Raw genomic sequence first — 72,089 nt, forward strand, 5'->3', positions numbered from 1 at the left:
ATGAACCTCTTCAGTTCTGGGCTTGCAAAATATACTACCACACCTAATGCTAAAATATTTATTTATGTTATTTAATTCTTGTACATGTGAGACAGTGCTAGCTGAGGCTAAAAGAGGGTGTATAATCTCCTGGAAATTGAGTTACAAGGAGTTATGTGCTGTCTGAACTGTGTACAGGGAACCAAAGTAATGCCTTATGGCACAGCAGCAAGAACTAACTGTGAAGACATTTCTTTATCCACAGATTTTGTGTTTTAACTTGGTTTTGTGTCATTGAATTCAGGTCCTCATGATTGACATATGACCACTTTACCAACTTTTCCAATCACAGACTTACTAAATAACTTTAACTGAGAATGTAAAATGAGAAGAGAAAAACTATCACACTTGAGAGAGTCACCACCAGTACAGATTCTTCACAACCACTTAGAGTGGGGATAAGCATGCTTACAGTTGTTGATAATGAACCTGAATTTTCTAGGAATAGCAGAAGTCACCAAAAATTAACTTTCATATTAAATATAATTTTTTTATTAAAACATTAAATAATACTTATATTTATTTATTTTTATGCATATCGATATACATGGACAACACCATATTTATGGAGGTCAGAAAACAACTAGTGATACCCAGGTCTCCTATTCCACCCTGTGGGTCATGGGGATCAACGATACACGTCATCAGGTCCTCAGTCTTGGCAGCAAGCACCTTTACCTACTGTATCATCTCTCTCACCTTAAAATACATTTTAAAATATAGTTTTTAAAGTGGTTGCACAAGTTTGTATTCCCACACAGCAATGGATGAGTGTACCCTTTTCTCCACATCCTCTCCAGCAAAGGCTATCATTGGTGTTTTTGATTTTAGCCATTCTGTCAAGTGTAAGATGGTATCTTAAAGTTGTCTTGGTTTGCATTTCCCTGATCACTAAGGAAGTTGAGCATGATCGTAAGTGTCTTTTGGCCATTTAAACTTCTTCTGTTGAGAATTCTTTGTTCAGCTCAGTGCCCCATTTTATAATTGGGTTGATTAGCCTTTTACGGTCTAGTTTCTTGAGCTCTTTATATATTTTGCAGATCAGACCTTTGTCAATTGCGGGGTTGGTGAAAATCTTCTCCCAGTAAATGGGTTGCCTTTTTGTCTTAGTGACAGTGTCCTTTGCTCTACAGAAGCTTCTCAGTCTCAGGAGGTCCCATTTATTCAATGATGCCCTTAGTGACTGTGCGGCTGGGGTTATACGTAGGAAGTGGTCTCCTGGGCCCATGTGTTGTAGAGTGCTTCCCACTTTCTCTTCTATCAGTTTCATGGTTTATCAGTAAATTCGGGATCAACATACCCCTGGAACCAGCAATAAGACTCTTGGGAATATACCCAAGAAATGCCCTATCATACAACAAAAGTATATGCGCAACTATGTTCATAGCAACATTGTTTGTAATAGCCAGAACCTGGAAACAACCAAGATGCCCTTCAATGGAAAAATGGATGAAGAAAGTGTCGAATATATACATATTACAGTACTACTCAGCAGTAAACAAAAATGACTTCTTGAATTTTGCATACAAATGGACAGAAATAGAAAACACTGTCCTGAGTGAGGTAAGCCAGACCCAAAAAGAGGAACATGGGATGTACTCACTCATATTTGGTTTCTAGCCATAAATAAAGGACATTGAGCCTATAATTCATGATCCTAGAGAAGATAAATAAGAAGGTGAACCCAAAGAAAAATATCTAGGCATTTTCCTGAATATTAACCTTCATCAGGCAGTGAAAGGAGACAGAGACCCATATTGGAGCACCGGACTGAAATTTCAAGGTCCAAATCAGGAACGGAAGGACAGAGAGCACGAGCAAAGAGCTCAGGACCGCGAGGGGTGCACCCACACACTGAGACAATGGGGATGTTCTATAGGGAACTCACCAAGGCCAGCTGGACTGGGTCTGAAAAAGCATGGGATAAAACCAGACTCTCTGAACATAGCAGACAATGAGGACTACTGAGAACTCAAGAACAATGGCAATGGGTTTTTGATCCTACTGCAAGAACTGGCTTTATGGGAGCCTAGGCAGTTTGGATGCTCATCTTACTAGACCTGGATGGAGGTGGGTGGTCCTTGGACTTCCCACAGGGCGGGGAACCCTGATTGCTCTTTGGGCTGATGAGGGAGGAGGACTTGATCGGGGGAGGGGGAGGGAAATGGGAGGCGGTAGTGGGGAGGAGGCAGAAATCTTTAATAAATAAATAAATAAATGAAAATTAAAAAACAAAAAACATAAAATATAGTTTTTAAAATTTTGCATGTCTGTGCCTGCACAAGTTTATATATATATCACACACATCCTTGTACCCAAGAAAACAAATGAGAGCACAATATTATTTTGAATCTGAAATAGGCAGTGAATATCTTGGTATGGGTGCTGGAAACCAAACCCCAGTATTCTGCAACAGCAGGAAGTGCTTTTAACTACAGAATCATCTACTCACAACCTTATAAATAAAGTTGATAAATGTATGAAAAAGATGATCACAGGTACACAGACATTTGTTCATATTACTTTGAAAATTTTGAATAGACAAATTTCATTTCTCAAGTGCTTTAGAAATAGAAAATAATCCTGATAAAGAAATCATGTGTTAAAATGCTATGAAAAGCAGCATGAGTTACTTAGCTTAGCTCTTCCAAGTGTGAACATACTTTCCATTCAACTGAGCAATTTTTGGCCCAATACACACTAGTTTTCTCAGAGGGCTTGAAATATTCCTCTACATTCATTTCTGTATGTTAGAGCTCCTTGTCTATACAAATTTTGCCTGACTTTTAAGTCAGAAAATAGCATTTCTGGAAATAATTCTTATAACTGAAATTCTGGCTGTAGCTGAAGATTATAAATAGTCAAAGTGGTATAGGATTCAGTGTTCACAAAGAAATAAATTTAAGGTTAAAAAAATAAAAAAAAAAGAGCAATCAGGGTTCCCTGCCCTGTGGGAAGTCCAAGGACCACCCACCTCCATCCAGGTCTAGTAAGGTGAGCATCCACACTGCCTAGGCTCCCACAAAGCCAGTACTTGCAGTAGGATCAAAACCCAGTGCCATTGTTCTTGAGTTCTCAGTAGTCCTCATTGTCTGCTATGTTCAGAGAGTCTGGTTTTATCCCATGCTTTTTCAGACCCAGTCCAGCTGGCCTTGGTGAGTTCCCTATAGAACATCCCCATTGTCTCAGTGTGTGGGTGCGCCCCTCGCGGTCCTGAGTTCCTTGCTCGTGCTCTCTGTCCTTCCATTCCTGATTTGGACCTTGAGATTTCAGTCTGGTGCTCCAATGTGGGTCTCTGTCTCCTTTCACTGCCTGATGAAGGTTAATATTCAGGAGGATGCCTATATGTTTTTCTTTGGGTTCACCTTCTTATTTATCTTCTCTAGAATCACGAATTATAGGCTCAATGTCCTTTATTTATGGCCAGAAACCAAATATGAATGAGTACATCCCATGTTCCTCTTTTTGGGTCTGGCTTACCTCAGTCAGGATAGTGTTTTCTATTTCTGTCCATTTGTATGCAAAATCCAAGCTCTTTGGGCTGACGAGGAAGGGGGACTTGATCAGGGGAGGGGGAGGGAAATGGGAGGCGGTGGAGGGGAGGAGGCAGAAATCTTTAATAAATAAATAAAGGAAAAAAAGAAAAAAATTATATTAGTGGTAACTATGTGAAAAAATATAGTTGGTTTGATTTTTTTTTTGACAAAAAAAAAACCTATTTTAGAAGTCAACAGTACCAATTCATGATTACCAGTTGCTTGAATATAAGGCAAAGCACATACCTTCATGATTAGTTAATAATAAATAACTTTGACTAATTGTGAAAAAAAAAGAGAAGTGCATAGTCACACTTGGCTATGTCTTATTCCTTCTCTTAACTGCTGTGCTTGAAATCTCTTTGAAAGAAAGTCCTTAGCTAAACTGACTCTTTGAGGATCCCACAACCATGTTCTCAGTGTGTTTTCTTCAGCACCTTTCTGTTTTTAATAAAAACTCCAACCCTAAAAAAATAAATAAATAAAATAAAAATAAAATAAAAATATACCAGGCAGTAGTGGCACACATCTTTAATACTAGCACTCGGGAGGCAGAGGTAGGCGGATCTCTGTGAGTTTGAGGCCAGTCTGGTCTATTGAGTAATTTCAGGACAACCTCCAAATCTCTAGAGAAACCCTGTTTCAAAAAACAAACAAAAAAATAAATCAAAATGCCATCAAAATGTAAGGAAACCAGAATATGAGACCAATATATAGTCAAAATGGCCATTCAAATCTGTCATTTTAAAAACACTTAGCAGTTTGGGCTTTCCTTCTAATTCCTCTACTCATTCTCATATATATCCTTGCTTCTGTGCAATGCAGTTGAGCCATCTTGTCTGACACCAAATTTTACATGTACTCTGGCATTATACCCTTGCATATCTCTGACTTAATGATCATACTTTATACGGGGATTTGGATTTACATTTTCCTACAAGCTTAGCTTGAAACCCTAAGTGAGGATCCAATAGCTCAACCTCAGACTTACCTGGAAGAATATTTTCCTCATCTGATAGTATTCTGGAGTACCAAAAGAGAGTTGTGGCAACCTGACGCTGACATGTAGAAATGATCTCTCAAGTATGCCTTTGATTCTATGTGAAGGTGCCCTAAACAACATGGGACAATATTTTAGGTTTTCAAATTTGTTTTAGACTGGTTTAAATAAGATTCAAACTCTAACTTGAGAGTTTGAAGTTACTGTCTAAATTTCTGAACCTCATGGTGTCTAAAATTGGCCCGGAGGAATGCTGACCTGTGGTCAGAGAGATCTTTCTTTCTACGTGGGAACCTGCCTCTTGTCATACTGCCACAGAAGTCTTTCTCAAACAGAGAAACAGGGCCCTGCTTCATCACTAAGTTTCTCCCTTTGCATGTGAAAGTCTATATATGCATGTGAATGGGATTCATATTTTCTAATACACATGTAGAGCCAGAAGAGGTTATAAAGTGTCCTTTGTGTCTTACTCCTTTAATATTAACTCTCAGGAAGAGCCTGGAGACTGTGTTATTTTCAGCTAACCTGAGAGAAAAAACAAGACCTTGTCTTTGCCATGCCTAATGCTGGGGCTAAGGTGTATGTATGTAGCCCCAATCAGTATTTTATTTATTTGTTTAGTGATATATTATTTGTGTTTTAATAAATAAAGTGTACCTGAAGGTTAGAATGTAAAGCAGTCAAACTAGTCAGCTATACAGGCTAGCCAGTGGTGGCAAAACCTTTAATCCCAGCAACCATATTAGTCAACCATACAGGCCAGGCAGTGATGGCACATCCCTTTAATCTTAGCAGCTACACTAGTCAGCCATAGAGAATGGGCAGTAGAGGTGTACATCTTTAATTGCAGCACTAGAAAAGAATATTAGACAGGAGGAGACAGGCCTCATCTTTGTCTCAATCTGAGGATTCGTGGAGGCAGGGTGCCCATTTCAGTCTGATGAGGATTCGTGGAGGCAAGGTTTGCCCATTTCAGACTGAGGTGGAGTTATGAGCCAGTGGCTGACTGCTTTGCTTTCCTGATCTTCATCTTGAACCACAATATCTGTCTCTGAATTTTTATTATCCCTGCTACATCTGGCACCCAACATTTGGAGTACAAATTTATGAGAAAGCCTTTCGAAGGTGGCTTTGAGCCTTCAGCATGGTCCAGAGCTACATGTGGCCAGAGTCACTGTCCTAACTGACTAGGTTTTGCTTTCTTGTCTCCTGCAGATTCTCCCAGAATAACCTTCTGAGGATGATGTCAACCTAGGAAGCTGCCTTGGAATCCAGTAAGAGTTTGGTTGTTCTTCACAGCAGCAATAAGCCTCACATCTTTGTCAACATCAGTTTCAGATGGTGAGAAATTGGAAATTTTTAAAGGAAGGAATTAGTTAAAAGAAAGAGTTTTGCCACATTAAAAATGGGAAACACTGTTGAAATGGAGATATTTGGGTCTCTGTGTGATAATATGCTAGACAGCTTGAAAATGAAATGATTAAATCAGAGGATAACTAATTTAGATATGATTTATGTAATGTCAATTGTAAGCATTATCAGTTTTATCATTTTTGTTTTATCACTAAAAAGTTGATTATCTGAGGGCTATAATATAAAATTTAGAAAAATTCAATAAAACAGATCATAGATATATTAAAATTCAGACAGAGGAATTTAATAGAGAACCAATTCCAGCAATGAATTATAAGGGTAGAGAACAGCCCAAGGATTCCAAACAACCAACCTAAATATATCCAATTTGGAATTGCCAAATGATAGAGGCTTTGTAAGAACTGAATGAACTCCTGTGACACTGTTAGACTTAAGGAGATTTAATGAAGCTATAGTCACATATGACATGCATTCACCTTTTGTGAAGCAAATGTTAAACTTGTGGTCAGTTTTTAATTATCCCTAAGACTGTATAGACTTGGCTAAAGCTGTTTCGGAGTCTGGTCCACAATTGCAGTGGAGTACCTGGTTCAGATAAGAGGTTAATACTATTGAACAATGGAATGAAGCTGGAGGTATGGAAATTTCCCAAGTTCAGTTTTTAGGAGAAGGAACTTATAGGAAGGCAATCTCTTTATGATGATTATGTCCTGGCTTTATGCCATGTAACAACTTTGAATGGTTGAGACAGAATTGAAATATTAGGAAAGGAGACTGAATCATTTACTAAAGTCATACAGGACCCAAAACAAATCTTCAAGTATTTCTAACAAAAACTGACATCAACAGTATATAAAATCATAACAAATAATAATTGAATTCTTGGCTGGTTTTTAAAGATGCTAAATATCAATGCAAAGGGATAATTAAACCACTAAAGGCAAGATCAGTACTCTTTGATGACTGTATCGGAGATACAATCAATATCAAATCTCATGACATGATGATACTTGGCTATGCAATGTTTGAATATAACTGGATTTCCACAGGTTTGAAAAAAATCAAAATGTCAAGTATTTCAATTGTGGCAAAATTACCTTAGAAGGGACTGTAAAGAGGACATTACTAGAAAAATGTTATTTCTATGCATAATTCATTCAGAATGCCCTTCACTTCTGATTTATGAAGATGTGGAAAAAGCAGGCAGTAGACTATGAATGGAGGTCAACAAGGGCTGTTCAAGGTAATCCTTTGCTGTCAGGAAGCTCCTTGAGGGTACTCTCCCAGGCCCCTATCTCAAATGTGGTTTGGTCATTTTCTGCCATCTCACAAGAAAATTCTTCTCAGAGCTATTATGTTCTGGATAATAGAACAGCTTTAGAAGAAAGAACAAAAAATTCAGGAGAAACCATAAAGCAAGCATTTTGGAAAACTTCTATAAATTAATAAAGGACAAAATAAAAATTATGAATAAGGTTAAAATTATGAATAAATGACATGGCCATTGAAGGTCTGATAGACACAGGTGCAGATGTAACAATAGTTTTGCCAGAATCTTGGCATTCAAACTGGCCTCTTTAGGAGGTAAATGTTCAATTTTTAGTGATCAGAACTTTATCTCAGGTGAAACAGTGCATGAGATGGATCGAATATATAGTGCTGGAAGGACAAAGAAAAAAATTAAAGCCATATGTGGCTAACATAGCAATAAATTTGTTGAGACATAATTTGTTACAGCCATGGAATACTCAGATAACTTTTCCCCAATCTTTGAACCAAACCATTAATTAATGTATGTTTCTGGGAAACATGTTACATCATATAAAGAACAGTCGCTGACCATTCAGGTTGTACCAGGACAGGGTACAACAGCTGCTTATATTTCAAAGGCACCAACAACCCTACCTTTAAAATGGCTGAAAACAAACCTATATGGGTTACTTTATTGCTTTTAACAATAGAGAAACTGCAAACTTCAGAACCACTCGTTCAGGAGCAACTACATGCTTAGCATATTGAAGAATCAACAACCCTAAGAATTCTGCATTTGTTATTAAAAAAATAATATGGAAAATGGAGAATGGTAACAGATATAAGAATTGTTAATAAGCCACTGGACTCTCTAAAGTCTGGAATTCCTTTGCTTTCTCTATTGCCTAAAGGATAATCTTTTATAGTTATTGATTTAAAGCATTGTTTCTTCATTATACCTTTACAAGAAAAATACAGAGAAAAAAATGCATTCATAGACCCTATTTATAATAATTCTCAGCCTGATAAGCATTATCAAGGATTTTCATAAGGGGAATGTTAAAAAGCCCCACCCTGTGCTAATATTTTTATGGCAACTATTGGTATTGATATAAAAGCAATGTCCTGAATCTATATTTTACCATTACATGGACAACATTTTCCTATTTGATTAAAATGTAAACACTTTAGAAGGAACATTTGAAGAAATAAAGAAAATTTGGGAGATCACAAATTTATCCTAAAAATGACAAAAAGAAGATTATATTAATTATTTATGATATAAAACAGGTTTATAAAAATTATAAAAAGGTGCAAACTAGAAGAGATGAACTGCAGACTCTAATGACTTCCAAGGATTACAAGGAGACATTTTCCCATCTATTGTGTTCTATTGGGATAAAATCCGATTAATTGATTAATTTAAACAAAATCTTAAATTGTGACAAGGATATAAATTTGGATTGGGATGTATAATAAAAAAATTTGGTTTGTTTTCTTTTTAAAAATATAAATAAATAAATAGTCCAAAAAATTATCAGCTGAAGCTGAGAGAGAATGGTTTTTGAGAGAAGAGAAATTACAGAAGCCACATGTGGATCATGTGAGTCTTAATCTTAACTGCATTCAGGTGATACAGCCCTACAAGCATTCCGCTACAGTAATTTGAATGCAGAAGGAAGATATTATCTTAGAATGGAACATTTTACCACATAAACAAGTAAAATATTAAAAAACTTATGTGATAATAGTCTCTGAGCTAATCATAAAAGGAAAATTGAAACATGGTCAATTTGTAGGAAGAAACACAACAGAAATTATAGTATCTTTTAATAATGATAAAATTGATAAATTATGGGAAAGAAGTGAACCCTGGCAAAGAACTTATAGTAAGTGTTTTTTTTTTGGGGGGGGGGAGAAATTAACAATAACTATCCCCAAAGCAATAGAATTTGACTTGTAAAGAGAACTAGCTGGATCCTTCTTTTCATTGTAAAAGAAACACCAATAATCTGAGCCCCTACATGCTATATTAATAAAAATAAATGAGGAAAGTCAGGTTACAAATTAGAAATTTTAACTGAAGTGGATCAAAACACTTATGATTCATTCCAAAAGTCAGAATTTTTTTTCCCTTTGGTTTTTCAAGACAGGGTTTCTCTGTGGCTTTGGAGCCTGTCCTGGAACTAGCTCTGTAGACCAGGCTGGTCTTGAACTCACAGAGATCCGCCTGCCTCTGCCTACTGAGTGCTGGGATTAAAGGCGTGCATCACCAAAAGTCAGAATTATATGCTATTCTCAAAGTACTAAGGGGTTTTAAAGAACCTCTCAACATAGTTACCAATTCACAATATGCAGAAAGATTGTTAAGTTTATACCAGATGATACAGAATTGCCTTCCTTATTAATTCAGTTACAAGAATAGAAACCATCCCATGTGTATAACACACATTTGATTCCATACTGGTCTGCCAGGTCTTCTAATACAAGGCAATGCAGAAAATGAGTAAATATTAATTTAAAATGTACTGAAGGTCTCAGAATTTCATAAAAAATATCTTGTCAACAACAAAAATTTAAAAAAAAGTCTGTTCCATCACATGGCAACAAAACGAGAAAGAATAAGGAAATTTCTTACGTGTTCTTTATGCAACCAAACACAACCAGTAGGAAGTAACCCAAAGGATAATTAAAGAAATGCAATCTGGCAGGTGGATGTGTTCCATTCTGTAGAATTTGCAAAAGTGAAATATGTACACCACACCATTGATAGCTATTCAGGTTTTCAATGGGCAACTGCTTTCAGGTTGTAAAATGGTGATTTAATAATTACATATTTACTAGAAGTTATGATCATCATGGGTATAAATGTCCAAATAAAGACATACAATGATCCAGCATATGTCTCTAAGAAAATAAAACAGTGTTTGTTCATTATAATATAAAATATATTACAGGTGTACCACACAATCCTACCGTGCAGGCAGTTATAGGAAGATCAAACTGAACGCTAAAGGCTATGCTAAATAAACAGAAAGGGATGATAAATACCATGAGAAATAGATTGCATAATTTTTTTTAACTTTGAGTTTTCTAAATGTTAATGTAAATGGAATAACAGCTGCAGAGAGACACTAAATAGTAAAAAAAAAATTAAAAAAAAAAACAAAATAAAAAAACAGAAACAAAATTTACAAAATTAATCAGCTATTGTACTTTAAATTGGTACTGGGCTCAGAATGTAAACCAGTAAATGTGTTCTGTTGGGGAGGAGGTTTTGCTTTAGTTTTCACAGGAGAAGAAGAGCTATGGATACCATCAAAATTGATAAAGAGTACATTTGAATAAGAGACACCTCTTAATTAGAAGAGATGATAGTATTTTTGTGTGACTGAGGTATGTAGGATGGGTCTGAGAAAATACATAACACACAGCATGATAAAAATATGAGTCAAATAGAAGAGACAGATTAAAGGAAATGAATAAAAGCACATTAAGAAATGTCTAGCTCTGATTATTTTACTAGTATTAATTTTTGAAATAATTTTGTCTTTTAAAGAATTGCTGAAACCTATAAAATTATCAATTTCAGCTTATTTTGTAATTTCCAAACTGTAGGGCATTTATCTAATCTGGATAATTTACTCCTGGTGATATATTCAATGCAAAAACAAACCTCATTTGGATGCTGTTGCTTCACCCATACTTTATTTGTGCTTCCTGGCTACTTAATCTACTCCAACCTCTGGAAGATAGCTTGAATTCTCTTTAATGATTCTGGATGCTTGGAAAGGGCAATTACTTCTGTATGCTGGTTTTGATTTCCAATGCATACACAGAATAAAGTAGAATTTTAACATCATGCAGAGGCATGAATATTCCTTGGCCACAGAAACAGAACAAGGAAATGACTCTACTCAAGTCTACCTTGGTAAAGCAATGAGTTTATCAGGGTTACTTTCAATAACATGGTGAAAGACTATTGACTAAAGTATGAACAACAGAAGGATGCATACAGCACCAAGTTCAGGTAGTCATATTTAAAAGAGCAATGGTGAACAAATTCCCTATTCCTATAGCAACTCAGCTGTATAAAAATCCTTGGGATGACTCTGGCCTTCAATAGCCTTTTCCCAGTTCCCATACATATGAGAAGGTCAAGGGCTCAGTTTTATGCAGCTCTCTGGCTGGTAGTCACAGATACTGTCAGACACTACCTGAGGGACAGCGTTCTATAACATACAGTTTATGGTGTCTAGACAAATAAATCAGCTGTTAGTTCACTAATAATTCTCCACCCCAAATATTTCTGTCATCCAAAATTTTCTCCAAACTGTGTCTGTGGATTGCTCCCTTCTTCCTCATCCTCTGTAAACACAGACATCTTCCTTTCCTATACTATTTTGTCTATGGAGAATTTTAATGTAAGTATAGTCTTATAATGCATAGCCTTTGGGTTCTTTCTTTCACTTCACAAATGGCATTCAATAGCAATAAAAGTTGGGTGAATCAAAATCTTGTTCCTTTTATTAGAACTGGTATTTTAAGCATGGCTGAAAGCCAGAATGTTTTTGTTTTCATAAGTGCAGAGACATCTAGGCTATTTCCAGTTGGGACAAAATAATTAAAATTGCCATAAACACTTATATACTTTCCTGTAATCACATTATTTTATTGCTTTCAGGAATAAATTTAAGACTAGATTTTCTGGCTCATAATAGAATAAAATGATCAGCTTCAGGGAAGAGTTATATACCCCTTTAATTCATGAGATAAATTCATCTGGATTTCATCTATTTGATTACTATTTCTGTCCAGTGAGTCTCAATGAACCTCTTTCTTCTCTATGCCCAGGACAGGGATTCCTGACTCACACCTGCATGTCTGACATTCTAACTGGCTGAGAACTTAGAAAATCCTGAAAATAAGTCTCACATTGTAGATTCCATGTATCCTGTACCACCTAAAAGTGACTTTTGGGCAGAATAAAGATTGGTGTTTCTTAGGCACATGGGAAGGGGAAAAACAGCTTCTCAAGGTGATTATCTCCACCAAAAATGAGAGACAAAGCTGTAAACCTTTTAACTGAATATTTGGTGAATAACTTGCAGATTTACTATAAATTTCAATGCAAATATTGATTAAAAATAAAGCTAGAGATGGGGAGATTAAAGTACTTGCAATGCTATCACATGACCTGAGGCAGGATCTCCAGAACGCCTGGACATCATGACAATCCAAGAGGCAGGTGAAAATAAGGCAGCTCACAACATACAAGCCCTTGATTATGGATGGAAGTTTCAGTCAGGGTTGTTCCATTAGTGACTATCAAATTCACTTCATGGTCATTTTTGACTATACTGAGAAGACTTTGAAGCCATTCTACCAAGCTTCATAATGTGAGAAGTGGACTTTCATTACATTGCTCTGTATGGCAGCATTTATTGTTACAATAAATATTGTAAGTGAAAGTTTATATGGCTGCCATTAGATTATGGATCTCCTCATAGCTGGACTCCTTCTATAGACTACTTGTAATCTGTAAAAGTTTAATAGCACCCTGGTGTATTTATTTATGATCATCTTGGAATACACTTCTCTATGTCTGAGTTATTTTGCAATATTATTTTGTCTATTTAGATCCTTTGACTACCCATAATAATATTAGGCACATTTCAAAAGTATGTATTTGTATATATGTACATACATGGATATATATATATATATATATATATATATATATATATATATGTGTGTGTGTGTGTGTGTGTGTGTGTGTGTGTGTGTGTGTGTGTGTGTGAGAAATGGGTTGCCTTGTTTGTTGTTGTTGGTCAGAGACATGTCTTAGACCCTCAGACATTATTGCCTATTTCCATTGATCATGGATAACCCCAAGAATTTGATGACAAAACCCTACTGCTGAACAAACCATATGATTAGTTCACAGAATATGAGAAATCAAGATGTCAGTGACATGGAAACTTCATTTCTCTGAATAACTGCAACAGGGTTGGAAGGAGAAAAGAAATCACAAGAAAGAAAAGAAAACACAAGAGCTTTGAACCTTGAGATGTCCAGTAATAATTGACCTTGCAAGACATGCACACTATTTTTATTATTCAAGACTGGTCATTTTGTTAGATTTGGATTTAATTCCCATGTATAGTTTTTGATTGATTATTTGACTGTTGACAGATTTTAATTCATGGTTTTTATCTGGATGAAATTGGAGTCTGAATACATAACCAAGATCTTAGGCAAGAAGTAATATATTGTTTAACGCTTTTGAGCTTTGTTATCATTCCTGTGAGGTTAAGTGCATAGTTTTTCTCTCTCCTCCCAGAAAAAATGCTTTCCTTGTTCATAGCTGAGGAAGTAAGAATATACAATCCAGATGCCACTTATGGTCTGTCCTTCTCAGTACAGTAGGTGGTCTATGGTGTTCTTTATGTCTCCAGTATTCTTTGTATTTAACTGCCAAAGTTTATTTAAAAGGAGTCTAACTATTTCTACGGTGTTCAGGGGTTTTGTAAAGCCATGAATGATTGAATATGACCTTCATAGTCCGTCTACTGTTGAATGATCTTTTCTTACTCCATTTGATTGTGTACTTCAAGTGAATGTTTTCTTTTCCCTTGGTATATAATCTGCTCACCAGGATTCCCTTAGTAGCTATGTAAATTTAATTTTTGATACATCCATCAAAAACTCAGCCTTTTATTCTGTGACAATCAAAATAGTACTCATCCATATTTTTCTATTGTTCAGAATAGGAGTCATCAAATCTTTGTTAAGAAAGACATGATGGCTGGATGTGAACATTTATTTAATTAATCTAAGTGCTTATAAAACATGGTAATAATAATCATAATGATAAAAATAATTAAAGTTGGTGTTTATTAACCTTTGTCAATATTGAAGACTTTTGCAAAATGTGCTCAGCTATTTTGTTCTGAAGCCATATTCTAAAAGTTTAGTTGCAAGGCTAGAGATAGAGGTCAATGTTTAAGAACACTTGCTGATCTTGTAGAAGACTGGGCTTTAGTTTGTGGTATCTACATGGTAGCTCATAATCATCTGTATTTCATGTTCCAGGGATTCTGACACTTGTTATTGGTTCAACCAACACCAGACATGCAGATGGTGTGCAGATATAAATACAGACACTTATATGACACCCGAACTTGGAAGTTATATATAAGCTGTTAAATGGAAATTTTTATGATAGAAATAAAAATATTGATTGTGTTTTTCAGTAGTGTTTCCAACTCCCTTTCTTTGCATTGACATCATTTTAAGAATTTCATGAAGTTTAAAGGTTAAGTGTCTTTAATACTTTGGTGTAGTCCTCATGTCATTTAACACGTAATGGAAAAATGCTAGATAATTAAAGAGACAAAATTGATCAACTAAATGACATTATAGCTTATTCCTTAACAAAGGACCTCATTTATTGCAAAAAAAAATCCTGTGTGTGTGCACATGTGCTCATACAAATTTGTGAGTACATTATGTATGTGTGCGTTATACTCTGTCTGTAGAGGTCAAAGAACACCCTCAGCTCTCAATCGTTACCTTTCTTGTTGCTTAATGCAGGGTCCCTTGTCCACTCCTGAATATGTCTGTTGTAATAGGAGCGGCGGGGCTGTGTCCCACCACCCAGCCACCCACACGGCTAGCTTATGCCCCGAAATAATTACACGGAAACTGTATTCTTTTAAACACTGCCTGGCCCATTAGTTCCAGCCTCTTATTGGCTAGCTCTTACATATTGACCTAACCCATTTCTAATAATCTGTATAGCCCATGAGGTGGCTTACCAGGGAAGATCTTAACCTGCGGCTGTGTAGGGAGTGAGAATCATGGCGACTCCTCAATCTGCTTTCTCCCAGCATTCTGTTCAGTCTACTCCACCTACCTAATTTTCTGTCCTCTTAAAGGGCCAAGGCAGTCTCTTTATTTAACCAATGAAATCAACACAAAACAGCAGACTCCCACATCATATGTCAGGCTGGCAAACCTATAAAATTTGGCAGATTCTCCTGTCTCTACATCTCAACTACTAATAGAAGTGCTGGCGTTACAGATGCTCGCTATTGTACCTGGATTTACATCGCCCTGGGGTTCTGAACTCTGGCAGAGGTCCTAAAGCATGGCAAACACTATAACTGTTAGATAATCTCCCAGCCTTTCTCTGTCCTTTGACAAGAAATCCCCCTTCTACTCTTCTTCATGACTTTTCAAGTAATTCAAACTTAACCAAATTTGTAACAAATCTTTAATATTATATTAGTGTTTGGTTGGGGAAATTCAGAAGGTTCATATTCAAAATATATTTCAGTAGTGTGGACAGTGTGGAATATTCCCTGCTACCTATCCAGAAATACTGCTGATCATTTTTTATTCTGCGTAAGCCACACTGTAAAGTAAGATTAGACCTCACTGTTTCCTTCATTGAGAAGTTTGCTAATCTCATTATTATCTTTTTAAATTCCATGTCAGGATCTTTTAGTGCCAGGATTCTATCATAACAACCACAGACTTAATTATCAGGCCTCCTTGGTCTTCTCAACAATGTTTCAAACTCCTTGCTTTATTATTTTGCTTTTACTAAACTGGATACTTGTTGCCTGAGGGCAGCTTATATCCATATGTTTTCAAATGCCTCTCCCTTTCATATTTAACCTAATTAGTGTGTTATACCCCTTTATTTATTTCTATATACCCAATGACCCATATAGTTCTTGAAATATGGCTATAATAAGCACTCTTTGAAAAAAATCAATATATAGTTCAAGCTGCTTGTGTTGCTCTTCAGGGTGCATTTTGAGTGCTTTATATTGAATAATATTCAGATTTTACATTTTGTCATTCACAATGGACATTTACTTTCATTTGGATTTGAATTTCTTTGGTACCAATGATCAAAATTATGCTCATAAAACAAAACACAAAAAACTATGATTTGTACAAATAATTGAAAGAATAAAAAATACAATTACATGATCAAATAGAAACATCCTTTAGAAAAACAGCTCATTTCTCACCATGAGGAAGATGTAAACATATTCTTGAGTGTACCTTCCTGTTGATAAATGCCTTCATTTAATGTTGAAATCACAAAATTTTTAGGAATGTTTATTGAATTCTTAAGTTAGACCTAGTAGTCAACACTTAAATGTGTACTGTTTGGTACTGACATGGCACTTTCATTACATGGCTGTGGTACAGGCTAGGGAGACTGGTCAACTGGCAAACTGTTTGTGGTGTAAGTTGGAGGATATGAGTTCTAGTCCCAGAATTAGAACAAAAAGAACATGCCATGGAAGTTGTCCCTTGTAGTTTTACCTCTGGCCACCTAGAGGAGCTTACTCATGGAGAGTCATGCCAGTGAGTGAACCTGTCTAAAAATTAAGGAACGTGGCTCTTGATGTTTACCTATGGCCTACACACACACACACACACACACACACACACACACACACACACACTCACAACCCTCCACATACATAAGAGGGATGCAGAGATAAAAAGAGACAGATAAAACAGAGACATAGTGCAGAGAAGGAAGAAGAGATGAGAGAGGAAGGAAAAACAAAGACCACAAAAAATGGAACTGTCTCCATTTTAGAAATTTTTGTTATTTTCTTACTGGAAAAAATGGGAAAGAGTAAATATTCAATCTGTAGGGAAGTTCAAAATCTATGTACCTCTGAACTCATCTCAAAGGGAGACTAGAATCCACTAGACAAGTAAAATTTTTGAATGTATTAAAAATTTGGAGGAACTAGGTCTGATAGCATACAACATTAATACCAATGCTTCAATGCATGGAAAGCAAAGGGAGACAGGTCTTTGTGAGTCTGACTCCAGCCTGGTCTAAATAGTAAATTACAGATAATCCAGGATTACAGAGTGGAACCTTCTCTCTCAGTAAAACAAACCAAATAAACAAAAACAGTTAGAGGTCTCAGTGGTTAAAAGCACTTCCCCCCTTCTTCAGGAGGACTAGAGTTTGGTTCCATGCTACTATGTTGTGTGACTCCTCAACATTTATAACTCCAGCGCATGGGGTTTAATGATGATCTCCACTATTATCTGTGAGCCTGGTATCCTAAATTTAGCTGTATGCACCATATATTCCCCCTCCCTCTCTCTCTCTGTCTCTGTCTCTTTGTCTCTCTGTCTACCTCTCTCTCAAACAGACAGGGACTCTTATCAATACATATAAATAAAAATAAAATAAATACTTAAAAAAGTAATAGGTGATGAACTCTCAGTCCTGGCAAGCACACATGTGTCATATGTGTGTAATTCTAAAATTAAACATAGTCCTAGCGGCACTTTTTCCTGAACTTATTTAATAATAGGCAACAGAGCTGATTCATGACTTTCTTTTCTCTGAACACATCCAGTCATTCAGTTACTGAAGGTGTACTCTGTGTCATATGTGTGCTGACTTCACAGTGAGAAATTCTTGTGCCATCATCAATTAAAACAAATAACAGCTGTTTAATTGGCACAATTTTGAAAATTTGGGAATACACTGGGCTTTTAAAACAATTAACTTCTAGGGTAATTTGATTTCATTTTATTTTTACTCAGACACAATTATTTCCTGTGAGGTGTGGACTAATAGCTTGCTGTTTTGAACTCCTACTTTGTTTATTAAAATAGATACCAGCTTGATTGGAAGAGAAAATTTAGGTGGAATTTATCTTTAAAATGTACAGTGAATAAATGTTCTTTTAAAATTACTTATTGATGACTTTTTGGACAAAATTTAGTTCTGTAGAATCCTGGCAACAACTTTACGTAAGATGGAAAAATATGTCAGAGAAGGTAAAGATAGAATCCTTAGGGATCTATTTGTTACTAGAATAGTTAGTGAGCTGACAGCGACTGTCTGATGCAGCTATTTTAGAACTCTGGAATCAAATAGAACTATGAAATATCCAGGGGAGCACTTAGCCAAGAAAATGATGTATTTGGGGGTCTAGAGAGATGGCTTGAAACATAGCACTGCTTTCTCTTGCAGTTGCCCTCATTTTGATTCCAGACACACGGATCTGATTCCTACCTTTGGCCTGCATGGAAAATGCACTTTTGGTACAGATATGTATAAATACAAAACATTACTACACATAATATAAAAAGAAAAAAATTCACAAAATTTATTATTATATTTTGATAATTTTCAGAATTTAAGTATACTCTGCTGCAATGTCTACTACAGGTTCTCTTTCTTTATACACTTTTTAAGACAGGGTTTCTCTGTGTGTAATCTGGCTGTTCTGGAACTGGCTCTGTAGACCAGGCTAACTGTCTCACAGAAAGTTGCCCGCCTCTGCCTCCAAAGTGCTGGGATTAAAGGTGTGTGCCACCACTGCCCACCCAGGTCTCTTTCTATAAGTTTACTGTCTATAGGGTCTATTTCTGAAGGTTTGCTTTCTGCATTTCTTCTGTCTATAGGTCCTCTGTTTACTGGCTTCTCTGTCTAGAGTTTCTCTGTCTACAGATCCTGTCTAGAGTTTCTCTGTCTACAGGTTCCTAGTCTACAGGTTCTCTGTCTAGAATTTCCCTATCTATAGATTTTGTCTACAGGTTTCTAGTCTAAAGATCAACAAACCATGGATCAAAAACAATGCAAACACAATTACCACTCTCCTGAATTTTCAAGGAGATTTCATATGTCATTGTTCTGTTCATTCATATATTAAATGGCTATTTACATGGTATTTGCCTTATATTAATAACTACCCATGGTCTAAACCTATTTTAAGGAACAGAGATTTATTTGGAAGTTATATATACAGAATATAATATTTTGTGGTAAGAAGCTAAGCACCCATATACTTTCAGTAGCACTGAAGAGTTCTGAAAAGAATGTGGCTATTATTCTTCCTCATCCCCAGTTTCACTGCTAACCATGAGGAGTATAACATACAACAATTTGTCTTCCCCAAATTATATAATATCTGCTTTAATTGCTATTTAGTGCTGTTTATTAGTGCATGTAAGGCATAGATGTAAGCTCCTCTCTCCACAATTTGTGCACTGTGATTTATGCACATATGCATCTATAAGCATGCATATGCATGTACATGCAAACATACCCTCAACTAAATTAATAAATACAACAGAAATTTAAAAAGGAAGCATATAGAACCTGGAAACTAATAAATGATGTCTAGTATTTCCAAGACATAATACTCAAAATTCTAAACTACAAAAAGCATAAAAAGAGATAGGAAGTGTAGAGCAAGTGAATGAAAAAATAACTTGAAAGAACCATTCCTAAGTACCACCAGTTAGGGGGCAAGGGAGTTACATCATGTCAATAAACTTAAAGAAACTATAAGAGAGGATCAACAAAAAAAGAAACAAATAATGTCTGAGTAAACAAAACTATAAACAAACAAATTAGTGGAAATGTAAGACAAAACTGAAAATAGAAAAAATAAAAAAGAATTGTGAAGTTTTATGTAGAGAAAAGAAAAATAGCAGTGGATAGTCAAATAAAGTGTCTGACATTCCCAGTTCCAGCAAAGGGAAAGGAAACATGAAGATAGATGAAGAAATAAGGTGTACTAAAAGTCACCATGGAGCACATCTCATATGTATCCCAAAAATCTCAGGAAAGAAGAAAAAGATGAGAAAACTATCTTATAAAATATTAATCTATGTTAGTTTTGTACAGTGCATTTTGGTCATATTCATCCTGCCCCAGTACTTCTCAGGTCTACTCTTCCCTTCTCAACCAATATTCTATCCTCTTTAAAAAAACAAATATTTCATGCCGGACACATAATTTTGGCTGTGTGGTCTTCAGTGGAGCATGGTTGATTGACTTATGAGGTGATAAACTCTTATAGCAAATTTTACCTTTTCTCTCATAACCTAAGACATTTCAACACCTACACAGCTGGGGGTAGAATCTAATGTTCAACTTCTATATCCATGCTGGGCTTGATCTGGTCTGGGCTTGTACACTGTGACTTTCTATGTCTAACTGCTAGGTTGTGTCCAGAAAGAAACAAATTAAAAACTGTTTCTCATCTGTTTGACTTTTTCCTTTTTTAGAAAATTTTAGTTCTATGCCACATTTCTGTTGGTTTTTTAAATGTTTAATTCTTTTTGTTTTCTTTGTATATTCTGGATTGTATGGGAAGACCAGCCAATCACTTTGCTTGAAGGGCGGGGTCCCCTAAGGTTATTTTTTACTAATAAATATTGTGGGTGTGCTCCCCGCCTTCCCTTTTGCTTTCCTGTTCTCAGAGGGAACCTTGGTTCTGTAAGTCTTTTCCTTATTAAAGCTGAATATTTTATTATAATTTCTGTCTGCTGTTCATTTACGCCATAAAATTTTGACAGTCTACCATGGGGCTCTTTGCCTTAGCTCCTGTGCAGCCTGGGGTGCAGGCTTAAATTTTAGTCACTACAGCCATGGCTGAACGAGCACAACTCTGCTGCCTGAATAAAAAGAGCTCAGGCCCCTGCTGTGTGGCAGCACCAGGGCAGCCCCTTGCCGGTTTTCCCAGTGTTCCTGCTTCTGCCGCCACAGCAGAGCAGAGCTGGCTTGGTGCTCCCAGATTAGCAACTCAGCCCCGCACCAGCCTGCACGGCCCCGCCCCGCTCCGCCAGACTTGCTCGGGCCTTGCAACAGTGGTGCAAGTGCCTCTGTATTCAGCCCCCAAACCCCCAGCACCTAGCAGCAAAAACACCTTGATCAGTTCACAATGCCTCTCTGCACACGTGACTCCTCTGCTCTGCGTCCCCTCCCTGCGGGTGGCTGAGTACAGCCTTGGCTCTGCCCCATTTCCTGGCCCTCCTCCTCTGCTGTTTACAGTTAACTTTCAGTTCTTGAGTACTTGTTTCAGACCGGCTCTGACTTCGGGGGTGGACTCAGGTGCACTTCACCATCTACTGATAGGAAATGGTCATTACAGGTAAAAAATTTCTTTTCTAAATAAAAATAAATACAGATTTTATTGAAAATGTCTGAAAACGTTACCATTCCAGACTTTAACAGAATTTTTGATTGTACCATGTGGGAGATTTTACAAGAGATGTCTGTCACCCCACATCTATGGATCTTTCTGGGATTTGTAGTTTTCCTTGGTACTATATGGTTTGATAATAGAAATATAATAGACATTGCAGAAGGCAATGGTGAACAGAATTGAAAAGATTGAGGAAATTCTAAATTCTGATGAAGAAGAGCAAAGGGTAGAAAGGCAAATTTTAACTCCATCTGTGGGTAAATCTCTCTGGGATAATTCCCACAAAGCTCTACCTAAAGCTCTACCTGCCTTTCCAGTAATAGCAGCAGAGAAAGTGATTGGTTCCAGAAACCCTAGGGTCATCAAGAAAGATACATGGGAGCCTGTCCATATGAATGATCTGAAAGAAATTAAACAGGCTGTTATGAATTTTGGGATACATGCCTCTTTTGTTAAAGAGATATTAAAATCATGGTCTGGAACAAACAAGGCCATGCCCTTTGACTAGCTCCAATTGGCTTCTGCAGTCCTTGAGAGTGGACCATAATTGAATGACAGCAGGAAAGAGCAAAGGGAATTGAGATTTCCGTAGATCAAATTCTAGGTGAAGGGCTCTTTTCCGACCCTCAGGAACAAGCTAATTATGATTAACACACCCTATCCAAGCCTTAAAGGCTTGGGACAGGGTACAAGACCCAGGACAGAGAATAGAATCATTTGTCAGAGTTAAACAGGGTCAGAGAGAACCCTTTAGTGACTTTTTACACAGACTAATTAAAGCTGTACAAATAGGGATATGTGACCCAGAAGCAAGACATATAATAATTGAGTCTTTGGCTTATGAAAATGAAAATGTGGAACGCAAAAAGGATCTTGGGGCCTTTAAAGATCAGATCAGTGCCCTTGGAAGAATGGGTCTTGTATACACTGAATGTCGATACATTTGACTATGGCACTGAAGCATGGGTAGAAGAAACAATTTCCAATGGTAAAAGAAGGCATCAGAATACCAAATGTTTTCATTGTGGCAAAATGGGTCATATGAAAAGGAATTGTAGACAACAGATTTCCAGAAAGAATAATAATGCATCTTCTAGAAATAACAGAAATAGGAGGACTCAGCCTTCAGGTTTATGTAGAAGATGTGGGAAAGGCAGGCATTGGACGAATGAATGCAGGTCTACAAGTGATAGACAAGGCAATCTGTTACAGACAGGAAAGGCAAGGGGGGCGCTCGCAGGCTCCCATGGCGAATATGGTTCAGTCATTTCCAGTTACTGCAGAGAACGTGTATCATCAGGACAATTAGGAAGCCCCATGCCTACTACTGTTACAACAATAATGATCTGAAGGATGAGTCCCGTGTGTTTTGGCAAACTTCTATAAGTGATCAAAGACAAAAGCTAAGAGTGTGTGTAAATGACATTTTTATTACTGGCGTGCTGGACACCGGTGTGAATGTAAGTATCATTACCTCAAAGTCTTGGCATCTGTATTGGCCTCTTCAGGATGGAAATGTTCAGTTCCTGGGAATTGGAACCCTATCTCGAGTAAGGCAAAGCACGAGATCCATTGAATGCATAGGGCCAGAAGGACAAATAGGAAAACTAAGGCCATATGTAGCCAATATTGCAATGAATTTATGGGGTCATGGCCTATTACAGCAATGGGATACCCAAATTAACATTCCTGCTACTTCTAGAGCCTATATTTCTGAGAATAATATTAAAAGATATTACAAACAGAGAAAACCAGGCATTCAGGCTGTACAAGAACACAAAGCAATTGATGTCCCTTCAGATATACCAACAGCCTTGCCTCTAAAATGGTTGACTGAGAAACCAATATGGACAAAGCAATGGCCTTTAGCTGAGGAAAAGTTACAGGCTTTAGGACAGCTGGTACAAGAGCAATTAGATGCTGGACATATAGAAGAATCTACCAGCCCTTGGAATTCTCCTGTATTTGTGGTTAAGAAAAAAATCAGGTAAATGGAGAATGATGACAGATCTCAGGGCTATCAACAAGGTTACTCAACCTATGGGCCCTCTGCAATCTGGAATTTTTTTGCCCTCTTTATTACCAAAAGGATGGCCTCTCATAGCTATTGATTTAAAGGGTTGTTTCTTCACTATACCTTTACAAGAAAAAGGTAGAAAAAAGTTTTCCTTCACAGTATCTGCTTATAATAATTCTCAACCTTCGAGGAGATACCAGTGGGCGGTTCTCCCACAGGATATGTTAAATAGCCCCTCCTTGTGCCAATATTTTGTAAATCAACCATTGCAAATAATACGCAAGTAATTTCCAAAGTCGATAGTCTATCATTACACGGATGACATTTTGTTATCTGATTCAAACATGGATACCATGGAAAGACTGTTTGAAGAAATAAAGATAGTTTTACCTAAATGGGGATTGCAGATTTCTCCTGAAAAGATTCAGAAGGGAGGTTATAAAATAGGTTTGCAAAAAATTAAGACACAAAAGGCACAAATTAGGAGAGATTGCCTACGGACTCTTAATGACTTTCAAAGACTGTTAGGAGACATTTCCAGTCTATGACCAGCTATTGTGATAACACTTGATCTAATAATTCATTTGAACAAAACCTTGGATGGTGATAAAGCTTTGAACACTCCCAGAGAATTAACAACTGAATCAGAAAAGAAACTTACAATGATTGAGGAAAAATTTTAAAAGGCACATGTGGACAGGGTGAATCCAGAGCTCGATTGTATTCTCGTCATACTACCATCAAAAATTTCTCCTACAGGAACTGTAATGCAGAGAGATGATATTATTCTGGAATGGATCTTTTTACCACATAAACCAAGTAAGAAACTAAAAACTTATGTGGAAAAAGTCTCTGAATTAATTATAAAAGGCAAGTTGAGACTTCATCAACTAGCAGGCATAGACCTAGCAGAAATTATAGTGCCTTTCACTGCTGATGAACTAAAGAAATTATGGGAAGATAATGAACCATGGCAAAGAGCTTGTGCTATGCTTTTGGGAGACATTAATAATAACTATCCAAAAAGCAAGAGGCTTAACTTCATAAAGAGAACTTCTTGGATTCTTCCTCGAATCTTCTGTGATGCTCCAATAACCAGAGCCCGTACATTTTATACTGATGCCAATAAATCAGGGAAGACAGGTTACAAATCAGAAGACTTTAGTAAGGTGAAACAAAGTCCTTATGATTCTGTCCAGAAGGCAGAATTATATGCCATTCTTATGGTGCTAAGGGATTTTAAAGAACCTATTAATATAGTTACTGATTCACAATACGCAGAAAGAGTTATTTTACATATTGAAACTGCTGAATTTATACCTGATGATACAGAACTAACCTCATTGTTTATCCAGGTACAAGATATGATCAGGAACAGGCTTTGCCCTATGTATATAACACACATCCGATCCCATACGGGTCTGCCAGGTCCTTTAGCACAAGGTAATGCAGAAATTGATCAATTATTAATTGGTAGTATGCTACAAGCCTCTGAATTTGATAAAAAAAATCATGTCAATAGCAAAGGCTTGAAGAAAGAGTTTTCTATTACATGCAACAAGCTAAGGAGATTGTAAAGAAATGCCCTACGTACTCTTTCTATAACCAAACGCCACTGCCTGCAGGGGCTAATTCAAAGGACACTCAAAGGAATGAAATTTGGCAGATGAATGTGTTCCACTTTGCAGAATTTGGCAAATTAATATATGTTCATCACACCATTGACACTTATTCAGGCTTTCAATGGGCAACTGCTTTAAGTTCAGAAAAAGCTGATTCAGTAATCACTCATTTATTAGAAGTCATGGCTATCATGGGTATACCTACACAAATAAAGATGGATAATGGTCCTGCTTATGTCTCTAGGAAAATGAAACGTTTTTTTTTGCTTATTACAATATTAAGCATGTTATAGGTATACTGTAAAATCCTACAGGTCAAGCAGTCATAGAAAGATCAAATCGAACTATAAAGGATATGTTAAACAAACAGAAAGGTGTGGAAAATACCCCCAGAAATAGGTTACATAATGCTTTATTAACCTTGAATTTTCTCAACGCCAATGAAAAGGGGACTACGGCTGCAGAAAGACATTGGATAATGGAAAAGTCTGTTGAACTAAATCAACCAGTTTATTTCAAGGATGTGCTGACCTCACAATGGAAGCCAGGAGATGTGCTATGTTGGGGAAGGGGGTTTGCTCTTGTCTCCACAGGAGAGGAAAAATTGTGGATACTGTCAAAATTAATAAAGGTTTGGTTTGAAGAAGAGAAGCCCCTTGGATAAGATAAATAACAATTCATTCGCAAGGATGGCGATCATACTGATGGTAAGAAATACAGATAGGTTGGGGCAGGGTTCTTTTCTTATTTCCACTGGAAAACACTCATCTTAAAAGAATTTAAGAGACCCTGAATATTTAATTACTGATGGATGGAAACTAGTTACTACCCACTAAGGATCAACAATAAAACTAAACGTGTGCTGTAAGTATTAATTTTTATATGTCTTATTAAACATTTCTTTATGAATATGTAGAGCTGGTTTTGTTTTTTTTTTTGAGCTTCTTTTTTTTTTAATTTATTTATTTATTAAAGATTTCTGTCTCTTCCCCGCCACCGCCTCCCATTTCCCTCCCCCTCCCCCAATTAAGTCTCCCCCCAGCCCGAAAAGCAATCAGGGTTCCCTGTCCTGTGGGAAGTCCAGGGAACCCCCACCTTCATCCAGGTCTAGTAAGTTGAGCATCCAACCTGCCTAGGCTCCCACAAAGCCAGTGCGTGCAGTAGGATCAGAAACCCATTGCCATTGTTCTTGAGTTCTCAGTAGTCCTCATTGTCCGCTATGTTCAGAGAGTCCGGTTTTATCCCAGACTTTTCCAGACCCAGGCCAGCTGGCCTTGGTGAGTTCCCAATAGAACATCCCCATTGTTTCAGTGTGTGGGTGCACCCCTCGCGGTCCTGAGTTCCATGCTCATGCTCTCTCTCCTTCTGCTCCTGATTTGGACCTTGAGATTTCAGTCCTGTGCTCCAATGTGGGTCTCTGTCTCTGTCTCCTTTCATCGCTTGCTGAAGGTTAATATTCAGGAGGATGCCTATATGTTTTTCTTTGGGTTCTCCTTATTTAGCTTCTATAGGATCACTAATTATAAGCTCAATGTCCTTGGTTTATGGCTAGAAACCAAATATGAGTGAGTACATCCCATGTCCCTTTTTTTTAGGTCTGGCTTACCTCACTCAGGATAGTGTTTTCTATTTCCATCCATTTGTATGCAAAATTCATGAAGTCCTTGTTTTTTATTGCTGAGTAGTACTCTAATATGTATAAATTCCATACTTTCTTCATCCATTCTTCCATTGAAGGGCATCTAGGTTGTTTCCAGGTTCTGGATATCACAAACAATGCTGCTATGAACATTGTAGAGCATATACTTTTGTTGTATGATAAGGCCTCTCTTGGGTATATTCCCAAGAGTGGTATTGCTGGGTCCAAGGGTAAGTTGATCCCGAATTTCCTGAGAAACCGCCATACTGCCTTCCAAAGTGGTTGCACAAGTTTGCATTCCCACCAGCAATGGATGAGTGTACCCCTTTCTCCACAACCTCTCCAACAAAGGCTATCATTGGTATTTTTGATTTTAGCCATTCTGACAGGAGTAAGATGGTATCTTAAAGTTGTCTTGATTTGCATTTCCCTGATCGCTAAGGAAGTTGAGCATGACCTTAAGTGTCTTTTGGCCATTTGAAGTTCTTCTGTTGAGAATTCTCTGTTCAGCTCAATGCCCCATTTTATAATTGGGTTGATTAGCCTTTTACGGTCTAGTTTCTTGAGTTCTTTATATATTTTGGAGATCAGACCTTTGTCAGTTGCGGGGTTGGTGAAGATCTTCTCCCAGTTGGTGGGTTGCCTTTGTGTCTTAGTGACAGTGTCCTTTGCTTTACAGAAGCTTCTCAGTCTCAGGAGGTCCCATTTATTCAATGAGGTCCTTAATGTCTGTGCTGCTGGGGTTATATGTAAGAAGTGGTCTCCTGTGCCCATGTGTTGTAGAGTACTTCCCATTTTCTCTTCTATTAGGTTCACTGTGTTCAAACTGATATTGAGGTCTTTAATCCATTTGGACTTGAGTTTTGTGCATGGTGATAGATATGGATCTATTTTCATTCTTCTACAGGTTGACATCCAGTTTTGCCAGCACAATTTGTTGAAGATGCTCTCTTTTTTCCATTGTATACTTTTAGCTCCTTTATCGAAAATGAGGTGTTCATAGGTTTGTGAGTTAAAATCCGGGTCTTTTATACGATTCCATTTGTCGACTTCTCTGTTTTTATGCCCGTACCACACTGTTTTCATTACTGTAGTTCTGTAATAGAGTTTGACAAAATTCAACACCCCTTTATGATAAAAGTCTTGGAGAGATTAGGGATACAAGGGTCATACCTAAATATAATAAAAGCTATTTACAGCAAGCCGTCAGCTAACATTAAATTAAATGGAGAAAAACTCAAAGCCATCCCACTAAAATCAGGAACACGACAAGGCTGTCCACTCTCTCCATACCTCTTCAATATAGTGCTTGAAGTTCTAGCAATAGCAATAAGACAACATAAAGGGATCAAGGGGATTCGTATCGGAAAAGAAGAAGTTAAGCTCTCGTTATTTGCAGATGATATGATAGTATACATAAGCGACCCCAAAGAACTCCTACAGCTGATAAACACCTTTAGTAATGTGGCAGGATACAAGATCAACTCCAAAAAATCAGTGGCCTTCCTATACACTAAGGATAAGGAAACAGAGAGGGAAATTAGAGAAGCATCACCTTTCACGATAGCCACAAATAGCATAAAATATCTTGGGGTAACTCTGACCAAGGATGTGAAAGATCTATTTGACAAGAACTTTAAGTCTTTGAAGAAAGAAATTGAAGAGGACACCAGAAAATGGAAAGACCTTCCTTGCTCCTGGATTGGGAGGATCAACATAGTAAAAATGGCAATTCTACCAAAAGCAATCTATAGATTCAATGCAATCCCCATCAAAATCCCATCAAAATTCTTCACAGATCTGGAGAAGACAATAATCAACTTTATATGGAAAAACAAAAAACCCAGGATAGCCAAAACAATCTTATACAACAAAGGATCGTCTGGAGGCATTACCATCCCTGACTTCAAACTCTACTACAGAGCTACAGTATTGAAAACAGCTTGGTTTTGGCATAAAAACAGAGAAGTCGACCAATGGAATCGAATAGAAGACCCTGACATTAACCCACAAACCTATGAACACCTGATTTTCGATAAAGGAGCTAAATGTAGAGCTGGTTTTGGAGTTGGACTATGGCTCAGTTCCTCTTCAATTCCAAGTCTGTTGATAAGATATATCTCTGATTTTCTGTCTCAGGTCAGGAGCCATGAAATGGGACAGAATAAGAATAATTATGTACTTGATAGATAAACGTTCTTTGCTTTTCCTCATATCTGCGTCTTTCTTTATATGTCAGTATATGTCTTTGTAGTTAATGTTTAAATTTCCCGCAACAAACAACGAATTTTCCTACAGTAATCTTTGAAGTTTGCAGGATGAAGTTGGGGCCCCACAACATCAACTCAATCTCGTTATTATGATATCATGAATTTTTTTAGTGCTAAAATTAGACCTGTTTTTTTGGTACCAACTGCACAAGCCAGTTTCGAATGGTTCACATTTTTGAGAACACTCTGGCCGGGCCTTCTCAAAACGCTCAGAGGCTAGTTACAATTTTCTTAGATCAAAGGTTAATTTGGGAATTTTACCATCATTTGCTTTCACAGGACCCCCTAAGAAGAACCTCACCCCTATGTCATCTGGAAGCAATCTTAGAGGACAACATCCCCTCTCCCAACAGAGTTTGCCCTCAGGGTTAGGGACATCATTTAGTGGTTGGTATAGGGTTGAGGAGATGGGGGAGATATTTTATGGAATTAGGGGTACTTTTAAAAAAGGGGGGATTAACTGGTTTGATAGGATGATTGGTATTTGTGAATTACTGTTTTTAGAAAATTGTATTGGTACTGTTACTTGTATATTGATATATTGAATATTGAATGTGAGTGCTCCTACCTCTATTTTTTGTATAAGGGTATGCTTATAACTTTGTTTATACTGTATTGATACACTTACCACATTACAATGTACATTTCTGCCTCTGATATTATTTATATTATAACATTGTTTACATTAGATATGTAATGACATTCTTTACTGTTAGAGATCATTGTCTTCATATATTGCACTGTTGTTTATTCTCTTAGTCTTCTGTTGTAATATGGGGGGCCGGGCTGCGTCCCCAACACCCCAGCCGCCTGCCCGGCTAGTTTTACCCAAAATAATTACACGGACACTGTATTCTTTTAATCACTGCTTTGGCCCTTTAGCTCTGGCCCTTACTGGCTAATTCTGATATCCCAATCAACCCATCTCTAACAATCTGTGAGCACCGGTCTTACCGGGAAGATTCTAGTTCAGAGCTTCATCGTGTGTGTCTGCCCAGGAGCCTGGAGCATGGCGTCTCTCCTGAGGCATCTGCTCCCGAGAGGAGAGCTGTCGAGTCTGAGCTCACTTCCTCTTCCTCCCGGCATTCTGTTCTGTTTACTCCACCCACCTAAGGGTGGGCCTATCCAATGGGCCTAGCAGTTTCTTTATTGCTTAGCCAATGAAATCAACAGATTGATATATGACACTCCCACATCAGTCTTCAAGTTAGATATGTATTGATAATTATAAGTTTGTCATATTTATTTTTAGGATAATGATGTTTTTTAGATACATAAAGATTATATTTAGTATAGATAGTATAATCTTCAGCCTCTTCGAAGAATTGTAGAAAACGGCCTTTAATCTAACCTAGAATTCCATGCCAACGAGACACAATCACTCCTGGCAACACCATTCTACTCTGGAGAGAACGTTGAGCACCAAAGACACTCCACTGGGAACTTGTCTTCTTGGCAGAACTGGCCTTTGGGTTAAGAAAAGCCCATGCCTCAACTACTGACAAAGGTAAAAATATCCATAAGTGGATGAAACAGGATTGTCTTATCTTGCCAAGAAGGGGTAGGATAGTTCTTAAAGGTTTCTTGCCTTTAATAATGGTATGTTAGTTATGTTAGGCCTTAGCCAAAGTTGGTTGACTCAACATTGCAAATGAGACTTTGGGTGATTGCCCAGGTAGTCAGTTGTCTCTGTCATTTGTTGCACATTTTGGATATTTCTCATTTGTTAAGTAATATTACTTTCCTTATCAGATCTTTGACGGAGTTGAAGATTAGATAATTGTAGTTACTCTCTACATTATTTAGACTCCTTGAAATAGAATGTTTAGTATATTTATTATTTGTTCCTATTGTATATAGTTGTATTTGGTTTGGTTCTGTCTTATTTAGACAAAAGGGGGAGATGTAGGGAAAGACCAGCCAATCACCTTGCTTTTAAGGCGAGGTCCCCTAAGGTTATTTTTTACTAATAAATATTGCGGTGTGCTCCCTGCCTTCCCTTCTGATTTCCTGTTCTCCACGGGAACCTTGGTTCTGTACATTTTTCCTTATTAATTTTTGTCTGCCATTCATTTACGCCGTAACACTGGATAGTAAACCTTTGCCAGATGTATCACTGGTAAAACTAGTTTTCCAATTGGTGGGTTCCTTTGGTGTTTGAGTTATTTGGTATTAATTGTACAGGAATATTTTAAGTTTAAATCATTCAAATTTTGAGTTATTATTCACAATGTCTGTGCTATGTGGATCCTGTTTAGGAGTTACTTTCCTGTGCCAATGAACTTAAGGGTATTCTCTACTTTTTTCTGTGTCACTATCAGGTTACCAATTATTATGTTGATGTCCTTGTTCTATTTGTGAGTTGAATTTTGTGTGTGGTAAAGTGTAAGAATCTTGAAGAAAGAATGACTAAAACTTCACAAAGCACACAGAAAGTTTTGGTTATAAACATATTCAAGAAGCTGGAAAAACCTGACACAGGTTAAGTATTAGAAGGTACAGTGTGATCCGCAATGGAATCACATTCTAGAATTTGAAAATATAAAACTGTGGAAACATCCAGGGATGGCTGTCAGATATCAAAATCACCAATAATAACAGCAAGAGCTGATCTGAACTCAGAGGACAGATGCACTGTGGTAGTTTATTTACCGTTGCTGTGATTAAAACAAAACACTGAGCAACTTGAAAGGAAAAGTATATTTCATCCCACAACTCTCAGGTCATATTCTATGGTTAAGGGAAGTCAGGGCATGAACGGCAGGAACCTAGAAGCAGAAACTGAAACAGAGAACATGGAGGAATGCCACTTACTGTCTCTTGCTCCCCCTGCTCAGCCTGCTTTCTTGTCTCACACAGGAACACCTGTCCAAGTATGGCACTATCCACAGTGAGCTGACTCCCCCATATCAGTCATCAATCAAGAAAATTACCCACATATTTGCCTATAGGGCAATCTATGGGGGTATTTTCTCTGAGCCTGTCTGCAATATTTAACAGCCACCATGAATTTGGAGATCATCATCCCATGGGCTGCAGTCCTGAAATGAATAAAATGGGGAAAGTGAAGAAATTGAGGCAAGAAAAAGCATTTTTGCTGTCTGGCCACTGTGACCATATTGTGGCCAGAAGTTTCACCTCTTCATCATTCTTTCCTCACTTATGAAACTGTGATCTCTTAAACAAGAACCCCTCAAAAAACCTTTATTCAGTTGTTTGCATCAAGAAATTATAAAAGTAACCACTACTGTTAATAATTATAAGTTTCTGACAACTAGAATGCAATGTCTGTATGTATAATCAATGACATCAAGGAGGCTGGGGTGGGAAGCATGCAGAAAGCAATGTCTGTAAGGATACTTGATGGCAAGAAGGAGAGTGGGTGGGGTTAAGGTATATACAAGAAATGGCTTTTAATACCATTGAAACTAAAATTGGTATGAGTTTGAAATTAGTGGTGCTCTTGAAATTAATCACCTAAAATATAAATAAAATAATAGAAAATTAACAACTGGAATGAAAATGGCATATGGATTTAAAGCTAAACACAAAAATCACAATAATGAAAGAATTGAAGGGAAAATTTTAAATGAAAGCAAATTAAAGAGCATACAGAGAGAGAAGCAGAGACAGAGAGAGGGAGAGACAATGAAAGAGGCCAAGGTAAGAAACAACCGAAAAGAGAAAATAGAAAGTCGTGTAGTATATTTTTATTTATTTGGAATGTAATTAAATTTATTTATTAAAATACAGGCTGGACGATTAGATTAAAAATAAAAAGTTTACAAAGAATGACTATAGAAATTCCGCATTAAAAAGAAAAACAAAAAATATGTTAAAAATAAAAAGATGCCCAAAAGGTACTGCATGCAAATACTAACCAAAACAGATTGGATTAGGCATGTATATATACTCAGATAAAATTAATTTTAAGTAGAAAAGGTAAAATGAGATGAGGAAAAGTATTTTACATTGATCGTGATCTCACTACAGAAATAACATAACAAATATAAACCTCCAGTAGATGAATACAACTCCTCAAAATATGCAAGGAACACTCAGAATTAAAAGAAGTAGCAAATCATGTGGTGGCATAAACGATGGAAAGATGCCCTTCTTCCAACTCTTTGTGACAATGGGCTGCAGCATGCTGGAGTGTCAGCAAGTCATGCAGTTAATCTGGGTAGCATACTAAAGGTGACCCTGTTATCGGAGGATGTACGATTTCCGGCCATGAGGACATGAGCACAGGAGAACCAACCACACCCCAACTCATATGGTAGTTGGTAGCATGGGAGAGGAAAAGTTGCCCCTCCCTTGCTACCTGTGGTAGGAAGGAAAGCTGGTCTCAGAGATTTGGAGAGCTGATCCTCTGGTCCTCACCAACTGCAGCATTCAGCAGAGGGCACCCTGTACCTTGCCAAGTGAAAAGAGTAGAGCTACCCCTAGTGGTGAGGGTGTATGAGAGCTGATCCTGCTCCTTACTGCTTACTGCCTTGTGTGAATTAGCTGAGGTAGTGAAGGAGAGCTTGCTCTGGTGGTAACATTAAAGAAAAGCTGGGGGGAAAAAAAAGGAAAGCTGGGAGTCTGACCAACCCAGCTATCACCCATGCACAGAAGCAGGACTATGAGTTAGCCCACCCAACATACACCTCATCTATGATCTGCTGGAGCATGTGAAGAGGCCAAACCTGCAGACCTAAAGCTTCAGGATCTGCATGACCCAAGGCAATAACAGGATATCTAAAAGGAGCCCAATGAGGGCCCAGTATCAACTTAGTGAAGCAGAAACCACTGACTTTGAACCAGACCAATGACTCATTGCAATGACCATTTAAAATAAGAAAGTATGGACTAAAGCATATACTGTGTGAATTACTGGGCCATACTACAACTTCTATGCCTAGAGATTTTGTTTTATTTTTTTTTGTTGTTGTTTGTTTTTGTGTTTTGTTTTTCTTTTAAATTTTATATTATTTTGGGGAGCATGTTGACAGGATAGAGGGCAGATATTAAGAGACAGGAGATTAATAGGATCAGGATGCATGTTGTAAAATCAACAAAAAAATCAATAAAAAAGCTTTAAAAAAAGAAGAAATGACAAATCAAAACTACAATAGAATATCATTCTAAGACCATGTGACTGACAATCATAAAAATAATCAGGCATGCAAACTTGGGTTGCAGACTGGCAGAATATATTACATTTTATTTTGAATGACTGAAATTGTCTCCAGGAGATCAAGGTAAAGGAAGGAATTTCTATATTTAACTATATTCTGCAGATAGGCCTAGCTGAAAGTAACAAAGCAAGAAAGAGAAAAGAAAAGCATGTATGCCTACAAATGACATGCCAGAATTAGAAAAACTCAAAACTCTGTATTCAAAAAAAATTCATTAGAAGTTAAGGAACAAGTTCATCTAACTTTGATTCCAGACGAATGCCATGAAGAATCTGAAAATGCTGCTTTGAACAGAAAGGTCAGCGTAGCAACAGCAAAGAGCAATAGATTTCTGAGTAATCTAAATAAAGGAAAAGAAAGTCTTATAGGCACATTTTTTTTAAAAAGATCATCTGTAGTAATGAATGAGTACCTGATACATGAGAATGATACTCTGAGAATGTGGGTTTGAAGCTAACACTGTAAGAACCAATCAGAAAAAAGACACACTTTTGTTCTCTTTTGGGCTTTTAGAAAATCAAGAAGTCTATATGGTTTAATCAGAAGGTGATCATGGTGACTAGAAAGAACACACTTAGAATATTTTATTAATACAGGTGATGATTAAAATATCTCTTTGTCCAGTATTCAAATGAACATACTTTCTCTTTGTGGTCATGGTAGGTTCATTGGGCAGTTTTCTGATTCTCAGCATGACAAAATGTCCTTTTAACCCACCACCCCTTACGGCTTCTGATTATTATTATTATTAGGTGAAATTTTAGGGGCAAAGGTTTTACAATGAAATATGACACTCATTAGTGAAGAATCAGCTTTTAAACATATAGCTATAATTATTACAAAGTTACATGAAAACAATAACAGTAATAAAATAAGGCAAAACCATGAATAAAAATATTAGTGGCATTAATAAGTAGCTCTCAGGCATATTCCTTCATGTATTGAGAACAGTTTTCTGTTTTAGATTTCCTGAACACCAAATCAGAAAATCTACTTTTATGTGTCATTGGAATCATATAATTAATAAAATTCATGGAGATGGAGAGATGATTCATTGGATAAACTCTTTGTCATGAAAGCATGATGATCTGAATTTAAATCTCTGCTACCCACATAAAATGGTAGGAATGGTTGTATACATCTGTAATCTCAAGGCTGGGGAGGCAGAGACAGGAAGATGCATTGGATTTTTGGTCAGTCAAACTGAAACAATAAGCTTCAGGTTCAATGAAAAACCCTGTCTCATAAAATCAGGGGTAGAGGAGACTGATGAAGACAACAGATGATGGTTTTTGGCAGTCAGACATATTAGTTCACATGCACCCATTCTTGAAGCACCTATACATATGATCATGTACATGTACAAACACATAGTCAAATAAGCATTATTGTAAATGTACAATTGCTCTTGATGGTAAAGTAGACTATTCCATCTTCATTGGCAAAAAAAGAACCTAAGTGTTCAAAGAAAATGTCTGTATTCACATACACATCACAGACAACTTGTAGACTCAAGAAACCTCTATTTAAACACTTGTATGAAATATCTTTGAGCCTGAGAGATGATGTAGTGTGTAAAGATGCTTGCTGCCATTTCTGGCAATCAGAACACTCACAAGGATCCATGTCATAGAAGGGGAGAATAGACACCTGCAAGTTGTCTTCAAACATCCCCATATATGACAACACACACACACACACATACATACACACAATTTTAACAAAATTATCCATCCATGGAGAACCATGATGCTTTAATTAAGCCCTCTACTCAATTCCGCATGGGCTGGTAAGCTTTGTACATCCTCTCTTTCCTTTTTCACCTCATCCCCTACCTTACTTGAGGCACTATGGGGAACACACTAACACAATATAAGAACTCCCAAACGTCAATTTTTAATAAGAATTTTAAGCAAAGAAATCTATTCTTTCATTAAAATCAAGTTTTCGTCAACTGGTATGAATTTCTCCTATGATACCTTCTACCCAGTGGGCCTCACACTCCTATTGTTTCATTTTTGATTCTTGGTATACAGATCAGCACCTTCAGACACATAAATTTTCAGTGCAACAAGCTAAATAGAAATTTCTTCTTTGTTTCCCTAAGGCTGTCAAAGCTGATTGAGTGAAATATGAAAATTCCTTGAAGATAAACTAGAGAGAATTCCTTTTATCCAACAGTATTTCCTATGTATATCAAAACAGTAGTAAACACCTTGCCATTCTAATCTAACTAAGTACATATATAAAGGAAATATTCAAGCAATGATTCTGAAGAAAATAGCTGTTTTTCATTCACTTATTCAACTAACATTTTGATGAGTACATATTATATGTTCAGAGCTTTCAAGATTGCAAAATAATCACTTCAACATTTTCTGTGGCAGAATTGGTGAATTAACAATCAGATGTCCTGCCACACAACTTCTCTAGAAAGCCCTAATAATGGCTCAAGTGAAATTCATTGATGATTTTAAATCACAAGAAAACACATTTTAAAGATAAGGATAAAGCCAGAATAGTGAAATGATCTAAATTTTATAAGCAGATTCATTGGTTTATATAACTATTTGTACACAGGAGAAGCTCACATTAAATTATCAAGTTTTCTTTGTGTGCATTTCTCTCTCTCTCTCTCTCTTTCTCTCTCTCTCTCTCTCTCTCTCTCACACACACACACACACACACACACAAACACACACTGTGTGTGAGATGTTGTGTATGAGGGGATTACATGTGTACCTACGTATGTGGAAGGCAGAGGTCAAACACAGGTTTTAGTTCTTCAGTAACTATCTCCTTTGTTTAGAAAAAGTGTCTTTCATGGAGACCTGGTGGTCTTATTAGGCACGGTGGTCTTATTAGGAGCTATCTAGAAAGTTCCATAGATCTACTGCTACCTACCTCTCCAGTCCATAGATTACATGCATGTGCTATCACCCTCTTCACTGTTTTTCCACAGATATTCTTATTATCAAATTCAGGTCCTCCTGAATACACATCAAGTATTTTACTGACTGATCCACTTCACCAGTTCCACTGTAATATATATATACATATATATATATATATATATATATATATATATATTTTTTTTTTTTTTTTCCAAGTCTCCACTTCCTCCCATTCCCTCCACATACCCTCCTGACTCACTCCCATCAACTCCTCAGAGAGGGCAAGGCACATTGCTTTGGGGAAGGTTCAAGGACCTCCCTACTATATATAGGCTGAGCAAGATATCATCCAAAGAGAATAGGTTTCTAAAAAGCCAGTACACGCAGTAGGGAAAATCCTGGTGCCACTGTCAGTGGCCCCTCAGTCTGCCCCAGTCATCCAACTGTCAACCACATTCAGAAGGACTAGTTTGGCCCTATGTTTGTTCCTTCCCAGTTTGGCTGGAGATTGTGAGCTTCCATTAGTTCAGATAGACTGTTTAGTGGGTATACCAATCATGGTCTTAACCTCTTTGCTTAATTCTCACTCCTCCCACCCTTTAACTGGAAGTTTGGGAGTTCAATCCAGTGCTTCAATGTGGGTCTCTGCATCTGTTTTCATCAGTTGTTGGATGAAGGTTCTATGGTAATATTTAAGATATTTATCAGTTTGACTACAGGGCAAGTCAAGATCTGGTCCACTCTCATGTATTGCTTAGGGTTTTAGCTGGAGTCATTCTTGTGGATTCCTGGGAAATTCTCTAGGGCCAGGTTTCTTGCTAACCCTATGACTCAGTCAATCAAGATACCTCTTTCTGTGCTTTCATCTCTGCCCTTCCTTCCTCCTTCTCTACTATCTCATTCCCTCAAGTTCTCCTCACTCCTTCCATTCTCACCTCCTCTTTCCCTTCCACTCTACCTTCTCCCCCAACACCCATGTTCCCAATTTTGTCAGACAATCTTGTCTGTTTTGCCTTTCCAGGTGGATGTATTCATGTTTTTCTTAGGGTTAACCTTATTACTTAGCTTCTCTGGTATCATGAACTATAGGTTCAATATCTTTTGTTTAAAGCCTACTCTCCCATTAATGAGTGAGTACATACCATATTCATCTTTTTGGGTCTAGGTTACTTCACTCAGGATAGAGTTTTATAACTCCACCATTTTGCATGCAAAATTCAAAATGCCATTGTTTTTTACTCCCGAGTAGTACCCTAGTGTGTAAATGTGCACCATTTTCCTTATCCTTTCTTCACTTGAGGGGCACCTAGATTGTTTCCAGGTTCTGGCTATTAAAAATAATGCTGCTATGAACATAGTTGAACAAATGCTTTTGTAGTATGATTGGGCATCTCTTGGGCATATGCCAAAGAGTGGTATTGCTGGATCCTGAGGTAAGTTGATTCTTCATTTTCTGAGAAAGCATCATACTTATTTCCAAAGTGGTTGTACAAGTTTGCATTTCCAGCAGCACCCTTACTCCACATCCTCTCCAGCATAAGCTATCGTTGGTGTTTTTGATCTTGGCCATTCTGACAGATGTAAGATGGTATCTCAGAGTTGTTTTGATTTGCATTTCTCTGATGGTTGTAAATCTCTTCACACAGCTGAATCGCTACATCTCCACTAGCCAGCGCCCATCCCAACCTCCACTCCAGCAGTTGTTTATCCTCTGGACTTCTTTATCACCTTATTACACATGAAGGAAAATAGTAGTGCATGTAATTCTTGTTTGCTTCTTTTTAATACTTTTCAGGAGAGGCTTCCAGAATCTTTCAATGCTGTTTCCAGACTTGTGATCTTGCATTTACCGTAAGAGCCTGATTAGTTTCCTCCTCTGGCCTGGAAGGAATGTTTCAGTTCCTAGTAAATTTCAATATGTGCCTCTGAAACTGAGTCTCAAACTTTCAAGCCTAAGTTACATTTCCTTAGTATCTTTCAGCCATTTGAGGTGTTTCTGTTAAGAATTCTCTGTTTAGTTCTGTACCCCATTTCCATTGGTTATTTAGAATTTTAATGTCTAATTTCTTGAGTTCTTTATAATTTTTGGAGATTAGTCTGTTGTCTGATGTGGGATTTGTGTAGATCTTTTACCATTTAGTAGGCTACCTTTTGTCTTATTGACTGTGTCCTTAACTTTACAGAAGGTTCTCAGTTTCAGTAGGTCCCATTTATTTACTTTTACTCTCAGTGTCTATGCTACTGGGTTTATATTTAGAAAGTGGTCTCCTGTGCCCATGCATTGAAGACTACTCACTTTTCTTCTCTCAGATTCAGTTTGGCCGAATATATATTGAGGTCTTTAATCCTTGAGTTTTGTGCATGGGGATAGGTAGGCATCTATTTTCATTCTTCTACATATTGACATCCTGTTAGGCCAGAACCATTGATTGAAGATACTTTCTTTTTTCTATTGTATAAGAAGATACTTTCTGCAGAATTTAGCTTCTTTGTCAAAAATCAAGTGTTCATAGGTATGGGGGTTAATATCCAGGTCTTCAATTTGATTTCATGGGTCAACCTCACCAGTACCAAGCTGTTTTCATTACTGTAGCTCTGTAATAGAGCTTGATATCAGGGATGGTGATCCCTCTGGTAATTCCATTGTTGTACAGAATTATTTTGGCTATCCTGGGTTTTTGTTTTTCCATATGAAGTTGATTATTGTTCTCTCAAGGTCTGTGAAGAATTGTGTTGGGATTTTGAGGGGGATTGTATTGAATCTATAGATTGCTTTTAGTAGGATTACCATTTTAATATGTTGATCTTACCTATCCAAGGGCCTGGGAGATCTTTCCGTTTTTCTGGTATCTTCTCCAATTTCTTTCTTCAAATACTTTAAGTTCTTTTCAAATAGGTCTTTTACTTCATTGGTTAGTGTTATCCCAAGACATTTTCTGTTATTTGTGGCTATTATGAAAGATGATATTTCTCTGTTTTCCCTTTCATATTTTTTATCATTAGTATAAAAGAGGGCTACTGTTTTTTTTAAGTTGATCTTGTGTCTTGCCACATTTCTGAAGGCATTTATCAGCTGTAGGAGTCTCTCGTAGAGTTTTGTGGTTGCTTATATACACAATCATATCATCTGCAAATAATGAAAGTTTGACTTCTTCTTTTCCAATTTGAATACACTTGATCTCCTTTTGTTGTCTTAGTGCCAAAGCCAGAACTTCAAGAACTATATGGAGAGAGTGGACAGCCTTGTCTTGTTCCTGATTTTTGAGTTTCTCTGCATTTAATTTGATGTTGGCTGTCAGCTTGGTCCACATAGTAGAAACAGAAGAAATATTGCCAAACTTATTATGAGGCCACAGTTACCCTGATACCTATACCACACAAAGACTGAACCAAGAAAGAGAATTATAGACCAATCTCACTCATGAACATGGATGCAATAATATTCAGTAAAATACTGGCACATTAATTCCAAGAACACATAAAAAATCATCTATTTGTATTGTATGGTATTCACCATTTCTATAGTCAATCGAGCATATAAGAGACACAGCTCATTGAGTTAGAGGAAAGAAGAAAGTGACCTTGCCTTTATATGACAGTCAAGTTTATTCTAGTCATATTTGTGTGTTTCTATCATGGTTGAGTTTTATATGACTTATTAGGTTCTAATTTCTTTGGTTAACAAAAAGTTTGATTAACAAAAATATTTATGAATAGCAAAATACATGTGTTACATATATCACACAGAAAAGCTGCCACTCAGTTTTTCATTCTGCCAATCTATTAACTTATTATATACCCTTACCCACCCTGAGAAATGCTTTGGAGGGTGAGCTTAAGCATGATGATAGTTGAAACATTTCGGTGAATCTAACATTTTCTACTCTGAATTCATCAACAGTCAAATGTGTAGTACTAATGTTTGAGGCTTTTCCTGGTGAGAGGTAATCAAATGTCTGCACATTTTAGACATGGCATTGATTGCAAATCAAAGAAAGAGCTCACCAAATTCCAAGTGAGTAAACCAGAGTTCATTAGTTTTATTTATAGGAGTTCGCATGAGAGTTTGTTTGCAGGAACATGGATGCCTCAAAAGCAACCACATCACTGAAAAGCTCACCTCATCCTGGTTACAATTCACAGAAACTGCAGTCCTGATGTTTTTAGAAGCTCTATATGTCAGACTATACATATAATACAACTTTGGGGAAGAAGAAATATTATTTAGCTGCTAGGGCTTCAGGGACTTCCTGAGACTTCTGAAACCTTAAAGAGCCTCATCTACACGTAATGTTTCAGCTCAAAGGAAATTATTACTTTGCTCCATTTACTATAAAGTATTAGGAATTCAATTCCTGAAATAAACTAATGCCTAGAAGTTGTATTATGCCATCTTATCTGGAAAGAGAAAACATACATCTGTTTACCCAATATAGGGCATGGGAGGTAGACCAAGAAAGCAAATCTATTCCAGTTTAGGTTGGCGAATCAATGAGTTCTTGGGGATTGCATATAGGGGACTAGGTGTGTGGAGATATTACAGAAACATGTGTGACTCCATGGCAGCTACATCTCACTGTTGGAAATATCACCTTTAACATGGGTGAGGATTTATGACACTGCACCCTCACCATTCCTTGATATACTTGTAACAACTATAATGAAGTCTTCCCACCCCATATGAAACTGAGTATTGGCTTTATGACTGTAAGAATTTAGTGATGGAATCAAGTTGCTGCTCTGCAGCTGTTATGAACTACCAGCCCACTCTGTGCCATGGGGTGTAAATGATTGTTTAGCTTAGGATTCACTTTTAAGATTACCCTTTGATCATAGCTATAAATGATACCCAGGTGTAAACAAGAAACAGTGCTCACACTTTTATACCAATTTGAGCTTTGAAAGCAAAAGTTCAAAGTTCACAGAAGGTAACCACTCACTAAAATGAGTGTTTCACATAATTCACATTATGATAAATTATATGCTTAGTGATAATTATTCAATTTGTGTTTCAATTTTCTTGTTTGTAACAGAATTGAAACACATATTCTAATGTTTCCCTAATGTCAAAAAATCTAAAGTATTGTATCTGTCGGACATATAGTGAAAAGCTCTTCTGCTTTTCTTTCTTTTTCTCATTTTTTCTTTCTTTCTTTCTATTATCTAGTTATTTTTACATATTGTGTGAATCTTAATTGCTTTTAGTCACCCAAAGAGGCCTGAAAAATTTGTCAGATTATCTGAAACTGGAATTATAAAAATTGTATATATTCTCACATGAATAATTGGAATCCAACCCATGTCCTTTGCAAACTCAAAGTAAGTGTATGGCTTTGTATTTCCATCTGTTACGAACACAAACACATGTATGCATATTGTCTCACTCAGTCTCCCTCAAACACATGTGCACACACTTCACACTTGCTTCTGAATCTTTGACCCCAAAACACCCTTTATAAAAGTAACTTACTATAGGTTATCTGGGTAACTAGAGTTCATCAACCTTCATATGAGTTTTGTTGTAAAATCTTTAAGATACTCATTTAAGCAAGTTCATTTCTCAACTTCAAATTAGGATGGTAAACTTAATAAAATTAACAAATCGAGTGACTATGGAAATTGCTTCTATATTGTTTAGTCAGCTCTTTAGCAGGCCAGTGATTGGGAAGAAATTTCTATTGTGTTTCTAAGCCATCATCACTTATGATTAGAAGAATGTCACTTAAATTCATACTTAGTGTCTTCACAGCAGCAATGTCATCTGACATTGTCATGACAGGTGATACAACATAGCCTACCATCTACTGAAAAGAACCTTATCGATGTTGTAAGGACTTCCTTAGAGAATTGTATGTATATCATATTATCAAAAAATATATAATAATTGAAACCAGTTTGTTTGATAAAGCTTAAACATTCAACTGGGACCAGAAAGAGCAGCACCAACTTAAAAATCTTTAACAGTTCTCAGGATAGAATTTCAAATAGTCCTTAGCTGACAAAACAGCAGTACTTTTACTACTAGTGAGGAAGTTATCAGATTTCCAGACTAGGTAGCTTAAGTGTAACAGGAGATAGGAACACACATAATACTGTCAGGTTCACATAACAAAACATGTCTACAGGAGCATATCTATCTCAAAGGATGAATCAGAATATCCAAATCATATCACAATATCTCAAGAAGTAAACAGTCCTCTCACACTGGCAAGAAGCAATGATTTTTTATTGAACATATTTAAGAGAAAAAATTAGAAAACAGCTATCAGAGAACCCAAAATTCAAAGCTACAGACAGCTTCATCTTTTCTAGCTGGATGTGCCTCGGATTTTATCTCTGCAATTCATACAGCTTGTTGTCATCTTCTTTAAGTAACCTGGGGAATACTGATTTTTAAATGTATTTCTTGGAAGGTGGAAATAAAAATAGAGTTCTCAGAAAACAACAGAGGAGTTTCAGTTAAGCTTATGATGAGCAAAAAATGACAGTTCTTGCCCCAGGCAGTTTTCAGAATTCTTGAAAATATCATCTAATACATTCTTAGTTAACTCTTAAACACATGACATACAGAGACAGCTATTTGCAATGAGGTAGCAAAGAGAAACAATTTAGCAGAGACACTGGATCCCAGTGAGAAGAAGAACTAGTAAAAGGTGATGAGAAGAACTAGTAAAAGGTGATGAGAAGACTGATACTAGAAGCCAGAGCAAATATCAAAGTGAGAGATGGCCTAGAGCCCAAAGCAGATGTCATTGCTGCAAAACTTTATTTCCTATCTTAGACTGCTTCATTGTTTGATGTAGAATTTCCCTCTCTATGCTGTGAAAAATTTTTTATTACCATTGGTTAATAAAAAAGCTGATTTGTCCCATGGCAGGGTAGAATACAACCAGGCTTGAAGAGATATATAAAGAGAGTAGGTTGAGTCAATGAGGTGCCATGTAGCTGCTGAAGGAGGCAAATGCCATGTAGTTTCCCAAGAAACAAGAGGTAATAAACCACAAGCCTCATGGTAGAATATAAAATAATAGAAATGGGTTCTTTTAAGATGTAAGAGATAGCTAGAAATGGGCCTGAGACATTGGCCAAAGAGTATTGCAATTAATATAGTTTCTGTGTAATTATTCAAGTCTGGGCATCCAGAAAACAAATGAGCAGTCTCTGTTTACAAAATGGTGCCCTGTATGGACCCAACTACATCCACGTAAAACCTGAGAAACTTTGGAAATCAATTCAAGGCATAAAAGTACAGATTTAGGCACAGTTTCCTGGTCGCAACATTTTTCTCAGGTGGCCTCTGTTTCCCTGAGGCAAATAGAGGCACAATTCCTTTGAGAGAAGGATCCCTGACTCAACAGTAGCAGTAAAAACTAGAAATAGCCTTTAAGAACTTTCCCAGGTTTGTTCCAGTTACATGAATAGCTCTAGCTCTTTCAGGTTGTCCTGTAGGGGCTTATGAGCATGCTACTTAACGGTGACAGAGACCTGCTGTATCACTGGAGCTGGGGCAGTGAGCATGGCTTTCAGAACTAGCAGTGAATATGCCTCCACAATGTTGACAGGGAGAGCCAATTAGTCTTAGCCATGCCACTTAGCATTTTAAGAGACACTCCTAGCCGGGTGGTTGTGGTGCACGCCTTTAATCCCAGCTCTCAGGAGGCAGAGGCAGGCGGATCTCTGTGAGTTCGAGGCCAGCCTGGTCTACAAGAGCTAGTTGCAGGACAGGAACCAAAAACTACGGAGAAACCTTGTCTTGAAAATTCAAAAAAAAAAAAAAAGAGACAACCCTTTTCAGAAAATGATTACAGATAGATAGATAGATGATAGATAGATAGATGATAGATAGATTATAAATAAATACAGATTTAGACAGAAATAACCCTATGAATGTGTCATAGTGTGCTTAAAAAAGTGTATGTAGGCTAAGGAGAGCAAAGAAAAAGAGTATAGAGAGCTTAAAAAAGGGATAAAGAGTTTTAAAAATAAAGCAAAGTCCTTAAAGAGGCAGTAAATAATATAAGAGTATAGACAGTCATAGAATAAAGGAATAAAGAGAGTAAAGAAAAACCCACATAAAGATGAAAAATATACCAAGAGTCTGGATAAAACATATTACTGTATTTTCTTTAAATTTTTTGAAGCAGAGAGACAATTGATCCTGGTGGTTGTTAAGTTAAATCAATATAGAGGTATCCTTACTTCAAAATTTGTGTCTGAGGATATGTTTCTTTGGAAAAGAGTTTCTGCTTTTGTTTCCACAGAAGATGAGAACCTGTAGATTCCTTCCAGGCTAATGTGGTTTGATGCAACAAAATTTCCCAAAAGGTCTTCATGAACCCTAAAATTACTTAACCTCCAAAGAACAAGAATCAGTTTGGAGAAAATAATATCCAAATCCTCAAAAAGAATTGTTTATAAATGTGTGTTTTCTTTGAAAGGAGGATATGATATAGATATTAATACTTTACATTGATATGGATCTTAGTTTATTGATCCAAATTTAAGGTCAATTTGTTACACTGTATATCTGCATTTCTAGCCTTATTTAAGGTATTATGTTTGTGCATCTCATTTAAATATGTAATGAAGTAGATAATCTCCTATAATAATAAAACTTTTAGTCATGTTTGTTAGGTTTTCTAGATGCATAGGGATATAATTTTGTTAAATAGAAAATTTGAAAAATGTCAAAGACCTACAGAATATTATATTTAAATGTTTTAAGAACTTAGATTCTTATTGACAATGAGATTTGTCTGCTTCTGGAAGCACTAATTGCTTCAGAGAAGTTGATGAGCATTGAAGAAACTTCAATGTGACTGACTACTCTAGCCATTTGGGCAAGAAACTGCTCTTGAGTGAACTGCTTGATGGTATGTCGAATGAATTCGACATGCAGAACCGACAGCGAAGTGACTGCTGACTTTTCCAAAACATGGAATGGTATTTCATGTTTTCTGCTTTCACAGAAGAAACTGGCAAACATTCTGCAGGACACAGATGAAAGCAACTGATGAACTTACCAATACAAGGCAGATCCAATCTTCAAATTTTGGCTTCATAAAAAAGTCTACTAGATACTATGGGTCTGTAGGCTGAAGTTGAATATCCCAATGTTATAGAAGAAATTTGAGTGACTATCCAGGCAGCAAGATGTCTCAGTCAATTCTAGAATTTTGGAAGTTTTTTATAATGTACTTTCTCTGCACTTAGATAATATTTTATATTCAGGGGTCTTTGAAGTGTTGAACAGATAGTTATAGTTTTCCTTAGTTATGATAAAAGATAAACTAAATATAAAATGCTAGAGTCACAAAAATATTATAACTATACTTCTTGTTTGATAACTGTTTTGTCATATCAATGTTACAATGTTAAAGTTAAAATCTTCCTTTCTATTTAGAAAAGGGGAGATGATATAGGATTTTCCTCTGTGTGCTGATAATATATTTTATTATCATTGGTTAATAAAGAAGCTGCTTTGTGCTATGGCAGGGCTGAATATAATCAGAAGAGAGAGAGAGAGAGAGAGAGAGAGAGAGAGAGAGAGAGAGAGAGAGAGAAGGCAGAGGTAAAGAGATGTCACGTAGCTGCCCAAGAAGCAAGAGGTAACAAACTATGAACTCATGGTAGAATATAGAATAATAGAAATGGTGTAATTTAAGATGTAAAGAGGACCTCTGCGTCACTGGGTGTGAAACACAGACTTCTGTGGGAGCAGACCCAAGCCAGAGACCTCTGTAGGACAGGGCATGAATCATGAACCTTCAAGCAAGCAAGCACAAAACTATGACCTCCAAGAGAGCAGACCCAAGCAAGCTATCTCCATGGGAGAAGGCCTGAATGATCACTGGAATTGCAGAGTGACCCCCTCAGAGAACTGACCTCCAGGAACACTAAGTGACCTTCAGAATAACAAACTGTGGCTCTGATTTCACTGCAAGGAGCAGCCATCTCAGCCTGGAAGTTTGATCACCAAAGAAAAAGTCCCAACAACACCATTAAGAGGAAAATATAGGAAGACAAGGTATCAAAGCATTTTAAATGCCATATTCTGATTGTCTCTGAAAGATTTGAAGAATGCCTATCTAATTGAAAAGCTTGACTATTATAGATGAGTATCTATTAACTTATATTTTTTATTATACATTACATTTTAAATGAGCTATACAAACACAATACCTAATCAAATCAGAAATGCATGTACATATAACAATATTGGCCTTAAATTTTTGATAACTTAGGACTCTTCATGACAATGAGGCACATCTGTTCTTGGCAACACCAATCTACTTCAAGAGGAAGATTGGCAGTGAAGAGGCTCCTTATGGAGTTTGTTAGATGAACTGGACATGCAGAATCCACAGAGAAATGACTGCTGAACTTGCCTAAAGGTAAGATGCCCTTTGTGGTCCTGGTTTTATGAAAGAGTCTACACGAAAGTTCCTGCTTCATGGAAGAGTCTGCTGGATACTATGGGCCTGTGGGCTCAAGATTGAATGCCCCAATGGTACAGAAAAACTCACTTTTTGAGTTCACACTGAAATAAAACAAAGAAAAATATATGGATATATAAATATCCATAAAAATTAAGACATAGACATAAGTAATAGATAAATTTAAAGTATCATCAAATTTTATAATATAATTTTGTAATACTGTCAAAAAGTCTTGTTCTACATACAGTAGACTAGAGATGATATCCAAGTTTTCCATCACCACACACATCAAAACAGCAAAGTTTAATCCTTAAATATCTCTGTATGTCAATTTCTTTATGTGAGGATTTATGCAAATATGGGTTATCAAGACAACTCAGCAGGTAAAAAGTGTTTACAGCAATGTCTTCTGACCTGAGTTTTATTCATGAGTCAACTTGGTAGAAGGAGATGAAACTGACTCCATCAACTTATCTTCTAACCTCTACAGGTGTGTCATGACATGCTTATGATCCTCAAATAAAATGTATCAATAAATGTTTACAAAGAATTGTATAACATTTTTTCCTTTTCCTTTGAAATTATAATTGCATCATATTCACCTTCTTTTTCTTCTTTCCAAACACTCATGTATAACCCATACTCTTCTCTTTCAGATTCATGGCTTATTTTTTCATTGTGATTTCATACATATACATATATGTATCACATACACACATATGTAACATTCTCATTCTGAATGTTTTCAGGTATGACTGTCTAGTATTGGCTAACAAATTGGTATGCTTTTTGTGGGAATATTTTTCTTTATCAGTCAGCACAGTTCAACTGCCCACATTTTTGTGCAAGATTGAGACCATATTGTCTTTTTCCAGTTCATTTTAGCAAAATCCGTGTTGTCAAACTTGTTCAGCTCATGTTTACAAGTTAATTTCCATGAGACTTTACGGACTTAGTTTTTGTCATTATTAGGAAATATTATTACATCACAAACTCCCTGATCTTCTGGTTTTTATATGCTTTCTTTTTCCTCCTCCATAATGTTGCCTGAACTTCAGTTACAATAGGAGTGCTATCTAGATATATCCATTAGGACTGAGCTTTACAATTCTAAATTTTGATTCACTGAATCACCCTTGTGATTGAAGTCAAATGTATGATTCTCATACACAAGCTTTCTACTGTCATTTATATTTTTCTCTTTGTTTTTCTACTGACTTAGTGGATAAATCTTTTAAGAATGTAGAAGAAGAGTTATAAATGGTTGGTTTATAATATAAAGCTGGAGCTCAAAACCATTTGATGTTTAGATGTTTATTCTCCACTCTGAATTTTTCTAATGAGACAAATATTTATATTGAAAACAGAAATAAAGGAATTTTCTAACACTAATGTGTAAATACTCATTGAATTTTAGATTAAATTAGAAATTTGAGGACACATTTTTACATTGTGTGTGTGCATGCTTGTTTTCCTATTTATGTGTGTATTGAGCACACATACAGATTAAAGAACAGTCTTGCTGGTTTTCAGTGCTGCATATACAAACTTGATATTGCTCTGGATTTTTCAGTGAGTTTAAAGCTAACCAGAACTACATACTGAGACCAAGTCAATTAAATAAAATGAAATGCTCATTTCTTCAAAAATGTATCTGAAACTCCACTTTCTCTAAATATATATTAATGTCATAAAATGTTTTAACATATCTAATTGATATATAATGATGGCCACAATAAGATGTTTCAGTATGATAAGTGAATACATATATCCTGTGTGAAATGACCAGATCTGGGAACCTGACATTGACATTACACAAACTTTGCCATTTCTTGCTGTTGGGAACATCTCAAAGTCCTTTAAAATTGACATTTGAATTGGCACTTACTTCTTGTAAACATCATTATCAAACTGTGCCATTACCATAGTATTTTCTTCCTGTCTGAAATCCATCCCTTCTCAGTCTTCTTTTCCCAAGTCTACTTCCTGATTCTTGTAACACTTTTTCTCCCTGTTTCTTGGAGATCTTACTTTCTCCTGCATGTCCTTTGTTCCATCCATGTTATGATAGATGGTTCATTACTTATAACATCTGAATAATATATATTTATATATATTTACAAATTGTCAGTTAATCAGATACATTTTCATGCTCTAGTAACAATGTGAGTGTAGAAATATCTTCAATTTCCTCTTTGAGAATTAGTTTGTTATTTGCTACTATAGCAAGTTGGCCAAGTAACCTTGAAACTCATTTTAATTTTTTCCCTTAATTATTATTGTTACATGTATGCACATATAAATATATAAATACAGGAAGGTGGGGCTGTTTAGTGTTGCTCATCTGTATATGTTTTTAAGACTAGTCTCTTTGTATTAGATGATCAATTAAGGTACTGATCCCTGGGAAAGAATGATTTTTTTACTTATTTAGCAATCATTATTTATCTGTAGCTCTTGATCTAGGGGTAGGGTATTGTTAGATTCCCCCCAGAATTTCATTAGCATGTCAACTGGTATTGTCATTGTTCTGATTTTGTTTAGTAAATTATACTATTAAGATATTATGAGTAAAGCTTCCCTGTACTATATAGAAAACACAATTTCACAGCAAACATCCTGATCCTCTGGCTCTTACAATCTTTCTGTTCCCTTTTTCAAGATGTTCCCTGTGCCTTTGATATAGCTGTTTTATTATAGATGCATCATTTTGGATCTAGGCAACCTGTATATAGTCAGTGACCAGTTCATTTGTGTGAGTGTGTGTGTATGTGTATGTGTGTGTTTGTAAGGTTATTCATCTTTTGCAAAGGGAACCTTCTTTGATGAAAGCTGAGAACTACTCTTAGCTCTGGGTATAGGATCAGTATTTAGAATGCATTTAGAGGTTATACTGGCTTAGGAAAGTGCCTGTTTTTGGATTTGTCTAAGATCCAAAGCCTTTTTGACCATGAGTTGTTGGCTAGGATTGCAAAACTATCCATGAATTTACTCCTATTGAGGATTCATTATTACAATTAAAGTTATTGGATATCCCTCATGATAAAATTCCCACCATTGCACCTTAAATCATCAATTGACAAGTAGGACATCATAAAACCAACATGCTTCTGTAGAACAAATAAAACAACCAATTGAGTGAGAAGAAAATCTGCAGAATGGGAAATCTTTGCCAGTTATACAAAAGATGAATAAAGACTAATATTCACAATATCAAGAACTCAATAAACAAAACATAAGGGTAAACAAAATAATGGGCTATGGATCTGAACAGAGAGTTCTTAGAAGAAAAAGAAAAACCGCTAAAAGATTTCTCAAAAAAGTGTTTAATATTGCTAGAAAATAGGGATAAGGGAAATGAAAATTAAAACTACTCTGAGATTTTATCTTATCCCAGTCAGAAGGCTAAGTTCAGGGAAATATTTGACAGCAAGTGTTGGTAGGGTTTAAGGAGGAGGCAACTCTGATTCAATGCTGTGGAATTGCAGGGATTATAATCTTACATGGCTCTTTTGAAAATCATTTTGGAACTTTCTCAAAGGGTTAAAAATAAATCTGCTATATGACAAATCTACACTATTCCTCAGCATATGCTCACAAGATTCTGTGTCTTACCCCACATACAGTTACTCTGTTCTTCTCATTGATGCTATGTTCGCAGTAGTAAGGGAATGGAAACAACAGAAATGTCTTTCACCTCATGAATTTCAAATAGTGAATATGTGGTACTTATATAATGCACAATACTATTCAGCTGTTAAAAAATGAAATTACAATGTTTACATGTAAATGGATCAAACAAAAAAACATGATACTGAGTGAGGTAACTCAGACCCAGGAAGACAAACATCACATGTTCTCACTTATTTGTGGCTTCTAGATCCAAATTTTTGATTGTGAGTATATTACCTGAGTAACTGTAGAAAACAAAAATAATTTAAAAAAAATCAGGCAGGGATAATGAGCTCTGGGAAGCAGGAAGAAGGGAGCATGTGTTATGGAGGAAATAGGAAAACAAGAGCATATTAACTGGGGAGGACGAGAGAATAACCTCAGTAGCATCCATGACAATCACATTTAACATTGTTAGTCACAGGCATCCAAGAGGGTGTCAGAAAAATATATACTATTGCTTTTATCCTTAGTTACTTGCAGGACTTGAAAATGAGACCCCATTTCACACAATATTACACACTTCTGATCTAAGACTCGGGGCAATTAAGCTGAACCTGACCTGGAAGCCTCTTCTCTGAGTACTAGCTCGCATAGTACTGCAAGTGATATGTTAGCTGCCAAAAAAGAAAAGCATTCAACAGTCATATCCAAGGAGTCTCTTGTTTCTGCCTGTAATTTCAATGAAAGAATTCAGAGATTATAAACTGGAGATTCAAAACAGATCCTCATGCTGGAGTAGCCAGTTCTCATCTCTCTAGGCCATTTGAATTTTCTATGAGGAACTCTGTACTATTTATCATAATGGGGCTCTACTAATTTGCATTTCTACCCACAGTGCATTGGATCTATGCCTTCCAGCAATAATTTCCTTTTTATCTTTAAACAGCACAGATTTCATCATATAGTAGAAGTGGTTAACACTGTGGAGGTGGCTTGCTTACTCCTGTTTGAACCAGAAGCAGACATAGGACAGGAAACAGGGCCAGGGTATAAAATTTCAATGCCATTCCTCGGGCATCCTATTTCTTCCAACAAGGTTCCACACGAAGGTTTCAAAACCTGGCAGACAGCTCCATGAGCTGGGTAACAATTGTTAAAATTCTTACATGTGAGTATTTCACATTCAAGCCATTATGGCATCTTTGTGGTTCACATTTAAGATCTCATGTTGTAGCAGAAAGTTTCTTACTGTTTGAGGCCAGATATCCATTTTATTATATATTTAAGTTATTCCAGAAATATATCTATAACTTGTCATTTAGTAGCAACTTTGTTGTATTGATGAGGATATTGAATCAAAGAGTGAAGGGATTTTTATAGAAATAATTCCCAACCTTTCCAATGCTGCAACACTTTCATAGAGTTCCTCATGTTGTGGTGACCCCCAACAATAAAATTATTTTTGTGCTACTTCATAACTGTAGTTTTGCTTTTGTTATGAACCACGATGGAAATATTTGATATGACGGATATCTGATATGTGACTCTGGGAAAGGGCCATTCTACTCCACAGTGGGAACAGCCAGAGAGCTATCATTGGGGTGAGTGAGTGCGGCAGTAGCGGGGATCAGGAAACTCAGACATTCCTCATCCCTCCTCCACTTCCTGGTCATCCTGCAGGGGCTATACTGCCTGATACCTCCTCTCTCTTCCTATCCCACCCAGCTTACATCCAGAACCCACGACCCCCTGTCTCCCTCCTTCCCTCCCCTCTTTGTCAGCATAGCACCTCCCAGCTCAGCCTGCTCGGGCGCTGGGACCGAACCAGAATCGGGAGGGCAAAAGGGAGGGTGGTAATTCCTTTGTCTCCATAGCCTGCCTGCAGCAAGCAGGGTTGTCCCTTTGTTTGCGAGCTACCTAAGCAGCTCGGAGATCCGATCTGGACACCAGGAGAACCATCACAGGGGAGTGACATCACTGGGAAGGAACATCAGTGGGCAAGAAGACCTGATCCTGAAAAGAAGATCCATAGGGGGGCAATCGGAGGAAAAGATGGGCAGGCACCAAGGCAAGAATTCACCCAACAATCTGAAAAACAACATGAAACCACCAGAACCCAAGGACCTCACAACAGGAGGACATGAACACCTTAATCAAGAAGAAGTAGAAAAAACTGACTTTATTAAAGTGATAGAGGCCCTTAAACAGCATATAAAAAATGCCTTTATAGAAATGGATAAGAAGTATAACAGAAAGTTTGAGGAATTGAGTAAATCAGTGAATGATACCCTAGGAAACCAAGGAAAAACAACCAAGCAGATAATGGAAACAGTTCAAGACTTGAAAACTGAAATGGAGGCAAAGAAGAAAACACAAACAGAGGGCTGGCTGGGCATGGAAAATCTAGGTAAACGAATAGAGATACAGAAACAAGCATATCCAGCAGAATACAAGAAATAAAAGAAAGAATCTCAGATTCTGAAGATAACATAGAGAAAATAAACACACTGATCAAAGAAAACAGCAAGTCCAACAAACTCTCATCACAAACCATTCAGGAAATATGGGACACATTAAAAGACCTAACCTAATAATAATTGGAGGAGAAGAAGGAGAAGAAGTGCAGCTCAACTGTCCAGAAAATATTCTTAATAAAATTATAGAAGAAAACTTTCCAACGTGAAGAAAGATGTACCTATGAAGTTTCAAGAAGCATATAAAACACCGAATAGGCTGGATCAAAAAAAAAAACATCCCCTTGCCATATAATAATCAAAACACAAAGCATACAGAATAAAGAAAGAATATTAAGAGCCACAAAGGAAAAAGGCCAAGTTACTTATAAAGGTAAAACTATCAGACTTACACCTGACTTCTCTATGGAAAGAATGAAAGCCAGAAGGTCCTGGATAGATGTACTGCAAAAAATAAGAGACCATGGATGCGAGCTCAGACTACTATACCCAGCCAAGCTTTCATTCACTATAAATGGAGAAAACAAAATTTTCCAGGATAAAAACATATTTAAACAATACGTAGCCACAAGTCCAGCCTTACAGAAAGTAATAGAAGGAAAATCACTATCCAAGGAGTCCAACAATGACCACAATAACTCAGACATCTAGAGACCCTTCACCAGTGCAACTCAAAGAAAGGAAACACACAAACCCTACTACTAAAAAAGTGACCGGAGTTAACAACCACTGGTCATTAATATCACTTAATGTTAATGGGCTCAACTCACCTATAAAAAGGCACAGGCTAAGAGATTGGATACGAAAACAGGATCCAACATTCTGCTGTTTACAAGAAACACACCTCAACCACAAAGACAGGCACCTACTCAGAGTAAAGGGCTGGGAAAAGGATTATCAAGCAAATGGACCTAAGAAACAAGCAGGTGTGGCCATACTAATTGCTAACAAAGTTAACTTCAAACTAAAATCAATCAGAAGGGATGGAGAGGGACATTTTATACTCATAACAGCAACAATTCATCAGGATGAAGTCTCAATCCTGAATATCTATGCCCCTAACATAAAAGCACCCACGTACGTAAAAGAAACATTACTAAAACTCAAGGCAGCCATCAAACTGCACACCCTAATAGTAGGAGACTTCAACACTCCTCTCTCACCAATGGACAGGTCAATCAGACAGAAACCTAACAGAGAAATAAGAGAATTAATGGAGGTAATGAAGCAAATGGACGTAACAGACATCTATAGATTATCCCACCTAAAAAGGAAAAAATATACCTTCTTCTCTGCAGCTCATGGAACCTTCTCGAAAATCGACCACATAGTCGGTAACAAAGCAAACATCCAGTTACAAAAAAGATATTAGTAACCACCTGTGTCTTATCAGATCACCATGGATTAAAGTTAGAATTCAACAACAATGCTACCCCTAGAAAGTCTACAAACTCATGGAAACTGAACAGTCAACTACTAAATCATACCTGGATTAAGAAAGAAATAATGAAAGAAATTAAAGTCTACCTTGAATTCGATGAGAATAAAGAAACAACATACTCGAACTTATGGGACACTATGAAAGCAGTACTAAGAGGAAAATTCATAGCACTAAGTGCCCACTTAAAGAAAACAGAGAAAGCACATATTGGAGACTTAACAGCCCACCTGAAAGCTCTAGAAAAAATAGAAGCAGACTCACCTAGGAGGAGTAGAAGACTGGAAATAATCAAACTGAGGGCTGAAATCAACAAATAGAAACATAGAAAACAATCCAAAGAATCAATGAAACAAAAAGGTGGTTCCTGGAGAATATCAACAAGATTGGTAAACCCGTATCCAAACAAATCAAATGGCAGAGAGAATATGCAAATTAATAAGGTCAGAAAGGAAAAGGGAGATATAACTCAGACACAGAAGAAATTCAGGGAATCATTAGATCTTACTACAAACGCCTGTATACCACAAAACTGGAAAATGTAAAATAAATGGACACTTTTTTAGATAAATACCATTTACCAAAGTTAAACCAGGACCAGTTGAACAATCTAAACAGACCTATATGTCGTGAAGAATTAGAAGCTGTTATCAAAAACCTCCCTACCAAAAAAATCCCAGGACCAGATGGTTTCAATGTGGAATTCTACCAGAATATACAAGAAGAGCTAATACCTGTACTCCTTAATGTATTCCACAATATAGAAACACAAGGGTCATTACCAAATTCCTTTTATGAAGCTATAGTTACTCTGATACCAAAACCACACAAAGACTCAACCAGGAAAGAGAATTACATGCCAATCTCACTCATGAACATCGATGCAAAAATCCTCAAAAATACTGGCAAACCGCATCCAAGAACACATCAGAAAATTTATCCATTATGATCATGTAGGCTTCATTCCTGAGGTGCAGGGCTGGTTCAACATATGAAAATCTATCAATGTAATCCACCATATAAATAAACTGAAAGAAAAAAACCATATGATCATTTCATTAGATGCTGAAAAAGCATTTGACAAAATTCAACATCCATTTATGATAAAAGTCTTGGAGAGATTAGGGATACAAGGGTCATACCTAAATATAATAAAAGCTATATACAGCAAGCCGACAGCTAACATCAAATTAAACAAAGAGAAACTCAATGCCATCCCGCTTAACTCAGGAAAACGACAAGGCTGTCCACTCTCTCCATACCTCTTCAATATAGTGCTTGAAGTTCTAGCAATAGCAATAAGACAGCATAATGGGATCAAGGGGATTCGAATTGGAAAGGAAGAAGTGAAACTTTCGTTATTTGCAGATGATATGATAGTGTACATAAGCGACCCCCAAAACTCCACCAAAGAACTTTTACAGCTGATAAACAGCTTTAGTAATGTGGTAGGATACAAGATTAACTCCAAAAAATCAGTTGTACTCTTATACACAAAGGATATGGAAGCAGAGAGGGAAATCAGAGAAGCTTCACCTTTCACGATAGCCACAAACAGCATAAAATATCATGGGGTAACTCTGACGAAGGAAATGAAAGATCTATTTGACAAGAACTTTAAGGCATTGAAGAAAGAAATTGAGGAAGATACCAGAAAATGGAAGGACCTCCCTTGTTCTTGGATCGGGAGGATCAACATAGTAAAAATGGCAATTCTACCAAAGGCAATTTATAGATTCAATGCAATCCCCATCAAGGTCCCATCAAAATTCTTCAGAGATCTTGAGAGGACAATAATCAACTTTATATGGAAAAACAAAAAACCCAGGATAACCAACAATCCTATACAATAAACAATCTTCTGGAGGCATTACCATCCCTGACTTCAAACTCTATTACAGAACTACAGTAATGAAAACAGTGTGGTACGGGCATAAAAACAGAGAAGTCGACAAATGGAATCGTATAAAAGACCCAGATTTTAACTCACAAACCCATGAACACCTCATTTTCGATAAAGGAGCTAAAAGTATACAATGGAAGAAAGAAAGCATCTTCAACAAATGGTGTTGGCACAACTGGATGTCAACCTGTAGAATAATGAAAATAGTCCCATATCTATCATCATGCACAAAACTAAAGTCCAAATGGATTAAAGACCTCAATATCAGCCCGAACACACTGAACCTGATAGAAGAGAAAGTGGGAAGTACCCTACATCAGATGGGCACAGGAGATCGCTTCCTATGTATATCCCTAGCAGCACAGACATTAAGGGGAACATTGAACAAATGGGACCTACTAAAACTGAGAAGCTTCTGTAAAGCAAAGGACACTGTCACTAAGACAAAAAGGCAACTTACTGACTGGGAGAAGATCTTCACCAACCCCGCAACAGACAAAGGTCTGATCTCCAAAATATATAGAGAACTCAAGAAACTTGATTTTAAAATGCTAATTAACCCAATTAAAAAATGGGGCACTGAACTGAACAGAGAATTCTCAACAGAAGAAGTTCAAATGTTCAAAAGACACTTAAGGTCATGCTCAACCTCCTTAGCAATCAGGGAAATGTAAATCAAAACAACTTTGAGATATCATCTTACACCTGTCAGAATGGCTAAAATCAAAAACACCATGGATAGCCTTTGCTGGAGAGGCTGTGGAGGAAGGGGAACACTCATCCATTGCTGGTGGAATGCAATCTTGTGCAACCTCTGTGGAAATCAGTGTTTCGGTTTCTCTGAAAATTCGGGATCAACCTACCCCTGGACCCAGCAATACCACTCTTGGGAATATACCCAAGAGATGCCCTATCATATGACAAAAGCATTTGTTCAACTATGTTCATAGCAGTATTATTTGTAATAGCCAGAACCTGGAAACAACCTAGATGCCCTTCAATGGAAGAATGGATGAAGAAATTATGGAATATATACACATTAGAGTACTACGCTGCGGCAAAAAAATGACTTCTCGAATTTTGCATGCAAATGGATGGAAATAGAAAGCACTATCCTGAGTGAGGTATCTCAGACCCAAAAAGATGAACATGGGATGTACCCACTCATAATTTGTTTCTAGCCATGAATAAGGGTCATGGAGACTACAATTGGTGAACCTAAAGAAGCTAAGTAAGAAGGTGAACCCAAGGAAAAACATATAGTTATCCTCTTTGCTATGGGAAGTAGACAAAATTGCCGGGGAGAAAATTGGGATCTTGGGGGTGGGGTGGGATGGGGGTAAAGGGAGATGGGGAGAGAAAAGTGAGAAGGGAAGGATAGGGGGATCTTGGGGAAACAGGAGGATTGGGACAAAGGAAGGTTGGACAGGGGAGCACGGAACCACAATTCTTATTTAAGGGATCCATCTTGGGGTTGGCAAGAGACTTAACCCTAGAGTGGCTCCCAGGAGCCCATGGTGATGTCCCCAGTTAGTTCCTGGGGCAGCTGAGAATAAGGAACCTGAAATGACCCTATCCTATAGCAATACTGACGAATATCTTGCATATCACCATAGAACCTTCATCTGGTGATAGATGGAGATAGAGATAGAGGCCCACACTGGAGCACAGGACTGAGCTCCTAAGGTCCCAATGAGGAGCAGAAGGAGGGAGAACATGAGCAAGGGAGTCAGGACCACGAGGGGTGCACCCACCCACTGAGACAATAGGGCTGATCTATTGGGAGCTCACCAAGGCCAGCTGGACTGTGACTGAAAAAGCATAGGATAAATCTGTACTCTCTGGATATGGTGAACAATGAGGACTGATGTGAAGCCAAGGACAATGGCATGGGGTTTTGATCCTACTTCATGTTCTGGCTTTGTGGGAACCTAGCCAGTTTGGATGTTCACCTTCCTAGACATGGACGGAGAGGGGCGGACCTTGGACTTTCCACAGGGCAGGGAACCCTGACTGCTCTTTGGACTGGAGAGGGAGTGGGAGAGGAGTCTGGGAGGAGGTGGATACTTTTTTTCCTTTTCTCAATAATATATATATATATATATATATATATATATATATATTATGTTATTTTTATTATATATATATTTATATTATATATATATATGTGTGTTTCTATCATGTGGAACAATTTGAGGAGTAATGGCATTAGTCCTTTTTTGAAAATTTTGTTGAATTCTGTGCTGAAACCAGTTATCTTTTCCTGGGAGACTTTTGATGACTGCTTCTATTTCTTTAGCAGTTATAGGTCTATCTAGTTTGTTTTTCTCATCTTGATTTAATTTGGTGGGTGATATTTATCCAGAAAATTTTCAGTTTCCTTTGTTTTCCAATTTTGTGTAGGACAGATTTTTGAAGTATAACTTAACAAGTCTCTGAATTTTCTCCGTGTCTTTTGTTATGTACTCCTTTTCACTTCCTTTTTTTAATTTTCCTATTCTCTCCCTGCATTTTGGTTAGTTTGGATAAAGGTTTGTCTATTTTGTTGATTTTTCTCAATCAACTATCACTATGTCTCATTGATTCTTTGTATTGCTTTCTTTGTTTCTCTTTTTCCTTTTCTATTTCAGCTCTTAATTTGATTATTTACTGCCAACTTGTCCTCCTGGTTGAGTTTGCTTCTTTTTGCTCTTGAGGTTTCAGGTGTTCAGTTAACTCACTAGTGCAGGATTTTTCCAGCTTTTTTATGAAGGCATTCAGTGATATAAATTTTCCCCTTAACTCTGCTTCATTATATCCCATAAATTTGGGTATGTATGGTCATTTTTATTGAATTTTAGAAAAGATTTAATTTCATCCTTTATTTCATCCTTGACCCATTGGTAGTTCAGGTAAGCATTGTTTAATTTCCATGTATTTTGGGACTCTGGAATTAATGTTGCTGTTGAATGCCAATTTTAAGCCATGGTGATCTGATAAGATACATGGGGTTGTTCCTTTTTTTATTTGTTGAGGTTTTATTTGATACTTAGTGTGTGGTTACTTTTTTGAAGGTTACATGAGGTACTGAGAAAAAGATATATTCTTTTATGTTTGGATAGAATGTTCTTAGATGTCTCTTAATTCCATTTGAGTCATGACATTCCTTATTTTTCTGTTAACTTTCTATCTGACAAATTGGTTCAGTGTTGAGATTAGGGTATTGAAGTCTCCCCCTATTAGTGTGTAGGATATAATGTCTGATTTAAGCTTTAGTTGTGTTTCTTTTACATATGAAGGTGTCCTTGTATATGGAGCAAAAATGTTCAGTATTGAGATTTCCTCTCGATGGATTTTTTTCCTGTTACTAGTATGGAAAAACCTTCTTTGTCTCTTTTGAATAACTTTAGTTTGAAGTCTATTTCGTTAGATATTATGATTGCTATGCCAGATAGTATATTAGGTCCATTTGATTGAAATTTTTTTTCTTAACCCTTTGCTGTGAAGTGATGTTTATCATTGAGGTTGAGGTGTGTTTTTGTATTCAGCAGAAGAATGGATTCTATTTTCATATCCAGTCTGTTAGTCTGTGTCTTTTTATAGGTGAATTGAGTCCATTTATATCAAGGGATATTAATGACCAGTGATTGCTAGCTGCTGTTATTTTAGTGTCATTGTTGGTGATGTTATCATGTATACTTTTTCCATTTTTGGGATTTGCTGCTCTGAGGTTATCTATGTTCTGTGTTTCTGTGAATGTAGCTAATTTCCCTGGGTTGGAGTTTCCCTTCTAGCACATTGTGTATGTCTGGGTTTGTAGCTATGATTTTGGTAAATATGATTCTGTCGTAGAATGTCTAGTCTTGTCAGTTTATGGTGATTGAAAGATTTTCTGGCTACAGTAGTCTGGGCTGGCATCCATGGTCTCATAATGTCTGCATAACGCTTGACCAGGACCTTCTGGTTTTCATTTTCATTGACAAATCAAGTACAATTCTGATAGGTCTGCCTTTATATGTTACTTGGCCTTTATCCTTTGCAGTTCTTAATATTCTTTCTTTTTTTCTGTATGTTTAGTTATTTATTTTAAAGTATGTTTTTCTTATCCTGTTAATTTATGAGAGTATTTTTAACAAATGGTTTGAATGTAAATTCATTTTCAGATATATGTACAAACATAGCTTTTATTCTTAATCCATTTATTTTTTTAGTTTGTTATTTTGCTTCTTTTTTAATAGGATTATTTACAATGGTTCTGAGAGATACCTGTTACTTCCCCACCCACCATGGCTAATCACAGAGATTGTCTATTGTGCTCTACAGTAAAGCTTTATAATCTCAACTTTTGTATTTTCACTATAACCCTCTCTGTGGAGAGTGCTACTTACAGGCTAATGTCCCTTATTTTTCACATGCTTATTCCACTGATCAACAGCACTTTAAAAGGCTTGTTTCTGTTTTCATTTATCTTATATACTCATTGATTTTAAATTGACCTTCTAAGCAAGTCTGTTTGGGAATGTTCTATTCTGAAGTTTACATTTTATTACATGCAATGTACATGTGTTCGTGTGTATACATGTGTTTTATGATCAAAGCATAAATAGCAGGATTTGATCCTTTTCTTCCACTATGTGAAACGGGTCCATAAAGCTAAGCAGCAATACCCACTGACTCATCTCAGCAGGCCCTCACTGAACAATTTGTCTGCACACATAAAATTGTCATAATTTTGCAGTTTTCAGAGGTTTCTGTAATATATTACTATAAGAATAATTCTTTCCCTTCATCATTTTCTCTTTCTTATTCTCAATGAATTTTGCAGAAACATTTAAAATTTCCTTCTTAATTACCTATAAAATGAATATAAATCCACTACCTGGAAAAACCCTTCATGAATATCTATGAGAAGTACACTAAACTTTAGGAAATTCTTAGACATAATTTTCTAAATATCTTTTATGTGTTTAAAGTTTTCATTGTTGTAAAGAGTCTATTCAATTATTTTCTTGAGTTTTGTTTTCTGATCTAAGTTCTAAAATTATTTTTAATGGATTTTAGTACTTATTTAGGAAGTATTTATTGACCTCTCTTTTAAATTGCATGTTTTTATTGCTGTTTATTTCTGACCATAAAAAAGTTCCTATTCAAAATATAATTGTGTGTATGGTATACATTACAAATAGAAGCTTCTTTGATGAGCATTGACAAATGAACTGTACTAAGTCTGTTACAATCAGTCACTAACATTCTATATAATACTGTGACCATTTGGAGAATTAAAGGATCTCCTGGGAACATGACTGTATGACACATATTCTTGGTCAGATAACAGTGCCAAGTATGGATTTTAATTTAGGTAGCACAACTTAAATCCAATCAGAAAGTGATTGGATAATCACCTTTTGTTCACACCATTATTGTGCCAGTGGGCAAACCTTGTTGTGCTGGTAAATATTTAGCTTACAGCATTACAAACTGAGGGGCAATGGTAATTATTTTGTTTGTTTGTTAGTGTTTATAGAATCTTATAGAACTATGATGGCTAGCCAGGTAGGATAAAGCTTCAGTCTGAGTGCCAGCTTGATCAATCCATATTCTTAGACTCTCTCATCTAGTGTCTTCAGCAATAGAGTGTTACCAACATGTTCTGAATGGTTTCTGGGCATATTAACGTGGAATGTACAGGAGTTTATGTATTTGAATTTATTTGGTGATAGCACCAAAAGTTCACACTCATTTTTTGACTGTGCTTTTTGTTTGCTAACCTGCAGTGTCCAGGGGCATTGCTGTCTTCTTATAAGAGCTTATATAAAATATTAAATAATACATGAAGCATCCTCAGTAGTAGATTTCTACATGAGTTTTTTTTTCAAATTTCATTAACATCACTTATTTATCCCTGTATTTCCTTCTTTACTTTAACCTAGTAAACAAGAAAATCATTAGGTAGGTCCCTAAAGAAGGTCAAAATAGATCTACCAAAAGACTCAAATGTATCACTCCAGAGAATATACACAAAGAACTCTATATTGTGCTCTAGAAATGCTTGCTCATTCGTGTTCGTTGCTTCTCTAGTCATAAAACCCAAGCACTGAAACAGTTTTTATACCCATCAGCTGATGAGAAAAATGTAACATTTTTATGAAATGAAATGTTATTCATCATTTAAGAAAATGACATTATGAAAATTTCAGTTAAATGGATGAATCTGGAAATAATCATTTTCAATGAGTTAACCCAACATTTGAAATTTCTTAAAACTTAAAATGACAAACATAATGAATTGGATAATAGCCCAGGAAATGGTCTGTGTTCCTGGTGGTTCTTTGTGATCTTGAAAGTGGAACACCTGCAGCTGCTCTCTGCAACGTTCTGTATACACCAAATCATTTCAGTTGAATGCTGGTGGTATTTACATCATAAAATGTATTCACTGACCAGAATAATATAATATTAGCAACATCAAACATGCCAGGAAAGTAAAATATGCCCAACGTTAATTTAGAGCAGGTTTCATGTAGCTTTTGCTGGCCTCAAACTCCTTAAGTAAGCACAAATATTCTTTATTTCTAATTGCCTTGCCTCCACCTCCATTGTGATAGGCTGATTTAAAGTAGTATTGAAGAATGTAGAGAATTTAACCCTTTAACTGTCTATTGTCTCATCCTGAACACACTGCTCTAGCATACCATTGTGGGTATTTAGCTCAGCACTTATTTATCACAGTCTCCATTCATGATAATTCAATGTGTAGGCAATTTTAATTATTAGATGGATGTTGACCTGAGATATAGCTCAGTAGGTAAAGGGTGCCTTACCATGCATGGAGTCGCATATATAAAGAATATATACTCATATTGCTTGAATTGAAATATTTCTTTTCAGGCATCCTCTTTTAAACCATGGCTGATGTATACTATAAGTAGAAATTTCTGATGTTCTATTGAGCTCATGATGCAGTAGTAGTGTACTTGATTGGCATGTATGAGACCCTGCATTCATTTCCTCCCACAAACCATAGATAGAAAAAGATAGATGATACATGATAGATAGATAGATGATAGATAGATAGATAGATGATAGATGAATAATGTGAGCTTCCAAGATTTCTTTAATACATGAACATGTATTTTTTTAATTTTAACTGAAATACCTTACTAAAATATTTTACGTTTTATCATTATATGTGTGTGTGTGTTTCATATGAACACATAATTACATAATTTAACTGATTATCATTGCTTATAAAACTAATACAGTTTTAGCTATTGGCAGCTATAGTGAATTAGAAATTAAGGAGACTTATTTTTCATTATTTTATTGGAAAAAAGTTCTGCATGAGAAATACACTCAGCCATAAATGTTAGTACTTCTGTCTTTAAATGAATATTTATTTGGAAAAGGGGATCAAGCAATAGCATAATAAAAATCAAAACAATAATTACTATAATTAAGCTAGAAGCGCATTTATGAAAAACTGGTCATATACCCTAGAGAAGTACTGAAGAATCAATGAAACTGGCTTGTTCTCTGTACTGTTCTTGCTTACAGAGAATTGTGTTAGACAGGTGTATGACTGTTAAAAGCAGTGGAAAGTTATCTTCAAATCAGATAAATCGATCACCAGAGATAAAACAGTGTATCTAGTGCTTTTACTCCAATGCTAGCCTAATTGTTAAGATTGTTAGATGGGAAGAGGAGGAGTAAAGGGGCAGAAGAGTTAGGCAGAGATTGTATCATAAGGGGTTGTATGTCATTGATAAGTATCCTTATAAATTATATATCTGATAGAGGGTCAGTGTAAAGAGCTAAAATCTGAAAATCAAGAAAAAGCCCCAGTGAAAGCATGGGGTATATAACCGAGCAGTGACCTCTCAAAAGATGAAACGCAAATAGGAGAAATTCTTAATAAAGTATTCAGATTATTAGGTAAATGATAAATATACACTAAAACAACTTTGATATCTCATCAACTCCAAATCAGGATAAATTAAACAAATAAAGCACATACTGTTGAAGAATTCAGAAAAATATACTTATTAATAGCTGGTTGGAGTACAAACCCATATATGATGAAAATTCCTTGTTAAACTGGGAATGAATATCCCTCAAGATCAAGCTATTCCACTCTTGATCATGTACATCCAGACTCTACATCTTACTGTAGATCATCTATGTTCTTGATCTATCTACACTTGATCATCTATATCCACTACTGCTGTATTCATCATAAGCAGAATTTGGAAACTGCCTATATGTGAATCAACAGATGAATGGATAATGAAAATGTACATATAAACAATGGAAGAGTATTCACTTATTGGAAAAATAATATAATAAAAATTTCAGGTAAATAGATGGAGTTAGAAAAGTCATCCACAAGGAGGTTATATAAACCCCCAAATTCTAAAATCTCAGTATCAGTAGAGAGGAGAGACTGCCCAATGAAAGGAAAATAGAACATAATATTAAGAAAATAAAAAAGCAAAACTAGAAAGGTAGGATTAAATCAGGAGAGGGATGGGGATAAGTATTTAGGAAGGGATACAGTGAGGGACAAGTAATAGTAAAGAATATTTGAAAACCATATGGAAACTACTAATATAGAATATATATTAGGGAAGGCAACACGTGAATTTGATGTATTGTGTTACAAAATCAAACCTACAATCCCAAGTAGGAATAGGTTACTTATTGCCCAAAAGGGTCCCATGGAAACCTTCAAACATCAAGGCTTGGTCCCCCCGGCTCATTCATTGGGCTACCAGGCATCCCTGTTTAGGTACTGAGGAGTTCCATCTGGATGGGTGAGTGTGTGCTATCCAGGGGCGGATAGTCCCGGAAGAGAGCACAAACCCTCCTCCTCCACTCCTCCAGCTCCTGCTGCACGGCTATCTTTCTTACACACGCCGCCCCCCCCCAAGCCTGCATGGTCTGCAAGGTCCTTTGCTCAGGAACAGTTTCCTGCTCCTACACTAAGGCTACCCACCCAGAGCAGTGAGTGCCTGCCTATCGGTCAGGCCTCAAAGACCCCCGAAAGGGAGCATGGGTACCTTCAGCTTGCGACAGGGTCTCCTGTGTTCTACTCGACCACGCCCTGCCCCCCCCCCCCAAGTTCACCCTTTTATGCGCTGGTCATTGGACTACCAGGCGTCCATGTTTCGGTGCTGAGGAGTTCCATCCTGCTTCTACACTGAGGAAATACACCCAGAGAATCAGTCACAACAAAGACTGGACCAAGACACCAGGCCTCTCCTGGCTCCATTTGAAGGAAGAGATGGGAAGTCACCAAAATACAAGAATTCCTCCAACAACTGGAAAGGCAACATGACATCACCAGAATCCAGGGATCCCAAAATAAGAAGAATTGTACAGCCTACTCCAGAAGAATTTAGAAGAAATCGACTCAAAAGTGCATTATATGAAAATAATAGAAGGACCTTAAACAGCAGGTGAAAAACTGGCATAAACAATTAGAGATTACAAACGAAAAGGTAGAGAAAATGAATAAATCGCTCAAAGATACCCAAGAAAACCAAGAAAAACAAGAAAAAGTAATCAAACAGGTAAGGGAAGAGGTTAAAAACTTGAAGAATGAAATGGAAGTAATGAAGAAAACACCAACCAAGGGAAAGATGGAGATGGAAAATCTGGGTAAATGAATAGAAACTACAGATACAAGTACTACCAACAGATTACTAGAGATAGAAGAAAGAATGTCAGACACTGAAGATACCGTAGAGAAAATAAATACACTGATAAAAGAAAACAGCAAAACCAACAAATTCTTATCACAAAACATTCAGGAAATCTGGGACACAATAAAAAGACCAAACCTAAGAATAATAGGAGTAGAAGAAGGGGAAGTATAGATCAATGGTCCTGAAAATATATTTAATAAAATTATAGGAGAGAACTTTCCCAACGTAAAGAAAGATATTCCTTCGAAGGTTCAAAAAGCATACAGAACACCAAATAGACTTGACCAAAAAAACACATGTCCTCGCCATATAACAATCAAAACATAAAGCATACAGAATAAAGAAAGAATATTAAGAGCCGCAAAGGAAAAAGGCCAAGTTACTTATAAAGGTAAAACTATCAGACTTACACCTGACGTCTCTATGGAAAAAATGAAAGCCAGAAGGTCCTGGATAGATGTACTGCAAAAAATAAGAGACCATGGATACAAGCTCAGACTACTATACCCAGCCAAGCTTTCATTCACTATAAATGGAGAAAACAACATTTTCCAGGATAAAAACATATTTAAACAATACATAGCTACAAATCCAGCCTTACAGAAAGTAATAGAAGGAAAATCACTAACCAAGGAGTCCAACAATGTTCACAATAACTCAGACATCTAATGACCCTTCACCAGCACAACTCGAAGAAGGGAAACACACAAACTATACTACCAAAAAAAAAAGAGAGAGAAAAAAATGAGTTAACAACCACTGGTCATTAATAGCACTTAATATCAATGGACTCAACTCACCTATAAAGAGGCACAAGCTAAGAGATTGGATACAAAAACAGGATCCAACATTCTGCTGTTTACAAGAAACACACGTAAACTACAAAGACAGACATCTACTCAGAGTAAAGGGCTAGAAAAAGGCTTATCAAGCAAATGGACCTAAGAAACAAGCAGGTGTGGCCATACTAATTTCTAACAAAGTTGACTACAAACTAACATCAATCAGAAGAGATGGAGAGGGATATTTTTACTCATAACAGGAACAATTCATCAGGATGAAGTCTCAATCCTGAATATCTACACCCCTAATATAAAAGCATACACTTACGTAAAAGAAACATTACTAAAATTCAAGGCAGCCATCAAACCACACACACTAATAGTAGGAGACTTCAACACTCCTCTCTCACCAATGGACAGGTCAATCAGACAGAAACATAACAGAGAAATAAGAGGATTAAGGGAGGTAATGAATCAAATGGACTTAATAGACATGTATATCATTCCACCTAAATAGGAAAGAATATGCCTTCTTCTCTGCAGCTCATGGAACCTTCTCAAAAATTGACCACATACTCAGTAACAAAGCAAACTTACATAGTTACAAAAAAAATATTAGTAACCATCTGTGTCTTATCAGATTATCATGGATTAAAGTTAGAATTCAATACAATGCTACCCCCAGATAGCCTACGAACTCATGGAAATTGAACAGTCAACTACTGAACCACACCTGGATCAAGGAAGAAATGAAGAAAGAAATTAAAGTCTTTCTTGAATTCAATGAAAATAAATACTCAACGTACTCAAACCTATGGGACACTATAAAAGCAGTGCTAAGAAAAAAGTTTATAGCACTAAGTGCCCACTTAAAGCAAATGGAGAAAGCACACATTGGAGACTTAACAGCCCACCTGAAAGCTCTAGAAAAAAAGAAGCAGACTCACCAAAGAGGAGTAGAAGACTGAAAATAATCAAACTGAGGGCTGAAATCAACAAAATAGAAACACAGAAAACAATCCAAAGAATCAATGAAACAAAAATCTCATTCTTGGAGAAAATCAACAAGATTAATAAACCCCTATCCAAACTAATAAAATGGTGGAGAGAGAATAAGCAAATTAACAAGATCAGAAATGAAATGGGAGCCATAACCACAGACACAGCGGAAATTCAGAAAATCATTAGATCTTGCTATAAAAGCCTTTATGCAACAAAATTAGAAAATGTTAAAGAAATGGACATTTTTTAAGATAAGTACCATATACCAAAGTTAGACCAGGACCAGGTAGGTGAGCAATCTAAATAGACCTGTTAGTCACAAAGAATTAGAAGCTGTTATCAAAAACCTCCCTACCAAGAAAAGTCAAGGTCCAGACGGTTTCAATGCAAAATTCGACCAGAACTTCCAAGAAGATCTAATACCTATACTCCTTAATGTATTCCACAATATAGAAACTGATGTGGGAGTATCATATATCAATCTGTTGATTTCATTGTTTAAGCAATAAAGAAACTGCTAGGCCCATTTGATAGGCCCACCCTTAGGTGGGTGGAGTAAACAGAAGGGAAGGCTGGGAGGAAGAGGAAGTGAGGTCAGACTCCACAGCTCTGCTCTCCGGAGCAGACACAAGAGAGACGCCATGCTACCTGCTCCAGGGAAGACGCACGCTATGAAGCTCCAACCCAGGATGGACTTAGGCTAGAATCTTCCCGGTAAGCGCACCTAGGGGCGCTACACAGATGATTAGAAGTGGGCCAGAGCAGTGTTTAAAAGAATACAGTGTCCGTGTAATTATTTGGGGCATAAGCTAGCCGAGCCAGGCGGCTGGGGATTTGGGGACGCAACCCGGCCGCCGCGCCCTTATTACTACAAGAAACAGAAAAGTCATTACCAAATTCCTTTTATGAAGCTACCGTTACCCTGATAACAAAACCACACAAAGACTCAACCAGGAAAGAGAATTACAGGCCAATCTCACTCATGAACATCGACGCAAAAATCCTCAACAAAATATTGGCAAACCGAATCCAAGAACACATCCAAAAAATTATCCATTATGATCAAGTAGGCTTCATCCCAGAGATGCTGGGCTGGTTCAACATATGAAAATCTATCAATGTAATCCATCATATAAATAAACTGAAAGAAAAAAACATATGATCATTTCATTAGATGCTAAAAAAGCATTTGACAAAATTCAACATCCCTTTATGATAAAAGTCTTGGAGAGATTAGGGATACAAGGGTTATACCTAAATATAATAAAAGGTATTTACAGCAAACCGACAGCTAACATCAAATTAAAAGAAGAGAAACTCAAAGCCATCCCACTAAAATGAGGAACACGACATACCTCTTCAACATAGTGCATGAAGTATTAGCAATAGCAATAAGACAACATAAGGGGATCAAGGGGATTCGAATTGGAAAGGAAGAAGTGAAACTTTCGTTATTTGCAGATGATATGATAGTGTACATAAGCGACCCCCAAAACTCCACCAAAGAACTCCTACAGCTGATAAACACCTTTAGTAATGTGGCAGGACACAAAATCAACTTCAAAAAATCTGTTGCCCTCTTATACACAAAGGATATGGAAGCAGAGAGGGAAATCATAGAAGCATCACCTTTCACGATAGCCACAAACGGCATAAAATATCTTGGGGTAATTCCAACCAAGGAAGTGAAAGAGCTATTTCACAGGAACTTTCAGTCTTTGAAGAAAGAGATTGAGGAGGATACCAGAAAATGGAAGGATCTCCCTTGCTCTTGGATTGGGAGGATCAACATAGTAAAAATGGCAATTCTACCAAGGGCAATTTATGGATTCAATGCAATCCCCATTAAAATCCCATCGAAATTCTTCACAGATCTTGAGAGGGCAATAATCAACTTTATATAGAAAAACAAAAAGCCCAATATAGCCAAAACAATCTTATACAATAAAGGAACTTCTGGAGGCATTACCATCCCTGACTTCAAACTCTAGTACAGAGCTTCTTTATGGAAAACAGGTTGGTATTGGCTTAAAAACAGAGAAGTCGATCAATGAAATAGAGTAGAATACCCGGATTTTAACCCATAAACCTATGAACACCAGATTTTTGATAAATGAGCTAAAAATATTCAATGGAAGAAAGAAAGCATCTTCAACAAATGGTGCTGGCAGAACTGGTTGTCAACCTGTAGAAGAATGAATATAGGTCCATCTCTATTGCCATGCACAAAATTCAAGTCCAAATGGATCAAAGACCTCAATATCAATCTGAACACACTGGACCTGATAGAAGAGAAATTGGGAAGTACTCTACAATACATGGACACAGGAGATCACTTCCTACGTATATCCCCAGCAGCACAGACATTAGGGGCAACATTGAATAAATGGGACATACTAAAACTGAGAAGCATCTCTAAAGGAAAGGGCACTGTCACCAAGCCAAAAAGGCAACCCACTGACTGGGAGAAGATCTTCACCAACCCCACAACAGACAAAGGTCTGATCTCCAAAATATATAAAGAACTCAAGAAACTAGACTTTAAAATGCTAATTAACCCAATTAAAAAATGGGGCACTGAACTGAATAGAGAATTCTCAACAGAAGAAATTCAATTGGCCAAAAGACAATTAAGGTCATGCTCAACCTCCTTAGCAATCTGGGAAATGGAAATTAAAACAACTTTAAGATATCATCTTATACCTGTCAGAATGGCTAAAATCAAAAACAGCAATAATAGCCTTTGCTGGAGAGGTTGTGGAGTAAGGGGCACACTCACCCATTGCTGGTGGCAATGCAATCTTGTGCAACCACTTTGTAAATAAGTGTGGCGATTCCTCAGGAAATTCAGGATTAACCTACCCCAAGATCCAGCAATACCACTCTTGGGAATATACCCAAGAGATGCCCTATCATATGACAAAAGTATTTGTTCAACTATGTTCACTACAGCATTATTTGTAATAGCCAGAACCTGGAAACAACCTAGGTGCCCTTCAATGGAAGAATGGAAGAAGAAGAAACTGTGGAATATATACATAATAGAGTACTACTCAGCGGTAAAAAAACAATGACTTCTCGAATTTTGCATGCAAATGGATGGAAATAGAAAACACTATCCTGAGTGAGGTATCCCAGACCCAAAAAGATGAACATGGGATGTACTTACTCATAATTGGTTTCTAGCCATAAATAGTGGTCACGGAGTCTACAATAGTTGAACCTAAAGAAGCTAAGTAAGAAGGTAAACCCAAGGAAAAACATATAGTTATCCTCTTGGCTAAGGGAAGTAGACAAAATTGCCGGGGAGAAAATTGGGATCTTGGGGGTGTGGTGGGATGAGGGTAAGGGGAGATGGGGAGAGAAAAGGTAGAAGGGAAGGAGAGGGGGAACTTGGGGAAACAGGAGAATCGGGATAAAGGAAGGTTGGATAGGGGAGCACGGAACCACAATTCTTAGATAAGGGAGCCACTTTAGGGTGGGCAAGAGACTTGACCCTAGAGGGGCTCCCAGGTGCCCAAGCTGAGGTCCCCAGTTAGTTCCTTGGGCAGCTGAGGATAAGGAACCTGAAATGACCCTATCCTAGAGCAATACTGACGAATATCTTGCATATCATCCTAGAGCCTTCATCTGGTGATGGATGGAGATGGAGACAGGGACCCACACTGGAGCACTGGACTGAGCTCCCCAGATCCCAATGAGGAGCAGAAGGAGGGAGAACATGAGCAAAGAAGTCGGGACCACGAGGGGTGCACCCACCCACTGAGACAGTGGAGCTGATCTACTGGGAGCTCACCAAGGCCAGCTGGACTGTTACTGAAAAAGCATGGGATAAAACTGGACTCTCTGAACATGGCGAACAATGAGGGCTGATGAGACGCCAAGGACAATGGCACGGGGTTTTGATCCTACTTAATGTGCTGGC

Source organism: Microtus pennsylvanicus, chromosome 10 (genome assembly GCF_037038515.1).
Source record: "Microtus pennsylvanicus isolate mMicPen1 chromosome 10, mMicPen1.hap1, whole genome shotgun sequence".
Lineage (NCBI taxonomy): Eukaryota > Metazoa > Chordata > Mammalia > Rodentia > Cricetidae > Microtus > Microtus pennsylvanicus.